Source organism: Pelobates fuscus, chromosome 13 (genome assembly GCF_036172605.1).
Source record: "Pelobates fuscus isolate aPelFus1 chromosome 13, aPelFus1.pri, whole genome shotgun sequence".
Taxonomy (NCBI): Eukaryota; Metazoa; Chordata; class Amphibia; order Anura; family Pelobatidae; genus Pelobates; species Pelobates fuscus.
The window spans coordinates 74,166,662-74,238,750 of NC_086329.1; the positions used below are offsets into that span (position 1 = coordinate 74,166,662).

The window sequence follows — 72,089 nt, forward strand, 5'->3', positions numbered from 1 at the left end:
TTTTTTCTAAATTCTTCTTTCTTCAGCCCCCCAAAAAGCCAAATAAAAATCCATCATACCCGTCGCACTTTAAAAAAAAAAAAAAAAAAAAACGAGCGCAAAAAAAAATTAATCCATGTTCACCCATGGAGGGCACGCCGCGTACTGAGCTCCGCAGGGCGAGTCAAGGCTTATATAGCCTTGCCCCGCCCTGCAATTAGGCTTAGAACACACTGATTGGTTGGTTTAAGCCAATCAGAGTGCTCTGTGTCATTTTACACATCGTGGGAAAATTCAAAAGAACTTTCCCACGCTGTGTAAAATGACAGATCACTGTGATTGGATGGTTTTCAAGCCATCCAATCACAGTGCTCTGTGTCATTTTACAAGCGTGGGAAAATTCCAAAGAACTTTCCCACGCTTGTAAAATGACACAGAGCACTGTGATAGGATGGATTTCAAGCCATCCAATCACAGTGCTCTGTCATTTTACAAGCGTGGGAAAATTCCAAAGAACTTTCCCAAGCTTGTAAAATTACACAGAGCACTGTGATTGGATGGCTTGAAAACCATCCTATCACAGTGCTCTGTGTCATTTTACAAGCGTGGGAAAGTTCTTTGGAATTTTCCCACGCTTGTAAAATGACACAGAGCACTCTGATTGGCTTAAACCAACCAATCAGTGTGTTCTAAGCCTAATTGCAGGGCGGGGCAAGGCTATATAAGCCTTGACCCGCCCTGCGGAGCTCAGTACGCGGCGTGCCCTCCATGGGTGAACATGGATTAATTTTTTTTTTTGCGCTCGTTTTTTTTTTTTTTTTTTTTTAAAGTGCGACGGGTATGATGGATTTTTATTTGGCCTTTTTGGGGGCTGAAGAAAGAAGAATTTAGAAAAAAGAAGACGTCAAATGGTAAGTTTAATTATTTTTTTTACAGGTTAGTTATTTTATTCCCCCCTCACTATTTTTAGGGTGAGGGGGGTAGGTAGGGGTTAGAATGTTTTGGGGTGGGGGGGTGACTAGGGGCTTGGGACCCCTAGTCACCTTGATGGGGGGGGGGGTCATTTAGGGCCCCCACCCACCGCGCAGGGGTGGGGGCCAGGGGGGAGGACAGTAGGTCCCCCCCCTATCTTTATTTAGGGCCCCCACCCACCACTCAGGGGTGGGGGCCAGGGGGGAGGACAGTAGGTCCCCCCCCTTATTATTTTATTAGGGCCCCCACCCACCGCGCAGGGGTGGGGGCCAGGGGGGAGGACAGTAGGTCCCCCCCTATCTTTATTTAGGGCCCCCACCCACCGCGCAGGGGTGGGGGCCAGGGGGGAGGACAGTAGGTCCCCCCCCTATCTTTATTTAGGGCCCCCACCCAGCGCTCAGGGGTGGGGGCCAGGGGGGAGGACAGTAGGTCCCCCCCCCCTATTATTTTATTAGGGCCCCCACCCACCGCGCAGGGGTGGGGGCCAGGGGGGAGGACAGTAGGTCCCCCCCCCTTATTATTTTATTAGGGCCCCCACCCACCGCGCAGGGGTGGGGGCCAGGGGGGGGAGGACAGTAGGTCCCCCCCCTTATTATTTTATTAGGGCCCCCACCCACCACGCAGGGGTGGGGGCCGGGGGGGAGGACAGTAGGTCCCCCCCCCTTATTATTTTATTAGGGCCCCCACCCACCGCGCAGGGGTGGGGGCCGGGGGGGAGGACAGTAGGTCCCCCCCCTTATTGTTTTATTAGGGCCCCCACCCACCATGCAGGGGTTGGGGCCAGGGGGGAGGACAGTAGGTCCCCCCCCTTATTACCATTTATGTTTTTACAGTGAGCAGCCACAGGCTGCTCACTGTTTAATGGACATGCCCCTACTCGCGGTATAGCGAGTAGGGGCATTGGGGAGATTTTAATCTCCCTTGTGCTATTATGGCGGTCATATTGACCCCCATAGAGTGAGGGGGGGCTGGGGGGCTTATGAAGTGGTGGGGAGCACAGCTCCCCACCGCTTCTGTCTTTACATATTGCAAGGAGGGAGCTGCACGCCGGTAGCTCCCTCCTTGTAATAAACTGATCGAACAAACGAACACTGATACACAGTGTTAGTTTGTTCGTCTGATTTTTTCTATTCATTCATTCGTCTGTCTGATGAATGAATGAATAGATGAAATTCCCGTTCGCATGTCCAGGTGTTTCACTGGGCATGTGCGGGAATCTCACAGTCTGTGTAGTGTGGGTAGATGACGTGTCCCACAGGGACTTCACCTACCCACACAAAGATGGCGGCGCCCTGAATAAAGATCAGGGCAGAAGATACAGATTTAAAAATAGGTAATCTGGGGGGCTTAGGGGCATTTGGGGGTGACTAGGGGGTCAATTGGATGTAGTGGAGGCGGGAGGGGGGTTAAAAAAAAACGGGATTCGGCATGACAGTGCCGCTTTAACAATGAAATAGCATACCTGTTGCCTTTTTGAGGGGACTTATGACTTGACTGAACATCTGACTATATTCGTATAACCACCTGTTGATAAGCAAGACTGTAGTTGGCAACTTCACGATGCATTAATAAGCGGTTAATAATGTTAACAGTGATACATACCTGGTGATTAGACATGTGCAATTCGTTTCGGTCTGAATTTAAATTTGGCTGAATTTCGGCAATTCGGACATTCGGATGCTTCCGAATGTCCGAAGTGCCGAATTTCAGAAAGTGCTTCGGATTTCTAAGAAGTGGCAAAACAGGAATAGGGGGTTAGGATTATGGAATTGCCGAAGTCCCGATTTTCGGAAGTGCCGAAGTTCCAAATTTCGACAGTTCCGAACCAAACCAGATTTTTTGCCCATGAACATCCCTACTAGTGATGCTGACTCTCCTCATAAGGGCTTGTAACTTGGTAGTGTTACTTCTGGAGCTAATGGGCTGAGGGATTGAAATGAAGCGGAAGCTTATTTTTTGGATATTTAGGCGTGACTGTATATAATATATGTACATATATAAATAATATGTACATTATATAAATTAACGATGTCTACCTGGATAGTGTTTTGCTTGTACCTATGACTTCCTTTGAGCTGTGTGCCAACATTTGAAGTTAACCTGTAATAGTTGTCCTTGTATGTTTGTGTGCTTCTTATATTTGTATTAGGCTCCCGTAACGGTGTGACCTGATTGCATGTGTTGTATCGTATAAACCCTTGGCTAAATGTTTGTGTTTGTAGTGCTACTTTGGTTTGCGTAAATTAGCTTGTTGTCGCATCTTAATGGTATGACTAGGTTAGCATAGCCTAGTTTTGCTTATTTTCAAACGGAGTGGAGCTTACTCTAGTGGTCATGCTATGTAGGTGCCATAACAAACATTGAACTGTAACTTACGAGTTGTATATTTGTGGTATTGTTTGCGTATTTGGATAGGTTCTTGCGTACCCGTCTGAACCGGTGCTGTAGGCTGTTAGTAGTTCTGACTGGAGTTAAATCGTATTATATATCAACTCATAATCGGGATTACCTCTTTGTACAGGCTTTAACCTTTAAAACACCCATACTTAAAGGACCACTATAGGCACCCAGACCACTTCAGCTCAATGAAGTGGTCTGAAGTGCCAGGTCCCTCTAGTGTTAACCCTGCTGCTATGTTTCACTGAGGGTTAATACAGCCTCTAGTGGCTGTCTCATTGACAGCCACTAGAGGCGCTTCCGCGCTTCTCACTGTGAAAATCACAGTGATAAGACACTGGACGTCCATAGGAAAGCGGTTTGAATGTGCGCTGACGCCGGCAGAGGGAGGAGAGGTCACCGAGGGAGCCTGGCGCTGAAGAAAGGTAAGTGTTTTAACACCTTCAGCCCAGCGGGAGTGGGACCCTGAGGGTGGGGGTTACCTAAAGACCCTATAGTGCCAGGAAAACAAGTTTTTTTTTTCTTGCACTATAGTGGTCTTTTAGGACGTACTGTGCCCTTTCCCTCGCGCCCTCCCACCTAGATACCGCTCCAGTTTAAACGTACCGTGTGTGCAAGAAAATCAAATGAGATGGGTTGGTAAGTGTATTGAACTGCATTCTGAAATTACATAACCGCAAACGAGCATACTTTATGTATTCATAAGACATTCCAACTACACTATCAAAATCTATGTATATATATAAATATATATATATCTATGCCAGCCTCGGCACTACTTAACATTTTTTATGTGACTAGAGTAGTATCACATAGTTTAAAGCAACTTAACAGAATATCAACTGTAATTCAACAAAGTGTGTCATTTAAAACACATCAAGCCTGCCCCAGTGCAGCCCGTTTCAAATTATAACAGCAGTGCAGCAGTGGTGTAACAGTTTAGGCTTCTTACGTGGCTTGTACTTTTTTTTTTGCCAGTAGATGGCAGTGTTGGTGCGCTTAAGCGTATATGGATTGTAACATTGATATTAGTACAACAAAATGCCTGTTTTTAGAATGCTGTGTGAAAGCAGGATAAAACCACTTCTTCAAGCAGAGAATTTCACATCCTTATTGTTCTTACGGTAAAAACAACTTTCCTTTGCCTTAGAGTAGACTAAACATTCTTTTTTCCAGTCTAAACGCATATATTTGTGTCATGTTATCATATTCCCTCGGAGGCAATGTTTTTCTAAATTAAAGAGGTTTAAATTTGTTACATTTTTTTCATAGCTAAAATGTTCCATTCCTTTCATTAATTTTTTGCCCACCTCTGCACTTTTTCTAGTGCCATAATATCCTATTTTATAACTGGTGTCCAAAATTGCACAGCATATTCAAGATGTGCTCTTACCAGTGATTTATAAACAGGCAAAATGCCCTTCTTAATGCATGACAATGCCTTACATTTTGTCAGTCTGTTGTCTATAACAATTCCCAAATCCTTCTTGCGTGTTGTTAAGTCACATGACTTTCAATGCCTATTTCAAGATCATTTATAAACATGTTAAAAAGAAGGGGTCCCAGAAGAGAACCGTGAGGGACACCACTTACCACATGTGTCCAGCTTGAAAATTTGCCATTTAATGACAACTCCCTGTACTTAAGCCAATGTTCTACCTAAGAACAAGAATTTTCATCTAGACCAATTTCTTTGCGTTTGAACACTTATCTACTGTGTGGAACTGTATCAAAATGCCTTGGCAAAATCCAAATAGATCACATCCACTGCAACCCCCTGATCTATACTTCTACTTACTTCTTCGTAGAATGCAATCAAGTTAGTTGGACATAACCTATGCTTTATAAAACCATGCAGATATTAGCTGATAACCACATACTTCTCAAGGAATTCTTGAATATTTTTCCTTAATACAAATACAAAAAAACAATTCCTGCGCTCACTCCCATCACTCCTGGTCGGCAGCAACGACCACAGTACACATCAGTCCCAAAACATACAATAAAAACCAAAGAAAAAGTTACCTGAACTCTCTCCTAAATCACTATGTATATTTAAACAAACATTATGCTTTAATAACCTTTCAAATACTTTCCCAGCCACAGAAGTTAAGCTCACAGGTCTATAATTTCCAGGCAAGGATTTTGAACCCTTCTTGAATATAGGAATCACATCTGCCTTTCTCCAATCCTCCGGTAAACTTCCTGAAAGAAAAGAATCTTGAAAGATTAAAAACAGAGGGTTACTTATTTCCACACTTAGTTCCTTAAGTAATCGTGGATGAATACCGTCAGGCCCTGGAGGTTTGTTTATATTCACTTGATTTAGTTGCTGCAGCCTCTTGTTTGAGCCATCCAATTACAATTTTTCTGCAGCAATCATTTGCATATCTTTTGCCACATCAATGCACATAGCAATATTAGAAAATACTATACAAAGAAGGTGAACAGCACACTAAAATATTTTTTGTGACAGTGTACCACAAATGATGATATACAATAACATATAAAACTGTAGATAGACCTCTTTAGATATTCCTTGGTGGTTACTAAAAAGATAAAACACACAACCTCACAGGGCAATACAGCAGGTATTATAAATATATAATGAGGTAAAAAAGCACTAGTAGGTATCACACATCACACATATTTTATTAAAAGGATAAAATGCATGGATTTTTATTCTTAAATAGTGTTTCTATAAGTGGTATCTAAAGTAGTTTACATTTTAGTGCCTTGCATCTTATTGTCAATTGTTTACATACAAGGAGATCACCTCAAACTGCAAGCTTTGAATAATGATTTCCACAAATTCTAGTTAGATTCTGGGGCTAAAACTGGAGAGTCTTTTGCAGCTGTAGAGGGAGCAGATTACTGATCGTGTGGTCAAGAGGACCTCTACTTTAAAGCTACAATATGAACATCTGGTCCTATAGTCAGATTGCCCAGTATGTGGCACAGGGAGCCACCTAGGGACCAGACCTAGTGGTTCCCTGTCTGAGCCTGGAGCTCTGGCTCTGTCTTTAAGACCAGGCCCGGACTGGCCATCGGGCACACCGGGCAAATGCCCGGTGGGCCGCGGTGGCCATGGGCCGAGGCCGGCAGGGGAAGGTCCCAGGATCTCCCCTGCCGGTCTATGCAGAGCCGGCACTATCCGAGCGCCGGCCCCGCTGTTCTCAATGAAGGGCCGGTGGGGAGATCAAAGCTCTCCCTCACCGGCCCACTTAAATAGACATGCGGCTGGGGAGGGAGGGAGAAGACCCGGCGGAGCTCTATCTTGCAGCTCCGCCGGGTTCCTCTCGCGAGATCCGGCGCGTTGCCATGGCAACGACCGGATCTCGCGAGAGTGAACTCTAGCCTCGCAGGCTAGAGTTCACTCACCCACTGGACCGCCAGGGAAGATATCAGCGTGCCGGTCTCCCCCTCTCACTCACCAGCGTTCCGGTCCCCCCCCCACGTCCGAGGCTACAGGTAAGAAGGGAGGGGAGGAGGGGGGACATAATGCTACTTTTTTATTTTATTTTACCCCCTCCAACACTCACTCCCTTCTAACATTCACACACAGCACACACAGCACTCTCACTCCCATCACACACAGCACTATCACACCCATCACACACAGCACTCTCACTCCCATCACACACAGCACTCTCACACACAGCACTCTCACACACATCACACACAGCACTCTCACACACATCACACACAGCACTCTCACACACAGCACTCTCACATACCGCACTCTCACACACATCACATGCAGGACTCACACACACATCACACTCAGGACTCACACACACATCACACTCAGCACTATCACAAAACACATCATACACAGCACTATCACAAAACACATCATACACAGCACTATTACAAAACACATCACACTCAGCACTCTCACACTCAGCACTCTCACACTCAGCACTCTCACACACATCACACTCAGGACTCACACACACATCACACTCAGCACTATCACAAAACACATCATACACAGCACTATTACAAAACACATCACACTCAGCACACTCAGCACTCTCACACTCAGCACTCTCACACACATCACACTCAGGACTCACACACACATCACACTCAGCACTATCACAAAACACATCATACACAGCACTCTCACACACATCACGCACATCAGACTCAGCACTCTCACACACAGCACTATCACACACATCACACATCACACTCAGCACTATCACAAAACACATCACACACAGCACTCTCACACACATCACACATCACACTCAGCACTATCACAAAACACATCACACACAGCACTCAGCACTATCACAAAACACATCACACACAGCACTCAGCACTATCACAAAACACATCACACACAGCACTCTCACACATCATCCACAACACTATCACACTCGGCACTCTCACACACAGCGCACTCACACACATCATACACAGCACCCTCACACTGCACCCTCACACACATCATACACAGCATCCATCATACACACATACTGCACCCCTCACATACACACAGAACCTCCCCAACACACTGCACCACACACATACACAATACTTCCAAATATATATATATATATATATATATATATATATATATACACACACACACTACATTCCTGACATACACACTCTGGATCCCCTATACACACACTTGATTCCTTGTAAGCAAACACATACTACACCCCTAAACACACACTCTCTACAAACACTACATCACATATACACACACACACACACACTATAGCCTGTATGCACACACTTGCTACATCCCCTATACACACATTCTCTACAGCCCCTAGCCACATATGCATTACATTACACCACAAACACAACGACTAAAACCGACCTTATTACACAATACCACACCACAATCAGCTCACTCTGCGCGCACACACACACACACACACAATCCCACAAGCAGGCTCCAAACACAGCACAATACTCTTTCCTGGCATTTTTGTCTCCTGGTATCCATTTATAGAGACACCAGAGACAAGTTGCAAGGAAACACAGTGCAAGCATGTTATTACATTTGCTTGCACTGTGCATAACAAATACAGGGCTTTTTTCTCATGCTAGAGCTCTTTAGCAGAGCTCTGCGCATGGTCTGCCCTGGCCTGCACTTTGAGAAGGGGGCGTGTTTGTCGTTAGTGACGACAAAACACACCCTCTCTGCCCCGCCCCTTCTTAGTGGGCCGCTGTGATAAAAAAATGCCCGGGCCGAATTTTTATCCCAGTCCGGCCCTGTTTAAGACATATGCTGAGCCAGCAGGGAGAGCAATCTGCTTGGCCCTGTGCCCAGGTTAAGTAATGCACTGCTATTTTAAGGCCATCCTCTATAGATTTCCCCCTGTACCATTGTATAGTGCAGGGCAGTGACTGGTAATGTACCAACCAGTTTCACTTTTTCATGGCTTTGTAGTATGTCAGCAAAATATAAAGAAAGATGGTAATACGAGCAGTTATAGAATACCATACAAGACCATGAAGCTTAAATAAAAAGGGTATTGAGAGAAAAATATCTTTCGATTTGAAAAGTTAGACAAGCAAAATAAAGACCCCTAGATGTCAACTCCTAACTCAATGTTGCACAGAACTTTTTGACACTTTAAATGCATGGTCATCTCAAGACCCTGTGTTTAGAATGTCAACTTAGAATTCCTTAGAGTGGACCACAAAACGAGTTTAATATTGCTATGAAAATTTCAAAATGTTATATCTATACACACACACGAGATCATTTATGTAAAACCTTTTAAATGGCAAGGTAAACTAGGGCAATCTAGTGTTCAAAGGTATTGCTGAGCATAAACTTAAACTGTAACTTACTATACGAGGTCTCTGGAGAATAAAGACCCATAGATCCCATGCATTTAGAAAGTAATATTTTAAAGAAACACTTTAGCTATAGGAATACAAACCTATAGTGCGGTCCTCTCCATTTAGTTTCAGGGCTACCCAAATTTTAAAAAAAATTCCCTTCTTGTCCAATCTAGTGAGAAGCACTGGTGACAAAAATGCGCTCCTCCAATCATATGGACATTGGCTTTGAGAACCAAGTTTGACTTGGTTCTCACAGTGAAAGCACCTCTAGTGCCGGTCTGCCTGAAAGTTACTAGAGTTGTGTTTATCCCTGGAATGTGCGCATTGTTGTATGTATTAAATAACAATGTGTTATAATGCATTTTTAAAACTAAAGGGTCACTGCACCCAAACCAATGCATTGAAATAAAGTGGTCTGGGTTTCTGTACTGATTCTTTAATTGGACATTTTCAGTGGGAACATTCTTGAGTTTTCTGTTGAGGGGTGTTAGTTTCTGAAAAATTAGAGGGGTTGGGATTTATGTCAATGATGAGGAACTGATGGGTGCTGTCGATCATAAAGTGATATAGTTAACACAAATCAATTGTTCGATTGCTGGAGAACCCTACACCCCTCGACCAGAGACTACTCATTCTATTCGCACTCGATAGGTTCATACACGAGAATAGACATGTTTTTCCTGCCCCACCGTTTCCTCCATCTGATCACTGCTCTTACGGTCCAATAACCTGGTCAGATCACGCACCCCTGTCTTTTGCCGTTAGAATTCCATCCCTCCACCCCTCTAGGGCTCAATGGAAATTGAATGACACTTTACTAAATGATAGGGAGATAGTGTCAAAAATCAAAACATCTCTGGATCAATACTTCACGTTAAACACCAACCCTGACTCCTCAGATCCAGTAACCTGGGAGGCGTACAAAAGTGTGGTTAGAGGCACAATCATACAAATAGCAGCGGCCCATAAGTGCAAGAGGGAAGAAAAGGCCAAATCACCTTTAACCGACATTAGAACGCTAGAAAGTAAACACAAAACAGACTCAGACTTAGCCACGTACAAACTATTAACGGACAAGAGATCGGAGTTAGCCATCCTCACTGGAGCCCAAATCAAGAGGAAATTACTATTAACTGAAAGTCTATACTACGCACGGGGAGAGGTGGAAGAGGGCGCCTACTAGCCGAGGCATTAAAAAAAACAGAGACAGACCATGTTCATACCCACTATAAAAACCTCCAAGGGCACCAAATCCAGCCTGATGTCTGACTTTACTGAGGCTTTCCACGACTTCTACCACAAGCTATACAACCTTAGAGATGCCCCACCCCTGACAACAGACAGAGACTTCCTCGCATGAAGAATAAAGTGTCTGCCTTTCGCAGACGACATGCTAGTCACTGTCTCAGAACCCATACACTCATTACCCCACATAATCCAAAAAATGGCCACTTACAGTAATGTCTCCAATTTCCAAGCGAATTTGAGTAAGTATGAAATTTTGCCATTAAACAATCATCATATTCATTCACATGGGCCACCGTAACCCTCAAGTACGTGGGAGTATCCCTACCTTCCTCACTGATGCAAATATACGACTGCAACTTCCCACACCTAATCCAATTGATCTCTAAAGATCTCTCATCCTGGCACATTCTCCATTTTGGATGGTTTTGTAGGATAAATATCCTGAAAATCCTACGGAGAATCCTATACCTACTCCAGGTACTCCCAATTACCCTCCTGAAAATATTCTTTGACACAATACACAAATTATTCACTACATTCAGCTGGTCCCATAAACCCCCGAGGTTGTCGTACTCGTTACTAACCAGGCCAAAGACTGATGGAGGCTTAGGTTTACCAAATGTGGAAACGTATCATAATGTGGTACTCCTGGCCAGAATATATGACTTGACAGACAGTAACACGAGCAAGCAATGGGTCGCTATAGAGGACAAATTCTTTCGGGTCTCCATCTACAGGGTCCCATGGCACAAATCAAGACAAGCACTTCTAAAAAAATCGCCCGACCATAACTCGCCCAACCTATGGGTCACTTAGTATAAACTAGGTAAACATTAGCAGAGGTTTGTGAAGGCCTTTTCTCCATGCATCAGGAGTTGAGCTCAGTTTGAACAATGAAAGAGAATACCCTGCACTCCAACCTTCTCTCAAATGGATAATTCTTGTGATCCTCCTGACAGCCATGCTTTAGATTTTGATTTATGTTCTTCCAAAGCTAAATTCAAAGATTCCATCTAGTGCTATTTTATGGCTCAGCTGTATTTTTATGTTATTTCAAGTGTTTTTCCCTATCCACATTTGTTTGCAGGGGACTTGTCCTACTCTTACCCCCATTTTACTTCCTTTTGCAGTTCTCTAGCCCTTTCCAGGAGTTTTTTAGAGGCATTTTTGTGGCCAAAAGTTCGGGTCCCCATTGACTTCAATGGTGTTCAGGGTCAAGTTCGATCCCGAACCCGGACTTTTTTAAAAAGTTCGGCTGAACCCGCCGGACCCGAACATGCAGGTGTCCGCTCAACTCTAATTACTGTATCAAATCTATATGAAAAATGTATAGGATGGCTAGAAGGTTGGAGGAGATTTTAAACTAGTAGTAGGGGGGGAGGGTCAAAGCAATCTAGAAAATGGAGATAGGATAGAAATTAAATGGGCTTTAGCTCAGAACAAAGGGGGTGGAGATGGGGGGAGGGGGAAGCTCAGAACAGAGGAGGTATGTAATATTGATAATTCACAAAAAGTACAAATGACTCATGGTAATATTAAATGTATGCTTAATAATGCAAGGAGCCTATATAACAAAATGGGGGAACTAGAGGCAATAGCATACACTAAACAATACGATATAATAGGCATAACAGAAACATGGTGGGATGAGACACATGACTGGGCAGTTAACTTAAATGGGTACACGTTATTTAGGAAGGATAGGAAAAACAAGAAGGGTGGTGGGGTATGTTTGTATGTCAGCTATGAGTTAAAGTCAAATCTTAGTCATGTGGAGTGTGACGAGGAAAATGTGGAAGCTTTATGGGTAGATATCTGCTTGGGGCAAACAAAGGGAAATACGTTATTGGTTGGGATATGTTATAAACCACCTAATGTAAACATTAATGAGGAAGAACTGCTGTTAGAGAAAATTGGTAAAGCTGCAAATCGGGGTAACATGTTAATTATTGGAGATTTTAATTACCCGGACATAAATTGGGATAGAGGGACTAGTACTTCAGCTAGGGGAATACGGATTTTGAATGTGTTAAATGACATCTTTATGTCACAACTGGTACAAGCACCAACTAGAAAAGGATGCTTGTCTGGATCTCGTTATAACAAACAATGTTAATCTTTTAACTAACATTCAAGTAGGGGAGCATTTGGGAAATAGTGATCACAATATGGTAACTTTTGAAATAAACTCAAAAAAGCAAAAGCACGTGGGGTATATTAAAACGTATAATTTAAAAAAAAGCCAAATTTAATAAGATTAGGGCAGCTCTACAACATATCGACTGGCATAAACTCCTTAGTGATAAAAACACTGAGGAAAAGCATTTAAATCGGACAAATCAGAGGCATTCTATATAAGAAATCCTATATAAGGAAGCCAATAATACTTGCAAAAATGCAATTAAAGTGGCTAAACTAGAAAATGATAAATTGATAGCCAAATAATGCAAAACCAACCCCAAAAATGTACATTAATTCTAAAAAAACAAAAAATGAAAGTGTAGGTACACTGAAAACAGAGATAGGTCTGTTAGTCAATGAAGACCAGGAAAAGGCAGAAATTTTAAATAACTATTTTTCTTCAGTATATATTAATGAGGATCCTATGGCAAGAGATATGCAAATGATTGCTGCAACAAACTTGCAGATAACTTGTGATTGGATAACTCGAGACAAGGTGCTACAGCTATTAAAGAAAATTAAATGTAAATAAAGCTCCGTGGCCTGACGGTATCCACCCACGAGTACTTAAGGAGCTAAGAGGGGAAATAAGTGAACCTCTGTATTTAATTTTTCAAGATTCTTTTGTTTCAGGTATTGTACCGGAGGATTGGAGGAAGGCAGATGTTGTTCCTATATTTAAAAAGGGTTCAAAATCCTTGCCTGGAAATTATAGACCTGTGAGCTTAACTTCTGTGACTGGGAAATTATTTGAACGGCTATTAAGGGATAATATTCAGGAATTCATTGGGAAGAACTGTGTTATTAGCAATAATCAGCATGGTTTTATGAAACATAGGTTATGTCAAACTAACCTAATTGCATTCTACGAAGAAGTAAGTAGAAATATAGATCAGGGTGTTGCAGTGGATGTGATCTACTTGGATTTTGCCAAGGCAATAGGTTAGTCTTCAAACTAAAAGAAATTGGTCTAGATGAATATTCTTGTTCTTGGGTAGAACATTGGCTTAAGGATAGAGTACAACAAGTTGTCATAAATGGTAAATGTTCAAGCTGGACAAAAGTGGTAAGTGGTGTCCCTCAGGGTTCTGTTTTGTATCCGCTTCTATTTAACATATTTATAAATGATCTTGAAATGGGCATTGAAAGCCATGTATCAGTGTTTGCAGATGACACAAAACTTTGTAAAGTAATAAAATGTGAGCAGGATATTGCTTTGCTGCAGAGGGATTTGGATAGATTGGGGGACTGGGCACTAAAATGGCAGATGAAATTTAACGTAGAAAAATGCAAAGTTATGCACTTTGGGGTTAAGAATGCAGAAACAATTTACACCCTAAATGGTAGTGAACTAGGGATAACCACACACGAGAAGGATTTGGGAATTGCTATAGACAACAAATTAGGTAGCAATATGCAATGTCAATCTGCCGTTGCTAAGGCCAGTAAGGTTTTGTCATGTATAAATAGGGGCATAAATTCTCGAGATGAAAATATAATTTTGGCTCTTTATAAATCGCTGGTAAGACCACACCTTGAATATGCTGTGCAATTTTGGGCACCTGTTCTAAAGAAAGATATCATGGCACTAGAAAAAGTGCAGAGACGAGCTACAAAATTGATAAAAGGAATGGAGCATTTTAGCTATGAAGAAAGGTTAAAAAATGTAAATCACTTTAGTTTGGAAAAACGGCGCCTGAGAGGGGATATGATAACATTATACAAATATATTCGGGGCCAGTACAAACCATTATCTGGAAATCTATTCACAAACAGGGCTATACATAGGACACGAGGTCACACATTTAGGCTTGAAGAAAGCAGATTTCATCTAAGGCAAAGAAAAGGTTTTTTTATAGTAAGAGCAATAAGGATATGGAATTCTTTGCCTGAAGAGGTGGTTTTGTCAGAGTCACTACAGATGTTTAAACTGCAATTGGATAAATACTTGCAAAAACATAACATACAGGGATATAATTTCTAATTAGTGGGGTAATAGCTGCTTGATCCAAGGAGACATCTGACTGCTATTTTGGGGTCAAGAAGGAATTTTTTCCTAGTTTGTTGCAAAATTGGAAGCGCTTCAGACTGGGTGTTTTGCCTTCTTTTGGATCAACAGCAAAAGCATATGTGAGAAAGGCTGAACTTGATGGACGCAAGTCTCTTTTCAGCTATGTAACTATTTCAAAAGTATTAAAAGTAACCAACCACGGAAAATAAATCTTTCCTCAGTGTTTGGAACAAATAAAAGGCCCGGGATTGGCAACCTTTGGCACTCCAAATGTTGTAGACTACATCTTTGTTGATGCTTTGCCAGTGTTATTGCTGTAGGAGCATTATGGGAGACACAGTCCACAACATCTGGATTGGCAAAGGTTGCCTACACATGGAGTAGGCCATTAAAAGTCCGTACATTGTGCTAGAAGAATGTACAAGAGATACAACTTTAATACCATGTGGGCATTATATTGGACACCTGGTCATCCAGGCGTACTAGTTAATTTATTGGGTGTAGTTTACTGGCATATTTGCATTTTAGAAGGGGAAAAAAAAAATCTATAAAATCCACATGATATACAGGGTTATTGACTTAATACCAGACAATGGACAAAATTAAGTGAAAATGGCTAAATTCTGACCAGAATGCAATTCTCATATTTACTAAAGCCAATTCCAGTTGGAATTAGATCCATCAGAAATCATTTGGTCAGAAGAATCCATTGTCTGATTTAAAAACAGTGCTTCCCGCGTCTCAACCTTCTACAAAGTATGGGATTTGGTATACATTTGAAGTGTCGTGCATTGGAATACTATTCTTATTGGTCTGTGAATATTGTCACTCAGTTCCCCACACAGTCCATGTGGGCGTACATGGGGATTGTCAGAAAAGGTCAGATGTGGCATCATTAACCCCTTAAGGACAGAGCTTCGGAAGCTTGTCTTTCACTTTATGACAACGGCATTTTTTGCTGTTTGCGTTCAACTGCAATTTGCATTTGACTAATTTATTGCACCGACGCATATTATATACCGTTTTTTAAAAGACAGAAAGGGCTTTAATTTGATGTAACATATATATACATAAATGCTTATTTATTATAAAAAAATACAGAAAAATGCAAAAAAAATGAAAATTTTGTGTGTTTTTTTACAGTTTTTGCAATAATAATGTGTGCACAATTAGTGCAGGTTAAGGAAAGTAATTAAAAATAAATTCATTTAGTTGTTCTGATTTACAGAATATATAATGTGTCTGGGATTTTAAGTTTTTTTTGGTAGTTACAGGTCACAAGGCACAAGGAGTAAAATAAACTTTTAATGTGGAGCGATTTTAGAATTTGGTATGTTTGTCTTGTAAGCTTAATAGCCATAAAAGAAAATAAAATTTCCACACAAAAGTATATATTTATATAAAGTAGACATCACAGGCTATTTACCTAAGGTTGTTTTGACACTTTCTACGTAACCATTTCACCGCCAACCTCTGCTAAATATTGGAGTAAAATTTATTTTTTGGGTTTTTTTGGCACGCAAACTTATAACAAAGAACTTCTCATGTGTATTTGGTAAAGTTGATGTGTGCTATTCCTGTACAAGTTATTTTGTGTTCAGTTACATCTGCTGAGTAAAATGACACCCCCATTGTATGTCTTTGGCACTATTTCGTGAAGCTACAGTGCCATATAGGAGACATGTCCTTTTCAGTAGTCACAGTAGAATTTTGAGAGACGGATTTAATGAGCCTATGCTTCCATTTAGGGTATTATAACAGTTTGACTGTTCAAAAAAACCCCACAAAGGCCTACCATTTGTAAAAGTAGACACTCCAGGGTATCTCATAAGGTGCATATTGTGCCTTAACATGCCCCCATTTTTTCACCAATATATGCCAAAGTATGTGGTAAAAAATTCTTTTTTGCATTTTTTTACATACGGATTGCATTTTTGCTGGGCATTTTGTATATTTCATATGTGCCACTAAGTTCAAACCCCCCAAATTATGTTCAGCTAAGTCTTCTGAGTAAAATGACACCCCCATTGCATGTCTTTGGCACTATTTCGTGAAGCTACAGTGTCATACAGGAGACCTGTCCTTTTCAGTATTCACAGTAGAATTTTGAGAGACGGATTTAATGAGCCTATGCTTCCATTTGGGGTATTATAACAGTTTGACTGTTCAAAAAAAAACCACAAAGGCCTACCATTTGTAAAAGTAGACACTCCAGGGTATCTCATAAGGTGCATATTGTGCCTTAACATGCCCCCATTTTTTCACCAATAGATGCCAAAGTATGTGGTAAAAAAAGAAATTTGTGCGTTTTTTACATATGGATTGTATTTGTGCTGGGCATTTTGTATATTTCACATGTGCCACTAAGTTCAAACCCCCCAAATTATGTTCAGCTAAGTCTTCTGAGTAAAATGACACCCCCATTGTATGTCTTTGGCACTATTTCGTGAAGCTACAGTGCCATATAGAAGACCTGTCCTTTTCAATACTCACAGTAGAATTTTGAGAGACGGATTTAATGAGCCTATGCTTCCATTTGGGGTATTATAACAGTTTGACTGTTCAAAAAAAAAAACACAAAGGCCTACCATTTGTAAAAGTAGACACTCCAGGGTATCTCATAAGGTGCATATTGTGCCTTAACATGCCCCCATTTTTTCACCAATAGATGCCAAAATATGTGGTAAAAAATAATTTTGTGCGTTTTTTACATATGGATTGTATTTGTGCTGGGCATTTTGTATATTTCACATGTGCCACTAAGTTCAAACCCCCCAAATTATGTTCAGTTAAGTCTTCTGAGTAAAATGACACCCCAATTGTATGTATTTGGCACTATTTCGTGTAGCTACAGTGCCATATAGGAGACCAGTCCTTTTCAGTACTCACAGTAGAATTTTGAGAGATGGATTTAATGAGCCTATGCTTCCATTTGGGGTATTATAACAGTTTGACTGTTAAAAAAAAAACCACAAAGGCCTACCATTTGTAAAAGTAGACACTCCAGGGTATCTCATAAGGTGCATATTGTGCCTTAACATGCCCCCATTTTTTCACCAATAGATGCCAAAGTATGTGGTGAAAAATAATTGTGTGCGTTTTTTACATATGGATTGCATTTGTGCTGGGCATTTTGTATATTTCACATGTGCCACTAAGTTCAAACCCCCCAAATTATGTTCAGCTAAGTCTTCTGAGTAAAATGACACCCCCATTGTATGTCTTTGGCACTATTTCGTGAAGCTACAGTGCCATATAGGAGACCAAGCCATATCAGTTTTTACCGAACTTTGACGCTGGGCCTATGTGCAATTTCCAAGCATCTTAGCAGGTTTTAAATTCAAACTACCCCACAAAGTCCTACCATTTCTTAAAGTAGACACCCCAGGGTATTTCAAAAGGTATATTCTAAACCTTAGTGTAGGATCATTTTTTTGTTAGTTTGTACCAAGTCTCGTTGCAATTAGCATTTTTGCCTGCCTTTTTGACACACACTTGGAGTTGTTACTGTATATTTTGCTATCCTTATGTGTGCTATGGCAGTATAACACCTAATATGTTGCTCAGCTATGTCATCTTAGTGCAACGATACCCACATGTGTACCTTTTTCATGGTTATGTGGATGTTGAAGGGGCACATTGGAGACCAAGTCATATGAGTTTTTACCAAACTTTGAATTTTGACGCTGGGTCTATGTGCAATTTCCAAGCATCTTAGCAGGTTTTAAATTCAAACTACCCCACAAAGTCCTACCATTTCTTAAAGTAGACACCCCAGGGTATTTCAAAAGGTATATTCTAAACCTTAGTGTAGGATCATTTTTTTATTAGTTTGTACCAAGTCTCGTTGCAATTAGCATTTTTGCCTGCCTTTTTGACACACACTTGGAGATGTTACTGTATATTTTGCTATCCTTATGTGTGCTATGGCAGTATAACACCTAATATGTTGCTCAGCTATGTCATCTTAGTGCAACGATACCCACATGTGTACCTTTTTCATGGTTATGTGGATGTTGAAGGGGCACATTGGAGACCAAGTCATATGAGTTTTTACCAAACTTTGAATTTTGACGCTGGGTCTATGTGCAATTTCCAAGCATCTTAGCAGGTTTTAAATTCAAACTACCCCACAAAGGCCTATGTCATCTTAGTGCAATAATACCCCCATGTGTACCTTTTTCAGGGTTATGTGGATGTTGAAGGGGCACATTGGAGACACACCACTTCCATATTTTTCAAAAGTGGATGCTGGGCCCAAGTCTCATTTTAGCAGCTCAGGACTGCAAATTACCTCTCAAAGGCCACATATATTTTTAAGTATAAGCAGCTCATCAATTCAAATTATGAACAAGTGCATACTATTTGCTGTGAAAAGGGGGAATAGTTGAGGTAAACTTATCCGGGGGTAGTACCCAGTCATCTGCGTCCCGGGCAAAGCTGTCATGGATTCCGAAACCAAAACACAGACAGACCACAAAGAGAGAGAACACAGAGAGAGAAACTTGTAATACCGGTCCTTAGAATGGCCGGGCTATACAAGCAGAGAATTGTCAAGGTACAAGCCGAGGTCAAAGGAGTAAAGAGAAACGGAACAACGATAGGACAAGCCGAGGTCAAGGATCAGAGAAGACAGGATAAACGGTAGGCAAAGCCAAGATTCGGTAACCAATCAGACAGATAACAAAAATTGAACCCCAAAACTGGTCTACTTATTCAGCCTGGGTGTGAAAAATTTTAAAACAATGGCCAATACATAGGCCGGGCTGAGAGGGGCAATCAGGGCAGTAATAGCTGGTCTCAACTCTTACGCCCCTCTTGTAACACACCCTGCACCTTTTCTGGGGGTTTTGTTTTTTAGGGGTTGGTGGAATCTTAAAGCAGAAGTGACCTGCCTCCATTCTTCTGCTAGGCTCCACTGATGGTCTCCTTGTGTGGCATTCTAGCAGCTTAGAAATTAGCTCAAACTGGAAAGAAAGAAAAGTGCTTTTCAGCCCAGCATTTGCCTTTTTAAAAATGACAAAGGTATTGTGGATTGCCAACTGCATCAGGTATATGCCCACTTTTTTATACCATGCCCTGGTCTTTCTCATGATCAAATACGGCTGCATCAGTTGATCGGACAGGTCAACGCCCCCCATATGCCAATTATATTGCCGTATGCAGACTGGCACCCGTTTACATTCGTCTCTGCCACGAACTGCGACCCTCCGAGTGTTTTCACCATGGATGGTGGTTAAGATGAAAACATCCTTTTTATCCCTGTACTTGAGTGCCAGCAGTTCAATCTGGCATAGAGCTGTTGTTTCCCCCCTTTTCATTTTTTTGTTCGCTAGAGCCTTTGGGAAACCTGTGCGACTCTTCCGAATAGTGCCACAGGCCACGGTCTCGAAGCAGTACAACATTTTTAACAGTGGGATGCTATTATAAAAGTTATCGATGTATAGATGATAACCTTTATTAAGTAGTGGCATTATTAAGTCCCAGACAATTTTCCCACTTGTCCCTACTATATCTGGGCACCCTGGGGGATCAAGGTGGCTATCCCTTCCTTCGTATACACGGAAGGTGTATACGTAGCCACTGCCACTTTCACATAGTTTATAAAATTTTATCCCATATCGGGATCTTTTGGATGGGATATATTGTCTAAACCCCAGTCTTCCCTTAAACTTCATTAAGGACTCGTCAATGGAAATGTTTTTATTGGGGGTATATATAGTGGCAAATTTACTGTTAAAGTGGGCAATTAAAGGGCGTATTTTGTAAAGAAGATCATACTGTGGATCACCTTTTGGGGGGCACTTGCTATTATCACTAAAGTGCATAAATCTTAGTATGTCTTCATATCTTTCCCTCGTCATTGTCTCGGCAAAAATGGGGGTATTGCAAATAGGATGTTTGGACCAATACATCCTAATTGTGGGCTTTTTAATTAGCCCCATTAACATGGTCAGTGCCCAGAATTGCTTTAATTCTGGCACACTGGTTGGGTTCCATCTCTGTTTCCTGGAGATAAGAGAGTCTGGATTGTGTGCCAGATATTGCTCCGCATAGAGATTAGTCTGGGTGACTATCTCCCCAAAAATCTCATCCCCCAAGAACAGCTGCATAACATCCAGCGCACTATAGGCAGACAGGTCAGCCTGTATGCCAGGATTGGCTGTAAACACTGGGATGTCTGGTGAAAAATTATTAGGGGGTACCCAGTCATCTGCGCCATGTTCAGCATTAGGGGAATCGTCGATTTCCCCTGATGGTCCTGCAGTATCTGGCACATAGTCCCTGTCCCCTGCGTCCCCTGCGTCCCTCCCTGCTTCACTCTCTGAGGCAGTGTCAGTCGCCTCTGAGTCGGCCGCTAACAGGGCATAAGCCTCCTCTGCGCTATACTTCCTAAACATTATTAATACCGCTAACACAGCTAACAAAACTCTAACAAAAAAAATTATTATTTTTTTTTATTCCCTAATTCCCACTAAATTCCACCCACCAAAATAACAAAATCACAAATTAATAAAATCAAATAATAAAATTTAACCCCTTAGGGTTACAAAAAAAAACTAAAAATTAACCCTTGAAAGTAAAAAAAAAAAAAAAAATAGATCACAGTAAAGTACTGTGACCTGTATATTGATCACTGCTAGCAGTGATCAAGCAGCAGGGAAAGGGTTATTTTTTTTTAAATAAAGGGTAAAGGGATTGAGAACTTTTTTTGAACCTTAACTATTCTTCTGGGACACAATGTAGCACCGATCCGTCTCTCTCCACTTCACAAACCCACACGAGGTGGAGGGAGGCGGATCAGATATCCCAGCAGCATTGTGACCGCTGTGACTGGCTGTCACAGCGATCACATGGGCTGGGATATCCGGATTTGCTGCTGCTGGTCTGCCCCTGACTCGGAGGGACCCAGCAACAGCATTAACCCCGCGATCGCCGGCACTGCGCGATCGCGGCGTTAATTTTAACGCGTGACGGACGAGGTCCATCACTCGTCATTAACGCTTTCCCCTGAGTGACGGACCTCGTCCGTCACTCGTCGTTAAGGGGTTAAAGTCAGTTCCTCTTCACCCTCAACACGCAGCCTTGTCATGATTGTAGGGAACAGCTCTACTGCTATAACCACTAGCTCTTATATGAGCTTCACAGCTATACTCTCTTGGAGGAGAGGCCTTCCCATTGAGATCTGGATCCAGGAGTTTTGTCCAGGGTGGGAATGGATGGCGAGACCCCAGCCAAGCTTCGCAGCTAGTGGGGGCTACGATTCTTATGGTGTCCGGTGGTCCTCAGCATCAGCTAGGAAGCATCAATTTGCAGAGGCACCCAGTCTGGGTGCCAGGTGGTCAGTCACATCTGGTGGCAGCAGTGGGATGGCTTCCTAGTTCGAGGAGAAGCATCCTGGAGACAGCAGAAACGTTATGGATTTAGAAGTGAGGGTAAACGCTAGTATTCGTACAGCGACCCTGTCTACAGCGATATGCAACTAGCTAGTCCCTGGACAGCGTTCGAAGTGGAGGTGGAGTTTCACTGGAGGCTGAAGGACCTCTTGACCCTACAGGATGGGCCTGTATCAGAGGAGGCCATGTTGTGCTACAGAGAGGCATCTAGAAAAGAGCTTTGGGACGAAACCCTGGAGGGTGTACAGCGTTAGTGAGGTGAGTGTCTGCGGATGCATCTCCTGGCAGAGCAACCCCTAAAGGAGTAGGTGACCAAGCTCGAGCTGCAGGTATGGAGGGAATTGTGGCTTGAGGACGCGTACCAGGTGCTAAGGTGGTACACACTTTAGCGCGTCCCTGTGATTGCTAAGTACGACAGGCCTGAGGGCAAGGATCACAATGGCCCTGGTCTGGTATTGGAGGTCATTGCCGAACAGGAGATCGGGAGTGCTGGAGAGTCACATTTTTGGGGCAAACATGAGTATGGGGAAAATATAGTTAAAGAATGTATATCAAAACCATATGAAAAGGGATAGTCCCAAAAACAAGTAAAGTGGTAGTAAACGACCAAAAAATACAACCTGAACGTTGAAGGATGGCAAAATGTTATCTACAAAATATAAATGCATAACATAACATAGTGTATACACTATGTTATGCATTTATATTTTGTATACACTATGTTGTGCATTTATATTTTGTAGATAACATTTTGCCATCCTTCAACGTTCAGGTTGTATTTTTTTGGTTGTTTACTACCACTTTACTTGTTTTTGGGACTATCCCTTTTCATGTGGCTTTGATATACATTTTTTATCTATATTTACTCTTATTTAGTGTCTGGGAAACACTGCTCTAACAGCCACTGTATTATATTCACTATATTTCCATTCTGTGAAGCGCCTACACACGATCTTCTATTTTTATGAGTATAGGGAAGTCCGGCTGGATCGCCCTAGCGCTGTCGATCTAGGGCCAGATCCATCTGGCCGCCCTAGGATGGGATCTGGAGCATGAGTACCAGCACCTGCTCAGCTCAAGTCTGCCCCAATATACCCTGCAGGCAGAGCAAAAGAGCTGGGTCACGGATCCAGACTGTCACAGTTCTCACCGTGACATCCAGGCGGCCAGCTGAGATCACCCTAGAAGTGCCCAACAGGGGATTTGAACCTGGGTGCTATATGGTTCTAAGCCACTTCAGTTCTTAGTTTGGCCTAAAACTTATCCTTGCCATGTCTCCAGCACCGGGGGCTGGGCTTAACCTGTGACTGCTCCTGTCAATCATGGTCCAGCTGTAAAGTATCACTAATTAGCCAGGTACAAGACACTCTCCCTGAGGGCAGTGTCAGTTCATTGACTCTGGCTCTGCTGTCTGATTCCTGTTTTTGTGTATCCAGATCGTTTGCTCCTGGCTCCTGACCTTGGCTTATTCGCATTGTGTATCCTGACTTCTGGCATCCTCTGACTTTGGCTTACCCTTGGTGATTCTCCTGCTTGTGTCCTTACCTGTACTGCGACTTGGAGCAATATCCTGCACAGCCCCCATGCACAGACTCACAGGCCAGGTGAATTCTTACCTGACCACCTTGGCCTGTGTTTAATTGCAAGGGTGAGCATAAATCTTTGCCTACCGGACTCCCAACTAAGGTAAGCCGTGACACAGACCTACAACTGGAGAGACCTGGTGGAGGTACCCCCTACTTCACCTCATGAACTTGTCTTGAGAAGACACCCAATCAGTAGGTGGAGATCAGATCGAGGTCTCTCCCCAGCTACAGCCTGAGTTACCGGGAGTAGGGACAGTCGGTCCTACTCCCCAGCGGCAGCTTACCTTGCAGGGAGAGGAGACAACTGTTCTCTCTCCCCAGTGGCAGTGTATCCTACAGGGAGTGGAGACAATCGGTCTCACTCCCCAGCAGCAGTGTGCAGTACAGGAAGCGCAAGGTGTCGTCCTTCCTCCTCAGAAGCAGAGTGTGTTATTGGGAGAAGAGACCGTTGGTTTCTATCCCCAGCAGCAGTGTGCGTCCCAGGGAGAGAAGCATCTCGTCCTTCCTCCCCAGCGGTAGGGTGAGTTACAGGGAGTGGAGATGGTCGGTCTCACTCCCCAGAGGCAGTGTGTGTTACAAGGAGAGGAGACAGCCAGTCCCTCTCCCCAGCGGCAGTATGCATTACAGGGAGAGGAGTATATTGTCTTCTCCCCCAGGCGGCAGATAGTTACAGGGAGTGGAGACAATCGGTCTCACTCCCCAGCAGCAGTGTGCATTACAGGGAGCGGAGGGTTTCGTCCTTCCTCCCCACCAGCAGTGTGTGTTACAGGGAGAGGAGACGGCCAATCCCTCTCCCCAGCGGCAGTATGCATTACATGGTGAGTAGCATATCGTCCTCTCTCCCAGGCAGCAGATAGTTACAGGGAGTGGTGATGGTCGGCCTCACTCCCCAGCGGCAGTGTGCAACACAGGGAGTAGAGACAGCAGGTCTCCCTCCCCAGCGGCAGCCGGATATACTGGAAGAAGAGACAGCTGGTCCCTCTTCCCAATTACAGAGGAACAGCACCCCTGACCCCATTGGTACAGATGGGATCGCAGTCTCTGCACCACACTTACAGGGATATTAGACGTCCGGTCCAGATCCCCAACCAGGCCCGCAGGAATACCAGGAGGAGGAGGAGGCCGATCCCTCCTCTCCACAGCCAATTCCCAACCAGGTCCTGGTAGTAGTATCCGCTGAACCCATCCCAGCAGAAGAGCTGGCATCAGGGCAGAGCGCTGCTGGCCTCTGCCTTACCTGCCCCCTTGTTACAGGGCAGGACTACATACCAGTCTCCCCAGTGGAAGAGCTGGCATCTGGGCAGAGAGCAGTTGACTTCTGCCCTCCCTTTGTCCTTAATCAAGGAACTTGCGACCCTCTCAACTACCCAGCTGTAACGCTGGCTGCAGAGCAGAGAAACGCTGGTCTCTGCCCACCAAGTTATACCAACTACAAGCTGGAGAGCAACAGAGCATCCAGGAGTATTCAATGCCCACTTGACCGCTGGGGACAGACAGGACAAAGCTGGACACCAGAGGCCTGCAGGTGCAGTATTTGCTTATGGGTGGGCTACGTGCCTAACTCAGGTACCTGGTTAGTCTCCCCTTGGGAGGGAAGATATATGGCGATGCTACTTGGAGGAGCCTGTTTGCCAGCCTCCTACCCTGTTACTATGACCACTGCAATAGACCTGGCCAAAACACTTTAAACAGGCTCTGTTCATGCAATTGGGACTATATGGCTAGTTTAACGAACAACCGCACAAACCAGAGACCACCCTAGAGCTTGTTAACACCTATTAACAACTTGGAACGTTTCTCACCGCAGTGTTCTAATTGTTTGTCTGGGTGGCCGCAATTCCTATGGACAACCACGAGGTGGCGGCCATCTTGTTCACATTAATGCAGGCAGCGGTGTTTGGGCATGAATCTCATGGAACTAAAATCAGAAGAGGCTGCAATACTATTATCAGGCTTGGGAGCTGACCACACAAAATGCTTGGGTGCAGAATATCATTGCAGAGGACTACAAAATCAGATTCACAAAAAAGCCAAGGCACAGTCTCTCAATTTCTTTTTACCAAGGAGGGCTATGCGTATCCTGGGGACATTAACATCCTCCATTCTGCCAGTAAAGTGGTCAAGAGGCCCCATGAGACACCTGCAATGGGAAATTCTTCAGAACTGGTCAAAAAGGGAAGATGTTCTAGATTTGGAAATTGTACTTTCGTCCTAGATCAGAAGTCAATTCGTTTGGGGGAAAAGATTCAGCTTCCTTTCAAAAATGTCTTTCAAACAAAAAGAAGTGCTAATCATGTCTACAGACAACCCCCAACATGGTTGGGATGCTCATTTCCAATCCAATATGTGTCAAGGGATCTGGTCCACAAGAGATGCTCGCCAATCATCAAACTTCAGAGAATTAAAAGCCTTCTTCTATGCTTTACTTCATTTCAAAACTTGGATATCAGGCAAAGCAGTAAGAATTCAACCGGACAACAGCACAACAGTTGTTTATTTGAACAGACAAAAGGGAACAAGTATAGAAAGCCTTCATCTTCTTTGTTCAGAAATGTTTCTTTCTGCACAAAAGTAGGTGGAAGATTTGGCTGTTACACACCTAAAGGGGAAAGCCAACTTAGTAGCAGACAAGCTGAGCTGGTTAAAATGGTCACAAACAGAATGGTCCCTTTATCCAGACCTATTCTCAGCTCTCACCGGAAGATTCAGAACTCCAGACATGGATCTGATGGCCAGAAGGATAAATCACAAGGTCCGGATGTTTGCCTCCTTACTGGCCCAACAGAAATTGGTTCCAGGAGTTACGGATGATGGCGCTAACATTTTGGGAACTACCAACCGACCTTCCCTTATTAGAGAACAGGCATCTCCCCTTCGATACCTTGCGAATGTTCAGATTGACAGCATGGCTGCTGCAAGGCTAATACTTCAGAGTCATGGCATTCAGGATAGCAGGTTTGATATTTTGATGGCCTCTACTAGGAAGTCACCTTCGAAAATAGATTTAAGAATTTAGAATCAGTTCCTTCATTGATGTCATGACCACAACTGCCTACAAAGTTCCCCTTTGGTTGACACAATTATCCATTTTCTTCAAGATGGTTTTTTATCCGGTCTCAGCGTCTCTACTTTGAAGGTGCATTTATCTGCCTTGAGTTTTTTCCTCGTTAAAGAATTTGCTTCTGAGTTATTAATTAGACGTTTCTTCAAAGCAATCCTGCTGCTCAGACCTCCTTGTAAGTCTTTGTCCTTTCTTGGGATTTGTCTTTAGTTCTGCAGGCTATATGTGAATCTCCATTTGAGCCTCTTGAAGATATCCCTTTAAAGTTTACAGTTTTTCTCGTGGCTATCACTTCAGCAAAAAGAATTGGAGAAATTCCTCTTTTCCTCTGAAGATTTTAACATTTTTCATCAGGATAAGGTCGTGTTATATCCCAAGCCTTTTTCTTGTTGAATGGCATCAACCAGCCCATTATTCTTCCTTCATTCTGTAGCTCAGCATCTTCACCTCTAGAAAACAAGTTGCACACATTGTATGTTAAACGGTCCTTACAAATTCATCTTCTCAGGTCTGCTCCCTTCAGGATTTTTGATCACCTATTCATTGGATTCCAAGGAAAATCTAAGGGCAAAGTGGTCTCTAGAACCATTATCGCTAGGTGGCTTACAGAAACCATCAGGTTATCATATATATTTATAGTGGTCTTCAATCTCCTATATCTATTAAAGCTCACGCCACTAGAGCTATGGCCACTTCATGGGCAGAACATGCCAACGCCTTACCAGATGACATTTGCAGAACTGCCACCTGGTCTAGTTTTCACACATTTATAAAGCACTACAGGATAGATTCTCCGTGTCATAAAAAGAGTCACCATTTAAGGCTCCAACATTTGTGAGTGTATAGCTTCTCTTCCTTATTTTTCTCTGACCCTATTGTGCTATGATAGTTTTTTCTATTTCCTTGATAGTTACTACATAGTGAAGACTGAAGAAGTGGTATATTGTCTGTATCTTTCAGGGGAGTAGCCATCTAAACAGGCCCACACCTTTAAAGTGAGAGCTGGTTTACTCTAATATACGAGTGTTCCATTGAGGATTGGTTTATTTGTTATATGTTATACTACACTATGATTTGTGTTTGTTTTGTAGTTTCTACGAATATTTCCTACACTGATTTACATGGGAAAGATAAACATCTATTATGTAAGCATATTCCCAGTACACTGTGTGTACATATTCTCATTTTCTTATTTTTTTTGTGGTAGTGGTAGATGAACACATGAAAAAGTGTACAGAAAATCACTGTAAATTGTTTTTTAATTTATAGTCAGCTCTGAAACAATCTGTTTTGCTTAACATACAAACAGTGCCCTATAAAAGTAGCCAACAATAAATCAGACTTACTCCTGTTAAAGGGAAACTATTGTTAGAAATGTATTTATAAAATATTTTACCAGGATGGATACATTGAGATTTCTCTCGTTTGCAAGTATGTCCTGGGTCCACAAAACATTGTATTGCAAAGTAAGAGTAACAAAGTGGCTTTATGTCTTTATCCCATTCATTGAGAAGAATTGTGAGCCAACTGTGCGTGCAGAGCAAATGCTGCAACATGCCAATCTGCATCTCCTTAAAGAGATGCATCATGCCAATGCAGCTTTAGGGGAGAGGTTGGCATCTTCATGCAGAGCGCTGAGATGCTGAATGTCGATCCTACACTGATAGGACAGTAATGAAGCTCCTCTAGTGGCTGGCTGCCACCATAGGTGTCCTTAAGAAGAAATATAAATACTTTTTTTTTTTTTTTACAGAGGAAACAGAATTTACAAATCAGAGACAGGTTCTTTACACCAAAACCACTAGATTACGCTCTTGTGGTTCTGGAGCTTAGTGTACCTTTAAATTAAAGAACTCACCTAAGTGGATTTCAGCCGCTGAGATTATTATTTTTTTTTTAAATTGTATATACATATTTAAAAAGCATCTCTGGTAGGCTAGTCTCGTAGCAAGTATTGAAAAATATCCATGGATCACCCAGGATAAAGGGAAGGCCATTTTGCTGCAGCTATTCTCCCTATTGTATGCGCTGTTTTGTGGCCATGCTAATGGTTACTGCTTATGTCAAATAGTCTGCATTCTTCATAAAAGCGTTTCAATTAAACTTTTAATAGCACCCAACTGATTCCTCTCTTGTAACTGTCATTAGTCTAATACTATCCTTACCTTTTGTGTCACTTTACCCCACTCCATGTGGCATGTAAGCTCACTGAGCAGGGCCCTTAAAAGGGACTTACATGAGACCCCCGCCGATGTCCCTCGGCGGTGGTTTTGGGTCGCCGCAGCTCCTCCCCTTCATCGCGTCAGCCGGCGGGGGAGACTGATCCTGCCAGCCGGCTGAGGAGACATGATGCACAAGCGCAATAGAGCTCTCCCTAGCTTTCCTATGGGGAATTGAGCGACGCTGGAGGTCCTCACACAGCGCGAGGACATCCAGCGATGCCCTAGTGCTATGAAGCAGGAAGTGCCCTCTAGTGGCTGTCTAGTAGACAGCCACAAGAAGTGGAGTTAACCCTTATGACAACTGAAATATTTACAGTTGCAGGGTTAAGGGTAGTGGGAGTTGGCACCCAGACCACTCCAATGGGCAGAAGTGGTTTGGGTGTCCCTTTAACCCCTCTGTTCCTGTGTGTCCAACTTGTCTGGTTACAACTACATGTCTGTTCGTCCACCCACTGTAAAGCGCTGCAGAATTTGCTGGCGCTATATAAATAATAGCATAACAAGGTGAATAGATCAAATCTAATTTGAGTCGTCGGAGCAGCAGCAGCCTGTTTAACCCCTTAAGGACACATGACGTGTGTGACACGTCAGGATTCCTTTTTATTTCAGAAGTTTGGTCCTTAAGGGGTTAAAGGGTTACTCTAAGCACCATGACCATTTCTGCGAATTGACTTACTCAACCTCCGACAACATCACTGGGGTGTCATCACTGGACTAATGTAATTTCTGTACATATATTTATGCAGGTAATTGCCATCATTGGCTGAGAGTGGTCATCTGATGCTCTCAGACAATGAATGTCGGTCAGGCTTGGTATCTGGCTCTGCAGAAGCCAGATGCACATCCAACCCAGCGTTAAAGGAAACCAGGTAAGATGGGGTGAACAGGTCCCAGGTAACCCAGTCATCATAACCACTACTCTAAACTACAGAGGTTATGATGCTTGTACTCTTTAAAGCTATACTCTATAAATGACCACAGCAGCATGAAAGGAGTATTAAGGAGTACAATTATATATCCCAGGCAAGTGAGTAGGACCAATTTCCCAATAGTAGCTCTCGGTTTATAATCCATCCACGGCACATATAGTATATATATTCCCTAGTCAAGGATATCTGTACACATTGGTATCCTTTAATCTCCTATCGAGTTTTCTAAATCAATATAACCTTTGGGTTGAACTGTGCCACTAACAAAGTAGTGCCAGTCTGTGCTCCTTTTTTGAATTTAAGAATGTTTTTGAACATATTTCCAATTACTTGAGTACAGAGGTCTCTTACATCACTTTGTGCAGCCGAGGAGGCTCAGCCCTTTTTATCACAGGACCAGAGTATCTTTACTATGGCATCTTACTCATTTAGCATTTAGCCCCCTATAACACACAGTTCCTAGGTTTCTTGCAATCAATCACCTTAATACATATTTTCTTTTTTGTTTCTACAAACGCCTAAACAATGCATACAAGAGAATATTCAAAGATCCAATTTAGTTCAATTATGAATTACGGCATTACAGTTTATATTACATTACTTCATTAGTTTCCAAAAAGTGCACGGTGATTGCAAAAAGTATTTCTTATCCCCATTTTTAAAGGGATGGGTATCTCCTAAGTTGTAGTGAAAGGCTCCCCCATACATACATAGAACAGACAAAGATCCAGAATAAGTTAAACAAACAAACAAACAAAAAACTTAAAGTTATAATCTTAGTTTAAGATTAAAATACATTTCTCTAGTGCTTTACACCTTCCCTTAAAGGAAAACTTCAGAACTGTTAGCCTTAATTGCCTACACCGTTTGCATTCCCACTTATGTATAGTGTTTGCAAACTAAATACAAAAATGTTTTGTAGAATGCAGCATATCTACCCAGCATCCTCAGTTCGTTCTGTTTGTTGGTATGGTACTGTATGTGAACATCTCCCTTTGTGCCCCTCCCTCCAAACCTGTAGTCTCCAATAACACAGTTGTATGTTTTGGAGCACAAAGGTTTCTGGGACGTTTAGTTCAAATAACAGCTTTCTTATGTAAAAAAAAAAGCTTTGAAATGTGCTACTGCTACCCTTCCTCACGAACGTTACGCCTTGTTTGGCTTCATTTAACATGATCAACAGTTCGGATTCTATAGCCTAAAAGCTGAGGTTCTTGAGTAGCCAAGCTATGGCCTGGAGGTCAGTTATGTAATATTTTGTGTTTTACACATAACTATTACTTTGGGTTCAGATTTTTTTTTAGGCATACTTTTAATGTATTATCTTTAAAATGCATTAAAAAAAAAAAAAAATAATGATCCTGGTACTGTAAAGAGAACCCAATGTGTAACTAGAGCCATCTACACCAATAATGGATTTGAAGAGTTCCTCCAACCATCACTGCAGTGGTTAGAGTACCCTGGCAATGCTCTTTGGTAAAAGGGGAAACCGTATTACAATGGGGTCCTAACAAGCACAAGATCTCCTCTCATGCAGTCTTATGCCAATCCTGCTGCCTCTTCCTTGGCGGAGAGTTGTTTTTAAAGAGAAACGCTGAACATACAGATTCTAGGCTCTATAACCACTTCCACTCACTGAAGTGGTCATGGTGTTTGGAGTAAGTCACATTGTGTTAAGAAAAATGATCTCGTGATAAAAGTAATAAAGAGGAAGGGAGAGAGAAACAGGAGAAATGCTATAGTGCAGAACTGGTGCAGGCAACAAAGAATAGAAAAATAACCAATGAGAAGAAAACGGTAAAAGGGACCACAAACAGAACCCTACATTCACACACACGCTGCACTCTATGGATTCACTCAACCACTGACCAAACGTAAGCCCTCCATTGATGAACATTGATAAAGCAGGCAACAAAACACTTTTGTAAAATACAAACTGCTGCACGAGCACATGTGTGGCGGCAAATAACATTTAGTCTTCACTAACAGCCTTAGGACATCTCACTTAAGAATACATATCTGAAAGTATTTTCATTTAAAATGAAAAAAAAAGAAAAAAAGCTGCTAATTATTTTGCCACCACACATTACCTTGTAAACCCCTTTGCCAAAAATAGTTTGAAATAAGTTTTTAAACAGCTGGAACACAACACATGCAACATCTTACATACACAGTGGTTTGCTCCTTTAAAACAAAAAAAAACTAAACATTTGCATTAGAGTAAGTGCCATGCTGACCATTTTTTTTTTTTTTTTTTTTACCAGGGCTTGTGTAATTTGTAACAAGGCTGTAAAATGAATCCATCTAAACTTTTAAACAGAAGAAAACAAAAAACAAACATTATACTCCTGGCACCCGTGCTAGATCATATTCAGAAAACATAACCACCAATAAGTGAAATCACTACATGGAGTGGTTGTTTGAGAAACTTTACAGATGTAATGCTGCTCTTTAAGTAAATTTCACAAATCCACATTCATTACTTTTTATATAGCAGGTGTTTTGTGTTCCATCACGATCTATCATTTTAAAAGTTTAGCCAGCAGTGGAAAATTTCTACCCTACATCCAGCTTAACATTTCTTCCTTATATTTATGTGGGTCTATGAAAGGTTTGTCGATAGACCGAATCATGAGGTCACCACAGTAGGCACATTCAGCTGCCACAATGTCATCAATGTCTGCCTTAATTTGCTCACGAGATTGTGGACTCTTGCCCAGGCTTACATTATCATCATCTTTTGTGTGGGAGCGACTTTTTGAAGGCTGAGCCGCAGCTCCAAGCTTTTTTTGAAGGTCTTCCAGCTTAATTTGTTTGTAAGTTGGTAGGTTAGGCACAACAACCTGCATAAGACAGTCATAGTGGAACATGTGTCCACAGAGGAACAGGTAGAAGGGCCGATTCAGTAATGGAAAGTCACATACTGTGCATTTGTCTTGTGGATCCACTGATCCATACTTGTTTCTCATCTCCTGCATATCTTCCCGGATACGCTTGGCACTAAGAGTAGCATCTTCCATCTCCCTCTTCAGCTCCTCAATGTGCTGATTATAGTCTTCAAGCGAGCTGCAGATGGCTTCTTTGAAATGGTCAATGGTCACAAAGTCAGGGAAAAAGGGCAGTATGTCCTCAATTTTAAGAAGATTACAGCTAGACAGGCAGACCATGGCTTTTTTCACATCTTTTTCTTCCTGCACCACATGACGAGCAATTTTCAGCCAAAGTTTCTTCTTTAGCTCCTCATCGTCTCCTGGTAAATCTGCACAGGACTTTGCCAGATCCACATTCACCTAAGTATTTTGCAATGAGAAAATAAAATTAATCATTGTGTTAATACCACATTTGGAGCACACACACATGCAAAATATAACAAAACCCATAGCACCATTACTACTAGCTACTGGCACGGTCTCCTAGTTCTGTGTCAAAAGTTGGCTGGTTTTTAAAACAGTCTTCTGATTCTGAGTAAAAAGGTTTTCAAACAGTTTGACATAAACGGAGGTTCCCTACATATTCTACCATCTTTATTTCTAATCTAGAAGTCACACTTTCCAATGTCAGTATGGTACACTTTGAAAGTGTGATTTCCACATTAGAAATAAAGCAATTTAGGGAGCAGGGGTCTGCTTGAGGGACCCTCAGTTTGCATCAAACTGTTAGAAAACATTTTGACCCAGAATTAAAGAATGGCATCAATAACCTACTAGCACCATAACAACTACTATGGTCTCTAGTGGATAAGATGTGTGGAATTTTTATGTAATAAAAATTCAGATTTCTTATATTACATCTTAAATAATAGCTTTAGCCAATCTGCATTTTGAGAATACTGATAAAATATTTATATAAAGATGACAACCTATTGACAAAATACACTATTAAAGGGGCACTCAAACCACCATACTGTCACGGAGCATTAACCGAACACGCAGAGTTTAGGATAGCAAGGAACAAACAAATGAAATATAAACGTCTCACCGGACCTTAGAGTGGCCAGACTTAACGTTAGACAGAGAAAAGTGTAGTCGAAATACGAGCAGAGGTCAGGGTAACGGAGTGACAGCGAAAACGAGAACTAGCCAAAGTCAGGTACAAAGTAATAATCAGAAGGGCAAACAAGACAGGCAAGGGTTAACGAGAAACTCAGAGTCAGGAAACAAAGCCAAGGTCAATACCAGAATACAATAACAATTACAAGGAACGCACTAAAGGGTACTGGGAACAGAAACCACCATAGGGCACAGATTCTAGGGCCAGGTAAGTTCAAATACCTTTATTTTTTATTTGATTGGTTCACGTCATGCCTGCACCCCAAAACATGCGTGAATGGGAGTGACGGAATGACGTGGGTCAACGGGAGCCGACCGCAAGGTTAGGCTCCCATTTCCTCTTTAAAGCGGCACTGTCATGCCGAACTTACCTTTCCTCAATCTCTTCCTCTTCTCCCCCTCTCTCAGGATCTGTTATTCTTTTCTTCCTGTCTTCTTTAGTTTTCTTTAAAACCATAAGACAAAGTAGGGACTCTTTGTCTTATGGGATTCCTCCGCTTGACCAGCTCTGACCAGCGGAGGAGCAAAGTGTGCTTCATTTCCGCTGGTCAGAGCAATTTTCCCATGATCCCTAGCTTTCCTCCCAGTTCCCACAATACTTCCTGTCAGTATTGCCGAAAGTCCTGTCACTTAGACAGAACGCCGGCAAAACTGCCGAATTGCATCCTAACAGAATGAGCACCGTTTCTCCATTGGTGTTAGGATGCAATTCGGTACTTTGATCGTATCGGAATTTCATTCTAATGAATGAAACTCCGATGCTATTCATTGCCGCGGCTGCATCTTGCAGCCGCTTAGTAGATAACTCCCTAATTCCCACGGTATCAGGGAGCTATCTACTAAAAGGCTGAAAGACCTGAATTGGTCTTTCAGCCAAATTTACTAACACCAAGTAAAAATGACTTGGTATTAGTAAATAATATGCCCCTACTCGCTATACCGCGAGTAGGGGCATGTCTAGTAAGCAGTGAGCAGCCTGTGGCTGCTCACTGTAAAAAAAAAAAAAAAAAAAAAAAATAGTGCCCCCCACCCCTAAATGACGGGTGGGGGCCGTAAAGTAAAATAAGGGAGGGAGACCTATTGTCGTCCCCCCCCGGCCCCCACCCCTGAGCGGTGGGTGGGGGCCATAAAGATAATGAGGGGGGGGGACCTACTGTCCTCCCCCCCGGCCCCCACCCCTGGGCGGCGGGTGGGGGCCATAATAGTAGTAGGGGGGGGGGGGACCTACTGTCCTCCCCCCCGGCCCCCACCCCTGGGCGGCGGGTGGGGGCCATAATAGTAATAAGGGGGGGGGGACCTACTGTCCTCCACCCCCCGGCCCCCACCCCTGGGCGGCGGGTGGGGGCCATAATAGTAATAGGGGGGGGGGGGGACCTACTGTCCTCCCCCCCGGCCCCCACCCCTGGGCGGCGGGTGGGGGCCATAATAGTAATAAGGGGGGGGGGGATCTACTGTCCTCCCCCCCGCGGCCCCCACCCCTGGGCGGCGGGTGGGGGCCATAATAGTAATAGGGGGGGGGGACCTACTGTCCTCCCCCCCCCGGCCCCCACCCCTGGGCGGCGGGTGGGGGCCATAATAGTAATAAGGGGGGGGGACCTACTGTCCTCCAGCCCCCGGCCCCCACCCCTGGGCGGCGGGTGGGGGCCCTAATGGAAAAAGGGGGGGGGACCTACTGTCCTCCCCCCCGGCCCCCACCCCTGGGCGGCGGGTGGGGGCCATAATAGTAATAAGGGGGGGGGGGGTCTACTGTCCTCCCCCCCCCCCCGGCCCCCACCCCTGGGCGGCGGGTGGGGGCCATAACGATAATGGGGGGGACCTACTGTCCTCCCCCCGCCCCCACCCCTGGGCGGCGGGTGGGGGCACTAAGTAAATTCCCCCCCCCCCCCCATCAAGGTGACTAGGGGTGCCCAAGCCCCTAGTCACCCACCCCCCACCCAAATAAAAAATGCCCCTACCTACCCCCCTCACCCTAAAAAATAGTGAGGGGGGAATAAAATTGCTAACCTGTAAAGTAAAATTAAACTTACCATTCGACGTCTTCTTTTTTCTAAAATCTTCATTTTTCAGCCCCAAAAAAGGCCAAATAAAAAACCATCATAGCCGTCGAACTAAAAATAAAATAAAAAACCCGAGCGCAAAAAAAAAAACCCGACGAAAAAGAAAAAACCCGAGCGCACAAAAAAATAATCCATCTTCACCCATGGAGGGCTCCGCGCAGACTGAGCTCCGCAGGGCGGGGCAAGGCTTATAAAGCCTTGCCCCGCCCTGCAATTAGCCTAAGAACACTCTGATTGGTGGGTTTAAGCCAATCAGAGTGCTCTTTGTCATTTTACAAGCGTGGGAAAGTTCTTTGGAATTTTCCCACGCTTGTAAAATGACACAGAGCACTGTGATTGGATGGCTTGAAATCCATCCAATCACAGTGCTCTGTGTCATTTTACAAGCGTGGGAAAATTCCAAAGAACTTTCCCACGCTTGTAAAATGACAAAGAGCACTGTGATTGGATGGATTTCAAGCCATCCAATCATAGTGCTCTGTGTCATTTTACAAGCGTGGGAAAATTCCAAAGAACTTTCCCACGCTTGTAAAATGACACAGAGCACTGTGATTGGATGGCTTGAAATCCATCCAATCACAGTGCTCTGTGTCATTTTACAAGCGTGGGAAAATTCCAAAGAACTTTCCCACGCTTGTAAAATGACACAGAGCACTGTGATTGGATGGATTTCAAGCCATCCAATCATAGTGCTCTGTGTCATTTTACAAGCGTGGGAAAATTCCAAAGAACTTTCCCACGCTTGTAAAATGACACAGAGCACTGTGATTGGATGGCTTGAAATCCATCCAATCACAGTGCTCTGTGTCATTTTACAAGCGTGGGAAAATTCCAAAGAACTTTCCCACGCTTGTAAAATGACACAGAGCACTGTGATTGGATGGATTTCAAGCCATCCAATCACAGTGCTCTGTGTCATTTTACAAGCGTGGGAAAATTCCAAAGAACTTTCCCACGCTTGTAAAATGACACAGAGCACTGTGATTGGATGGATTTCAAGCCATCCAATCACAGTGCTCTGTGTCATTTTACAAGCGTGGGAAAATTCCAAAGAACTTTCCCACGCTTGTAAAATGACACAGAGCACTGTGATTGGATGGCTTGAAATCCATCCAATCACAGTGCTCTGTGTCATTTTACAAGCGTGGGAAAATTCCAAAGAACTTTCCCACGCTTGTAAAATGACACAGAGCACTGTGATTGGATGGATTTCAAGCCATCCAATCACAGTGCTCTGTGACATTTTACAAGCGTGGGAAAATTCCAAAGAACTTTCCCACGCTTGTAAAATGACAAAGAGCACTCTGATTGGCTTAAACCCACCAATCAGAGTGTTCTTAGGCTAATTGCAGGGCGGGGCAAGGCTTTATAAGCCTTGCCCCGCCCTGCGGAGCTCAGTCTGCGCGGAGCCCTCCATGGGTGAAGATGGATTATTTTTTTGTGCGCTCGGGTTTTTTCTTTTTCGTCGGGTTTTTTTTTTTGCGCTCGGGTTTTTTATTTTATTTTTAGTTCGACGGCTATGATGGTTTTTTATTTGGCCTTTTTTGGGGCTGAAAAATGAAGATTTTAGAAAAAAGAAGACGTCGAATGGTAAGTTTAATTTTACTTTACAGGTTAGCAATTTTATTCCCCCCTCACTATTTTTTAGGGTGAGGGGGGTAGGTAGGGGCATTTTTTATTTGGGTGGGGGGTGGGTGACTGGGGGCTTGGGCACCCCTAGTCACCTTGATGGGGGGGGGGGGGGGGGGGGGGGAATTTACTTAGTGCCCCCACCCGCCGCCCAGGGGTGGGGGCGGGGGGAGGACAGTAGGTCCCCCCCCATTATCGTTATGGCCCCCACCCGCCGCCCAGGGGTGGGGGCCGGGGGGGGGGGGAAGGACAGTAGATCCCCCCCCCTTATTACTATTATGGCCCCCACCCGCCGCCCAGGGGTGGGGGCCGGGGGGAGGACAGTAGGTCCCCCCCCCTTTTTTCCATTAGGGCCCCCACCCGCCGCCCAGGGGTGGGGGCCGGGGGCTGGAGGACAGTAGGTCCCCCCCCCCCTTATTACTATTATGGCCCCCACCCGCCACCCAGGGGTGGGGGCCGGGGGGGAGGACAGTAGGTCCCCCCCCCCTTTTTTCCATTAGGGCCCCCACCCGCCGCCCAGGGGTGGGGGCCGGGGGCTGGAGGACAGTAGGTCCCCCCCCCCTTATTACTATTATGGCCCCCACCCGCCGCCCAGGGGTGGGGGTCGGGGGGGGGGGACAGTAGGTCCCCCCCCCCCCTATTACTATTATTGCCCCCACCCGCCGCCCAGGGGTGGGGGCCGGGGGGGGGAGGACAGTAGGTCCCCCCCCCTATTACTATTATGGCCCCCACCCGCCGCCCAGGGGTGGGGGCCGCGGGGGGGGAGGACAGTAGATCCCCCCCCCCCTTATTACTATTATGGCCCCCACCCGCCGCCCAGGGGTGGGGGCCGGGGGGGAGGACAGTAGGTCCCCCCCCCCTTTTTTCCATTAGGGCCCCCACCCGCCGCCCAGGGGTGGGGGCCGGGGGGAGGACAGTAGGTCCCCCCCCCCTTTTTCCATTAGGGCCCCCACCCGCCGCCCAGGGGTGGGGGCCGGGGGCTGGAGGACAGTAGGTCCCCCCCCCTTATTACTATTATGGCCCCCACCCGCCGCCCAGGGGTGGGGGCCGGGGGGGGGGACAGTAGGTCCCCCCCCCCCCTATTACTATTATGGCCCCCACCCGCCGCCCAGGGGTGGGGGCCGGGGGGTGGAGGACAGTAGGTCCCCCCCCCCCTTATTACTATTATGGCCCCCACCCGCCGCCCAGGGGTGGGGGCCTGAGGGGAGGACAGTAGGTCCCCCCTCATTCCCATTATGGCCCCCACCCGCCGTCCAGGGGTGGGGGCCGGCGGGGGAGGACAGTAGGCCCCCCGTCCCCCCCTTATTACCCTTTATTTTTTTTTTATTTTTTTTTTTTTACAGTGAGCAGCCACAGGCTGCTCACTGTTTAGTGGACATGCCCCATCTCGCGATATAGCGAGTAGGGGTATTGGGGAGATTTTAATCTCCCTTGTGCTATTATGGGGGTCATATTGACCCCCATAGAGTGAGGGGGGGACCTGGGGGGCTTATGAAGTGGTGGGGAGCTCTGCTCCCTGCCGCTTCTATAGTTACATATTACAAGGAGGGAGCTGCACGCCGGTAGCTCCCTCCTTGTAATAAACTGAACGAACAAACTAACACTGATACTCAGTGTTAGTTTGTTCGTCTGATTTTTTCTATTCATTCATTCGTCTGTCTGATGAATGAATGAATAGGTGAAATTCCCGTTCGCATGTCCAGGTGTTTCACTGGGCATGTGCGGGAATCTCACAGTCTGTGTAGTGTGGGTAGATGACGTGTCCCACAGGGACTTCACCTACCCACACAAAGATGGCGGCGCCCTGAATAAAGATCGGGCAGAAAATAAAGAATAAAAAATAGGTAATGTGGGGGGCATAGGGGCATTTGGGGATGACTAGGGGGTCGATTGGATGTAGTTGAGGCGGGAGGGGGGTTAAAAAAAAAACGGAATTCGGCATGACAGTGCCGCTTTAAGAACACTTCCGAGCCGCACGTGGCTTGCCTGAAGGCAGGAGTGCTCGAGCCGCGTGTGGCTCGATCAGAGGATCCCTGCCAGCACGCGGACCAGGTAAGTGTCAGGGTACTCACCTGTGAGACAGACGGCCAGACGTGGTCGCTCCTGGAATTCCCAGCAGGGGACTTGAACCGGGGTACTTGTCTATCCCAGTCCTGCTCTCTACCTCTGAGCCACAGCGGCTTTACCTGAGACTTCTGATTCCGGCCTTGTTCATCCTGGCTTGGCTACTACACCGGGGGCTGCACCTTGACTTGTCTGCTTCTCACCTGACTCTGATCTTCATTAGCAGGGTATTTAAACCCAGCCTCGCCCTGCACTCGTTGTCAAGTCTTTGATCTGTGTTCCTGTGTCGTACCAGTGTTCCTGTTTATTCTGCTTCGTATATTTGACCTCGGCTTGTGACTACGTTGATTCTACCTCTGGCATCCTTTGACCTCGGCTATCCCTCGACTATCCTGCTGGTTCTGTCCTTGCCTGTCCTGCGACTTTGGTACTGCATCCTGCACAGCCCCCGTGCACAGACCCACAGGCCAGGTGAATTCTTACCTGACCACCTCGGCCTGTGGCTATCTGCAAGGGTGAGCGTCATATCTGCGCTACAGACTCCCAACTCAGGTAAGACCCTGACAGTAAGTACCGTTACACATACCTATTGCAGTTCTGTGTCATGGTTATAGCACTACAAGTCTTTAGGTGTTCTCTGGCTTTACATGAAACCAACCTGGAAAACGGGAATGGACTAACCCTGCCTGTAGACTCACTGGACCATAATCAGTGCAATGAACTACCCTGGTTACAGTGCTAAGAGAGTGCCAGTGAGATTTCAGCTCAGATCTGCATGGCAACCATTCATTATATGTCAAAGCAAAAATGTTTTTAAAATGTTTATTACTGGTATAAGTTGCCTAAATAAATTCACCCACAATAAATGAACATGGAGAAAAGACACACAATGGTCATTATTAACAACATATTTAATAATGGCGAGGGAGAATGTGGATTGTTTTTGACAGACCTTCAATTCTCTGGTAGCTACATTACATAATTCTGCTTTTATTTTTTGTAGAGAACAGTATCACTGTGGTATGACCTTAAGGAACCACTATAGTGCCAGGAAAACAAACTTGTTTTCCTGGCACTATAGGGTCATTAGGTGTCCCCCCCCACCCGCTGAGCTGAAGGGGTTAAAACCCCTTCAGCCACTAACCTTTCTGCAGCACCGGGCTCCCTCGGCGCTGGTGACCTCTCCGACTCCTGCAGACGTCAGCTCTGCATGCGCGGCAAGGGCATGCTTTCCTATGGACGTCCAGGGTCTTCTCACTGTGATTTTCAGTGAGACAGCCACTTGAGGCTGGATTAACACTCAGTGTAAACATAAGAGAAACTGCTATGTTTTCAGGTGCAGGTTTAAAACCAGGGGCACCTGGCATCCAGACCACTTCATTGAACTGAAGTAGTCTGGCTGCCTATAATGGTCCTTTAAGGAATACTAAGCACCATAACCACAACAGCACACTGTTGTGGTTATGATGCCAGTGTTCTGGACCTCTCTTTGCAAATAGTCAAACCTTTTAGTAGCAGCTTGAATTGGTTTATGTCAGGTGCCTCTCCCCATCTCCACCTCATTAGCCAGAGAAGCATAGAAGCTTCCATAAGCTCTCCAGAGCAATGCAGAATAACGGTCAGACAGAGGGCTTTTAGCTCTGTCGTTCGTACAGGAGGTGGGAAGTGTAACCCATGGACCCCATGAAAGAAGTCAAACTCTTCTAAAAATATTTGCACTAGAGCAGGGATAGGCAACCTTCGGCACTCCAGATGTTTTGGACTGCATCCCCCATAATGCTCTTACACCCATAATGCTGACAAAGCATCATAGGAGGTGTAGTCCAAAACATCTGGAGTGCCAAAGGTTGTCTATGCCTGCACTAGGGCATTCTTGGCAGCATAACCACTATAGCATGCAGTAGTGGTTATGGTGCTTGGACTGTTCATTTAATATGTAGGAATAGGCAAACAGGCACTCTAATAGATTTAGATTAGGACTATCAAGATGCTTAATGAACCACATTGCCAAGTGTGGTCTTTAACCAGCAACCATAGGCTGGACATGAACTCATCAGGGCTCAAAATTTCCTCTTTCCCGTTAGTCCCTTGTGAGAGAAAACTGTGCCTTGGCAAATAGAAATCCACCACAGTTGAGTGTAACTGTTGGCCCTCTCTAGTAGTGTAAGTCTTGAGCTATAAATTCAGGCCCTGAATGTATGAGTAGGCAAGGTGTATAAGGGGTGTAATACCAACTCAAAGATTGGACATTACCTTTAATGCCAGATCCACAGCTTCTTCATAAAGTTCCATAACTTTGTAAACATGTACACATGCATGATGGTGCTCATGTTCTGCACATAGCCGCAAAGCATACTTCAGGTCATAGTGAATTCGATTAGGGTTGGTTCCAGCTCTTTCTAAGTAGGAAAGAAGGGAATCGGGTCTGAATTGAGCATAGAGAGATAGTAGGTAATTATGAATGGCCTGCTCGGTTTCCTTGAGTTCGTCCACACAAAACTCCATGTATCTTATGGCTTCATTGATCTGGGTTCCAGCACTCTGGCTGTAATTAACAAGGGCTGGAATGAGATTTTTGGGGTCCAGTTTTTTACCCATTGCAATCCAAGAGTCTACAACGGATTGTGGAATATGCTGCATGAGAACTGGAGAGAACTTGTAAAAAAGTTTCTCATCTTTGTGCTTTGATAGAACTTTAAGAGCCTCATCATAGTCATCATGCTGACAGTGATGTGATACTACTCTTTCATAGTCTTGCATTAACACGGCAAAGTACACCATGTGCTCTGTGTCTCCATGACTGGCTAAAAGTTCATATATGGAGGCACGATTATTTATGAGGCTGTCTTTGTTTTTTTGGGTGCTGAGAAAAGCCCGAAACTCGTCACGCACCTTTAAATAAGTGGCTTTTTCAGATGGGTCACTTGCCAGGATTCCAAGATGATTCAGGTATAGCTCTGTTAACCATGTGGTCAAAAGAGTTGCTTGTATCTTCTCTGAAGGCTTTAAATTAAAGAGTTTTTTTAGTAGGAACTCCATCAGTGCAGTTTCTTGCTTGGCTTCAATAAATTTGAGGGCTATTTCTTCAAAGTAGTTCTGAGTAAGTGCATAACATTTGGCACTTTCCTTGTATCTTTTATTCTGAAAGCAATACTCTGCCTCCTTAGCTAGTACCATATCCATGCACTCAGGGCGATCGTTGCAAAACTCCTTGGCCAATTGAAATTTATCCATGTTCATGTACATTTTCCAAACATCTCTTGACTCTCGTTTCACGTTATAGCGAAACACTGCCCTCTCTGTATAAACCCAAATCTGCCCTAAAACGGGGTCTTTCACCATCCTTTTTAGTGGACCAAATTTCTCAGTAAAAATGTCTTCAAAGACTACCTGCCCGTTCAGTATACAAACAGCTTTAACCCGATCAGGCAAAAGAAGCAGGAAGTGGAACTGAGAGAGAACAATAGATATTGGCTTCTCACTGCTGGAGGAGTATTCCCAAACTTGTACATCGATCAAAACAGATTCTGGTCTAGAGAACTCTAAGCTGCCATAAAGAACTCCATTTCCCATCATCCATGCAAATGAATTGGGGAACTTGCGAAGTTTCTGATGGTAGAAAGCAAGATCACTATAACCAAGGTTTCCTGGAAACTCCTGGATGCTGGGAAGGCTGTCGGCCGGTTGACTGAACAGAATGGCAAACCCTTGTTGCTCTGTTCCCTCTGGTATTTTGTGAACAAACTGGAAGAGTCTTTTCGGAGTGGTTGCAATAACACAGTATCGATTTTCATAGCCACGATCAATATCCAAACAGGAAACTGGGGCAGGGCCTGTCTCTTCCTCAAGAGTGTGAACATGTCGAAAATACTGGTCAGGATTTGTACCGAAAAGGCCACCTTCACTGGCTGCTATATCGGCTTCATATATGTGACCTTGATTAGTCCCTACTAGAATGGGACCAGTGCTGGTTTCCGTTCCCAAAAATCTGTTCCACCCGATACATTCAATCAAGTGGCCCCTCCATTTGGAAAGAGTTCTCACTTTTTGCGCATTACGATTCAGATACAGGCATTCATTAGTACTGAGGGCAATCAAGAGGTGAGATCCTGAAAGAGACAGATTAAATAGACTTGAGTATATTTGTATCACATTTCTTTAACTCTCAGACAAACACACATTGCCCGTAGTAAACCCATACACAGTCTTTCCCCGAAAATAAGACCAGGTTTTATATCAATTCCCCCCTCCCCTCCCCACAAAAAAAATAAACACACTAGAACTTTTTTTTTTTTGGGAGAGGTCTTATTTCAAGTAAAAACGTGTGCTAGAAAGAAGGTCTATGTTCGGGGGAATTCCCCCAAACATAGACCAGTTCACTAGGACATGGAATCATGCAAATCTATGTTCGGGGAAACTTTCCCTTACATAGATTAGCTTATAGAATACTGCAAATCTGTGTTCGAGGAAACTTCCCCGAACATAAATTAGTTCTCTCGCGAATGGAATCTTGCGTATCAATCTTAGGGGAAACTTCCTCAAACAGAGATTAGCGAAATAGTTGTAGGTCCAAAGACTTACATATACTAGGAGATCTATTACCAGGTCCTAAAATCGTATATTCAAATAGTAGGTGTAAATACACTAGAGGTGGGCGTAAAAAAAATAAAAAAATAAATTAAAAAGTTGTTTAAAACGGTTTAACTCTGGAACAGAAATAATATTGTACACAGAGGACTGGATAAAAATGAGATCAGTTAAATGGATAACTACAATACACTCCCAAAAAATATATAAAACTCCAAAAAAATAATAGAATTACAGAAAACATAAAAAAACTATGATCTATGCTTCTATGTTTTCTGTAATTTTAATATTTTTTTTAGAGTCTATTTTTGGGGAGTTTATATATTTTTTTGGAGTGTATTGTATTTATCCAATTCAACTGATCTTATTTTTATCCATTCCTCTGTGTACAATATTATTTATGTTCCAGAGTTCATCTGTTTTAACTACTTTTTCTTTTTTTACGCCCACCTCTAGTGTATTTACAATTACTATTTGAATATACCATTTTAGGACTTGGTAATAGATCTTCCTAGTATATGCAAGTCTTTGGATCTACAATTACTTCTCTATTTCTCTGAGCTTTTACGGGGGCTTTCCTTTACTAGTCGAAATCTTTTACCCATCACCTGTTATAGGGTCTAAGCCTAACTATCCCCATCCCCATCCCCATCATTCACATTTTCTCCACTCTCCAGGGCCAGAGTCTTCTGCCCATCCACATTCTACAGATTAGCGAAAGACTAGGGCTTATTTTCAGGGTAGGGCTTCTATTAGGAGCATCCCCGAAAATAAGCTAGGGCTTATTTTCGGGGAAACGCGGTAGTATAAATAAGGAGAAAACGGTTTCAATCAAAATATCTAATGACAGGTAACAGCCGTGAAAGTTGTTTTGGCATTACATATGCTAGGAAACATAGAATGTGACAGATAAGAACCATTTGGCCCATCTAGTCTGCCCAATTTTCTAAATACTTTCATTAGTCCATGGCCTTATCTTAAAGGGACACTATAGTCACCAGAACAAATAAAGCTTAATGTAGTTGTTCTGGTGAGTATAATCGCTCCCTTCAGGCATTTTCATGTAAAACATTTTTAGATTCAAAGGAATTCCATTATATTAATGTTACGCATCCAAAAATTCCGGTTATCTATTTTCTCCCTAAGATTCACAAAGATATAACTAAGCCCCCAGGACGTCCCATCGTTTCTGGGATTGGCACTGCACTTTCCAACTTGTCAGAATACATAGATATTTTACTTCAGCCATATGTTATCCAATCTAAATCTTATCTTAGGGACACTATAGATCTTTTAAAGAAACTTGAAAAAATTACTTGGCAAGATGATTTTTTATTCGTTACTTGCGATGTTCAATCATTATACACCATCATACAACATGACAGAGGGTGCAATGCAGTTAGAACTGTTTTAGAAAAAGCTAAGCTTATGGAACAAGAACAAATTAACTTCTTGATTGAAGGTATTAACTTGATTCTTAACAATAATTACTTCTGGTTTAAGGATTCTTTTTACTTACAAAATAGAGGAACGGCCATGGGTACTAGATTCGCGCCCAGCTATGCCAACCTCTTTATGGCTGAGTGGGAAGACAGATTTATTTGGAGTGGGCATGGCTGGACGTCGAATCTAGTATCCTACTCCAGATACATAGACGATCTTATTTTTATTTGGAAGGGTACAATAAAGGAGGCACATGATTTTATCCAATTTTTAAATTCCAATCAAGAGGGTATTATTTTAACTTCAGAAATAAACAATAAAGAGATTACTTATTTGGATCTGAATATTTATATTAAAGACGATGCTATTCACACTGAAACCCATTTTAAAGACGTTCATGTCAACAATTATATTAACACAAAAAGTTGCCATAATAAAGTCTGGCTCAATAGCATCCCAAAGAGCCAAATCACTAGACTTAGGAGGAACTGTTCGGACAATAAAGTTTTTTTAGAGCAGGCGAATAAAATTAAAAACTGTCTGATAAATAAAGGTTATAATAAAGAACAAATAGAGTCTACCATACAGCAAGCATTGGAGATCAACCAAAAAGAGCTCATACATAAAACAAAACCCCATCAACAAAACCAAGTCAATCTACCTATAGTATTCGATTACAATGATAAAAACAAACATCTAAAAAGAATAATGAACAAACATTGGCACCTCCTAAAAGAAGACCCTATTTTAAAAAGTATAATTCCAAATAAACCACGTATTGTGTTTAGAGGTGCTCCGAATTTAAAAATGCACCTGACGAACAACTACACTAAAGATCAAATAGGAGGTAAACCCATGAAGGATTTTTTACCCCTCGCCAATGGCTTTTTTAAATGTAACAATTGCATAGCTTGCAAAAAAACAAAACCAACAGAAAAAAGAAGGTCCACTTTTAAGTCGAATAATAATAATAAGATTTTTAATATCAAAGAGATTATCACCTGTGAAAGCAAAAATGTCATTTATTTATTGGAATGCCCTTGTGGCCTCCAATTCATTGGTCGCACCATTAGACCATTAAAAATACGCATAGCAGAACACTGTAGAAACATTGAAAAGAAATACGAAAAACATTCAGTGTCTGCTCACTTTTGTAAACACAACAATGATCCCAAATTTCTCACATTTATGGGAATTGCTATAGTAAAAAGCCATTGGAGAGGAGGCGATTTTATTAAAAAAATTGGCCAAAAAGAGATGGAATGGGTATTCAAAATTGATACATTACATCCCAACGGATTAAATATAGACTTTGATCTTTTTAATTTTTTATAAGATTTTTTATGTCCGCTCCCTATATATATTTTTCTTATTTATTATTAACCAGTTGCTGTTTTTTTCTCTTTTTTAATAGTATCAATTTTTTTATTCCCATCCCCTCTCCTCCTCTTTTTATACCCTTCGTTTTTTATGTTTTTCTCGTATATATATGTATATATATGCATGTATACATCAAGTTTCTTACATTTTGCATTTTAGTATATGGTCACCGATTTATATTACAGGTCTCTTTTATTTCCATCATTTTAAATTTTATTTTTATACTTATTTTTATTTATATATTTTTTATCCATCATTACCACTTATTTTTCATGTGGTTTACAGTGTCAATTATATATATAACCTTTTTCTACTCTTCAGTTTATATGGATGCTTATACTTATATATACATATGTATATGCTGATTACTAATTGTGATTGCACTCACATTCTATGTGCATCTCATGTATCCTTAATACGCACACATTGTTGAAAATATTAATATGTATGCTCTGTATTTATATTAGTACAGCTTTTTATGTTTGTTTCTGTTTAATTTCTAATTTCTAATTTTCTTTACATTCAGACACTACTATTATGTCTTAGTATGTGGTACAAAAAAATACACAAATATCAGATCGCACTATTTTGGCTCATATTCTGTTTTGAATTATGCTTTTGCTTTAAGAATACTATATGCTGAGCCATTGTATCGATATGCCAATTGTTCTTTTGAATATGGACTTCTGTGTTGAATCTGCTGAGGCATACACACAAACAGTGTTCCCATGGACATTTGTATTGAATCTGCTAATGCAGACATGCGGACAGTATTTCCCCTTGATGCATGGAAGGTTATTATGGCCCCATGATTGGTCCGTTCAGGACATGCGTTCCACGCTGAAACGCATAGATTACCACCGTCCGGATACGCCGCGTCACTTCCGGTATGACGCGTGCGTTCCACCGGTGGTTAGAACAACTCACTTCCTTAAGCCTATGATTGGTTAATATGGCGCCGCGTCACTTCCGGTTTGACAGCGCGCGCGAAACCAGGATACAGTAAGTAAACTAATTCTCTACCACATGAAGCTAATTACTCTTATTGTCTTGCATATATATTTGGACATTACCAGGACTTCATCCACACTTCTGAAGAAGCCTCTATAGGTGAAACGCGTAAAGTGGATTTTTTATGGACTTTCTCATTGAGTATTCTATATATATTGTTTTTTACTGATTTATATGTATAATAAATAGTTATAATCTTAACTTTTTTACTACTCTGAGATTTCCATTATATTTTGCTCCTGGTTTACATCTTTATTCCTTGGTGGGGATTATACCACCTATGCGCTATTAACTAGAGCGAGGCACGCTCTAGTAAATGTGAGTACGATATTTTCTATTCACTTACCATTTATATTTATACCAGTATATACTACACTATGTGGATTTTCCTGTCTGTTTTCTCTGTTTGAGACCATCAAGACGTGGACTACCTCATATTTATCCTAGGACGGGGATCATTCCGTCTACGCGCTAAAACAGCAGAGCTCTGTATTTAGCTCTGCTAAATGTGAGTGTACTACCTTACATGCTTTTTATTGTTTCCAGAATATTTACAGGGTTACACTATTGTTTTGTTTATTTCTCTTTTTTTGAGGTCTACCATTATACGACCATAAGGATTTGAGTACGTATGTTCGTATCAAAATAAGGGCGCGGTTTCCTTTCTCTCTCTGTTCACCATTATTTTATCATAAGGTGGGGAATCCTTGTGCTGGTCACTGCTGCCCACTTTACATCACTCGTACTACTATAGCGAGCGCCTATACCTTGTCTGTTTTATTTTCATGTAAACACTGCCTTTTCATAGAAAAGTCATTGTTTACATTGCCCCTAGGGACACCTTCAACTGGAGGGGCTTGCTGGCTCAGTGCTGCACAGTAAGCAGCCCTGCCGTTCAGCATCCCCACGCTCTGCATGGAGACGCTGAATTTTCCTCATAGAGATGCACTGAATCAATGCCTCTATGGGGAGGTCCTGATTGGCCAAAATGGCATTTGGCCCCGCCCTGTGCCAATTTTAGCCAATTCAGTCCTTTCCCTATGGGGAAAGTTTTAAACTTTTATAGGAGTTTTAAACTTTTATAGGAGGGCTAAGGGGGGGGCAAGCTACCTATATGGTGGGTTAAACACTATAGGGTCAGGAATACATGTTTGTTTTCCTAACCCTATAGTGATCCTTTAAGTCTAGGATAGCTGCTCAAATATTTCATATATCTTGGCACCGGTTAAGACAACATGTGTTTATCATTTGATATTGTGAGATTAAAGCAGCCAAATACATTTTTAAAGCACACATGGCTAGAATGAGTGTGAAATTAACATTATTTTTGATTCCATAACCGCTCACCATGCTTTTAATAAACACATACACAGGAATACGTGTGCCACTTTACATCCATTACAAGGTAGCATACAATCAATAGTACAAGTTGTTTTTCTGTGAAGGCACCTGCTACCTGTTTCCACTGTGAGATTCTAATCATGTAGTCATCTAACTGTGCTCTTAAAGCAACACTGCAGGCACCATAACAACTACAATAGTGTCAGGCACCTTCCTAGGGTAATTTAGTAAAACTGAACATTTTGACAACTTCTCGGGTTTTCCAGGTGTCTACCCTATGGACCTGGAAACTACTGCAAGGAACTTGCTTAACGCCACTGAACTACACCTGTTGTGCAGAGCCAGCTCATTGGGTGAGGGCCTAATGAGAAGACAGAAATGGTGCTATTTATACGGGACCAATTGTTTTAATGTTTATTTTAATAAATATAACTGCCATATATCTCTACCTCATTGAAGTCCCTATTTAGAGTGGAGTCAAGTTGAAGGAGCTGTGGGCATTAGCCCCCCATATACCAGGGCATCTTTTATGCGCTGATAATGAACAGATCTTATAAGATATAAGATTATTTGTGGGTAAGGCTTCTGGGGTAGCTACTCTAGTAACCCATACACCTTTAGTTAAATATTTTCCTATTGGGGGTTGGTAATAGTATACATTGGGTGAGAGCATCAGGACAGTCCTGGCACCATAACCACTAAAGTAAGCTATAGTGCTTTTTAGGATTAATAGAGGATGTAAAAAAAGAAAAAATATAGAAACTGGATTTAGTCATGCACAGCACCTACACACTAATAAAACAGCAGTCTTTAGTGCTTATGAAGGCTGGTTTAACACTATAACTAAAAACACACATTATGGTTATATGCCTCACATGTCTTTTTGTCGGTTTTGGCCAGGGGTGCTCAAAAGGTACATCCCCAGATGTAGTATTACTACAACTCCCATGATGCTTTGCATGTCTTTAGAATGACAAAGCATCATGAAATTTGTAGTTTTAAAATATCTGGGGATCTACCTTTTTGGCACTCCTGAGTTAGGCCCTCATTAGGACACAAACCTAGTAAACTTTCCAACATCACAGAATGCAAGTATTTCAGTCATAAAGCTAAACATTAATAAAATGTATATTAATGCAAGTTTAAATTGCAAGTAATAAGTGTATTAATTAGTTGTGAAGAAGGAAAAATAATTAATTAAAATCACACACATTCCGGTTCTAATATTTTACCAATTGCACTATAACTATTACTAGGTCATACATTTGTATGAATTGATCAGTAAAGGTTAAACCGTAGCCAAAGAAAATAAAGATTTTAAAACTGTTGAAATCTTCATTGTCTTAATGATGTAGGACAGGTAGTGCAGGTGATGTGATGCAGTTTATCTTACCTGTAGGATCCAAAAAAAGCTTATGGACTCTGGATTCGTCTTTACGGCCTAAGTCCACTTGATTGGGTTGGTCCGCCTTTATCAAATCAATTCTAAACAAGCACATAAAAAAAAAAACATATAGTTGGTTGCAAATAGCCTAATGAACGGTATTATTTCATACTGCAGAGACTATTTCAATACAGTAGTTTTTTAAATCTGTATACATAGGGGATTTCACATTACATAAACAATTAAAGGGGCACTTATAATCTCTACAGCTACAAACTATATGTATGAATCCATGCGGAAGATGATATATGTTAGCTTGTAAGTGAAAAACAGAACGGCAGATGAAGCTTTTCAGAAATCACTGGACCGTGTACAAAGTGTATTTACAAGTAAACAAATGGACTAAAAATACAAAATGATATTTAGACAAAACTCTTACCTGAGAATTGTGTCTCTACCCAAACTCATACAAAGCTGGTTATTGCAAACGACAAGACAGTTAATATTCTCTGGTGGTGTAAAATCAATCCTCTGCTTATTAAATATAGGGGTTTCTTTTTCTAGACGAGCGTTGATATAGCCTAAAATGCAAACCAACCATAGATTAAAGATAAATACAGATAGCATTCAGACCCCTTTTCTTTTCCCATGATGCAGTCTACACTCAATACTCTACAATGATAAAGTAAAAAAAAATATTTAAAAAAAAACAAAAAAAAAAACACTGATTTATGGCACATTGACATAAGTATTCAGACCCTTTGCAGTCATACTTGATATTTAGCTCTGATGCATCCCATTTCTCTGATTAACCTTTGATTGTAGTCATCCTGTGGCAAATTCATCATGTGCCAAACTTGTTGCATTATACATAAAATGACTTAGGTTTGTAATCTCTGCCAAACTTCAGCTAAGTACTAAGTTCCAGGTTATGATGCCAGGAATAGCCTGGCTGGTCCACCATTTGGATGCTTCCTGGTTGTCTGGGGACACGCTTTTGTCTTTTGCAGAGCCACAGAAGCTGCTGCCATTCATAAGCTGAGAGTATCAACTGACAACTCATCCAATGACTGAGTCTGACGATGATAGTTACACAGAATTGATATTAGCCTGCATGGAATTCTACTTCTGGACTGGCTGATAATACCTCAATGACACTACTGAGATGAAGTTACACCTCCAGCAGTAGAGGGTTTAAACTCTGTATGTGCATAATTTCAAAGAAAAAGGCAGCATATACAGACTCCAGGCATCATGACCACTTTAAATCATGTAAATGGCATAACCATTTAAGGGTTAAATTACTTATCTGAATGTGATTTGTCTGCTTAACCCCTTAACGCCGTTACGGCGTGCTATGCCGTCACGGGTTAAGTGGGCTTTAACGCCGTTATGACGGCATAGCACGCCGTAACGGCTTGCAGCCCCAGGAGGTAAGTTATACTTACCTCCGCCGCGATCCGCTTCGGGAGGACTGCCTCACAGCCCAGGCAGCCCTCCCACGGCAAATGAGGCCCCCGGGGGCCATGTGATCGCTCTCAAAGAGCGATCACATGGCCCCCTATAGCTGGCTGTGGATATGCCAGCAGGGGGACTGTTTGAAATATCAGACAGTCCCCCTGCTGGTGGGAAGAATTAAAACAAATAATTAGACATGTGTAAAAATAAAATAAATGCATTTTTATATATATATAATATGTATATATATTATATATATATAATATATATACATATTATATATATGTAACGTCATACAAAGTGTATTTTAATATTAATACAAGTATATATATTAATATTAAAATACACTTAGAATGACATTACATATATATAATATGTATATATATTATATATATAATAGATGTACATATATATATTATATATAAATACGTATAATTAAAATAATAAATAAATTAAATAATAAAATAAATAAATAAAATATTGAAACAAAATTTAATATAAATTATATATGCATATGTAATTTCATTCTAACTGTATTTTGTTATTAATATATATATATCGGTAACAAAATACACTTAGAATGACATTCTATATATATCTATCTATATATAAAATGCAAATAACCGCAAATATATATATATAGATAAATACATATAATTACATAAAATATTACATCAGTATACACGTAGAATTTAAATACCTATAAATGCATATATATTAAAATTCTACATGTATATTTAAATAATCTTTTAATGTAATTATGTGATTTGATTAATTAAAATTTGATTGACATGCATGACAACACAGGGAGAAAGTGCAGAGAATTTAATTTGCAAGCACTATATTTGACCCTGTAACTCTCCAAGACACCATAAAACCTGTACATAGGGGGTACTGTTTTACCCGGGAGACTTCGCTGAACTCAAATATTCGTGTTTCAAACTGGTAAATTGTATTACAACGATAATATTTTAAGTAAAAGTGACGTTTTTTGCATTTTTTACAAGCGAACTGCACTTTTATGGTCTATATTATTGTTGTAATATGTTTTACTGTTTTAAAACACTAATATTTGTGTTTAGTGAAGTCTCCCGAGAATAACAGTACCCCCCATGTACAGGTTTTATGGTGTTTTGGAACGTTAGAGAGTCACATATAAGGCTTGCATTTCATTTTTTTCACATTGAAATTTGCCAGATTGGTTATGTTGCCTTTGAGAGCGTATGGTAGCCCAGGAATGAGAATTACCCCCATGATGGCATACCATTTGCAAAAGTAGACAACCCGAGGTATTGCAAGTGGGGTATGTCCAGTCTTTCTTAGTAGCCACTTAGTCACAAACACTGGCCAAATATTTGTTTTTTGCTTTTTTCACACAAAAACAAATATGAACGCTAACTTTGGCCAGTGTTTGTGACTAAGTGGCTACTAAAAAAGACTAAACATACCCCACTTTCAATACCTTGGCTTGTCTACTTTTTCAAATGGTATGCCATTATGGGGGTAATTCTCATTCCTGGGCTACCACACCGTCTCAAAGGTAACATTACCAATCTGGCAAATTTCAATTTGAAAATGTAATGTTCTATATTTGACCCTGTAACTTTCCAAAACAACATAAAACCTGTTAATGGGGGGTACTGTTGTACTCGTGAGACATCGCTGATTACAAATATGTGCATTTTTTTTGCAGTAAAACCTAACAGTATTATGACATTCACAGTTAAAATGTCAGACGGAAATGCAAATTTAAAAAAAAATCTTATTTTCTCACTTTTTTTTACTTTTATTCATAATAAATGATGTTCCATATATGAATAGTTAATGATAGATTAAAGCCCTGTTTCTCCTGAACAAAATGATATATAATAAGTGTGGGTGCATATAATTTGAAAGAGGGGAACTACGGGTGAACAGACACATAGCGCAAATTCCAGTTTTTGTTTACGTTTTGTTTTGATCAGAACGTGCACTATTGACTCCGTCCTGAAGGGGTTAATATACTTGCAAATATACTTGGTGTCCAACATGTTTTGCTTTGTCATTATGGGTTATGTAAACAACTACAGCAACAAGGCTGCAAGGTTTATAGAAAAATGAAGGGGGTAAGAATAACTTCTAAATGCACTCAATTCAATCGCCCACCCACCACAATGATCCATAATGGTTTGTGTGTAAGACAGAGGGGTGAGCAGACCAGGTTTTCACTTGCACAATACCTGTCAAGTAACTCCCAAACTAGCCTATTTCATTCCTATTCTGTGAAAATCAATGCAATATCAGTTTTGCTCATTCTTGATGTGCCTGTCATGTCCCACATATGCAGCCTGCTAAATGGGTTACTCCAACCCTTTTCCAGCCCCATGCTATGGTTTTTAGTACAATGCCCTGTTGGACAATCACCGATCTTCAGCTGTGACAGCCACACTGCACAACCAGATGCAGCACAACTCCCATCATATTCTGGCAGCCTTGAGGCTGGTCACGCATTGTAGGGGTTTCATTTATACAACACAGTGGAGGTGCTATCTATCAGTCACCCTAACTTTCACTAATTATAACAAGCCAGTTTGATGGTTTTATTTCCTTGACCCCTGTTAAACCCTTTGCAACTCATGTAGCTCCCCAGCCCCCACCACAGCAGTATTACCGGAATGGCGGATTTCTGGGGCCCGGACCTGGCTGGGGAAGTTTGGTCGGGACAGGGAGTCCTCGTACTCCTCCAGGATCGAAGCCATGGCCGGTACCGAACCCTGAAATCGCACACTGACAGCAGATCGGCCTGCACTTCTGCTTTCCTCCTTGAGCACGTGATTCCGCGCCCAGTTTCCGCCTGTGTCATGTGACCCCTCTACCTCGAGTCATGTGACCAACTGAACTCTCTTACGTTCACTAACAGCGAGCAGATAGTGTTTATATAATGGTCCTTTCTGTCACCTTGGAGTATTTCCACCTCTCCAATTTCTGGACTGAGAGGGTTAATGTAACTTTAAATATACACTCTGGAACTGATTAGTTAAAAAAAACAAAAACTTTTTAAAACAGTGAATAATAAAGGGTAGTCTGGAGGATAGTGATTGTAGAGCTGGGAATAGGACCTGTAGTAGGGGGGGATAGAATCTGTAGTAGGGGGGATATGAGCTGTAGTAGGGGGGATAGGAGCTGTAGTAGAGGAGATTATGGGCTGAAATTGGGATGATGAGGCTGTAGTGGGGAGATAGTGACTACATTTGGGGGTAGGGACTGTAGTAGGGGGGTTGGAGGCTGCAGTATGCATAGGGGCAGTCGTTTTGATTATAAGGGCTGTAGTATGGGTTAGAGCTACATTTGGGGGTTAGGCACTGTATTTAGGGGTATGAACAACATCTGGGGGTTGGGTGCTTTAGTAGGGATATGGACTTGTAGCGGAGGAATAGTGGTTGCTGTTGGGTTAAATGGGCTGTAGTGCGTTATGGGGGCTGCAATTGGGGGATTGAGGGCTATAGTAGAGAGTAAGGGTCAGTAGTGGTGGATGGGAGGTTAGGGGGTGTAGTGGCACATAAGAGCTGCAACTGGGGGGATAGGGGTTGAACAAAAAACAAAACACTAGTTTATTTCCCCCTCCCTGAGTTTTAGATTGGGGCAAGAAGGGGGAATCCTGACCCCTGCTGGGCCCAGGCACCAAGTGAGATTAGCAGAGCCTAATACAAGAGGTGGAGCCAAGCACAAGGGGTTTAGCCTAACATGAATTGCAGAGCCTAGTGCCGTAATGCGCCTCTATCTGCAGAGTGCCCAGGCGCTGTGCACCCTACCAGTATATTGCCTTTTTATAAATCACTGGTATGACTATACCTTGAATATGCTGTGTAATTTTGGGCACCTGTTTTAAAGAAAGATATTACGACACTAGAAAAAGTGCAGAGGCAAGCTACAAAATATATATTTTTTTTTTAATAGAGCATTTTAGTTATGAAGAAAGGTTAACAAATTGAAATTGCTTTAGTTTGGAAAAACATCTCAGAGGGGTTATGATAGCATTATACAAATATATTCGGGGTCAATGCAAAGCATGGTCTGGAAATTTGTTCATAAACAGGACTATAAATAGGCAACAAGGTTCCACATTTAGACTGGAAGGAGATTTAGTCTAGAGCAAAGGAAAGGTTTTTTTAACAGTAAGAACAATAAGTATGTGGAATTGTCTGCCTGAAGAGGTGGTTCTTTCAGAGTCTGTACAGACATGTAAACTGCAACTGGATGAAATCTTGCAAAAACATAATATTCAGGGATATCATTTTTTAGTTAGTTGGGTATTAGCTTCTTGATCCAAGAAGATATCTGACTGCCATTTTGGGGTCAAGAAGAATTTTCTTCCTAGTTTATTGCATAATTGGAAGCACTTTAAACTGGTTGGGGTTTTTTTTTTCCCTTCTTTTGAATCAACAGCAAAAAGAAATGTGGGAGAGGCTGAACTCAATGGACGCAAGTCTCTTTTTAACTGTGTAACTATACAAGTCTAAAACTCACAATTTTTGAGTAATCAAACTGTTGTCCTCTTGTCGCTTAGATCCATCTGTCTATGATATTGGCCATCCTGACATCTGATATGCATTCTGTTTGCAAGATTTTTTTAACACTCTTTTCAAGATGGCTGCCATAGGTGATGAATAGACATCTGTCTTCAGTCTAAGATGAATAGAAAGCATAAAAGAGTAATATTTATTTTATTCCGAATGTTTATATCAACTATCATTATATCACTTATGAGCTATTAATCTGCCTTCCCCACCTACTTGATGACTTTCTGTTACTGTCCTGCATGTAAAACTGCTTTAAAGGGACACTCCAGGCATCAGAGCAACCTTATAAAAACGTCAATAGGTAGTATAATTTTCAATGGAAAGTTAGTTTACGTATTGAATAGGGTATCCTTCACACACCTTTAAGGTGAAATGATTTTTCGTTTTGTGTTTAGTATCTTTTTCACTTTGTCTTCTTGAAGTGAGCTACTGATAGGCTGAGAGCGTCAGCTGGCATCTGGCCCTAGGTTTCCAGTTTGAAGCCTTGGACACTGTGTGGAAGTTCAGGGGTAGAGTAATCAGATCCTGATAATCCGTGGCGATTTTCATGTCAAGCTGCCCGTACTGTAAAATTCTTGTCCAGGAGCCATTTTGTTGTTGACTGGCTTTTGTGTTTCAGATCATTGCTTTGCTTCGTGACCAAACTGCAACAGAATTGCTCGGGGGGTTTGCAGTGGCTGGAGCTCCAAGTTGTGTCTTGAAAAGCCCCGGGTCTAATTTTGTCTTCATTTCATTGTTTGCCTCTAGTCCCATGTAATACTTATGTGTTTTTTTCCGCAAGCGAATATTCTAAGTAAATTTCAATTTTAATCCCTGAGTAGCTGAACTGAAAGCATAGGTGACTTATAGAATTGTTCCAGGTTGACTAGTTTGACCTTAAAGTTGAAATTCACATTGAGCTCTCACTTTATTATTATTACTGGTATTTATAAAGCGCCAACAGATTCTGCAGCGCTGTACAATTATTGGAGAATGTACAATATACACAGACAAATACAAGAGGTAGAGAGAGCCCTGTCTGTAAGCTGATATCTAGCCATTGGAGCTTTTTTTACAAAGTGCTTAGCTAGATAGCCCGTGAGCTTACAATCTAAAGGATTGTAAGCTCACGGGCCATCTAGCTAAGCTCTGTTTTACACTCTGGGCAAAAAGATCAGGGGCTTCAGCCCAACTGTAAAGTTTAAGGCTCCTTACAGAAATAATGACGGAATCCCCCTCTTAAACCAGCGACATGCCATGCCCTTAATTCAATTTTAAATTCCATTGTGACATAACATCATTGATTAAATTCAGAGTATTATATAAACCTATATTCAAAAACTCAAGACCTGCTGAATTAACCACAAGCCATTCAGTGTTAACTAATCCTGAACGCCACTGTGTTGAAACACTGTACTCATAGCAATATCACACTGTGCTGTATAATTTACTTCAGAATAGGCGCCTTAAGAATGGCACTGTTATTTTTCTGACAGGATTATTAACTAAAGTTGGAGCTCTTTTTTACAAAGTGCTTAGCTAGATGGCCCGTGAGCTTACAATCTAAGCTCCGGTATATATTATATATTAATATATTAAGGTTTAAAATTGAATTAAGGGCATGGCATATCGCTTTACAGTTGGGCTGATGCCCCTGATCTTTTTGCCATCTAGCAACACTCTTGCCCATCTATCCTTTCTGTTAAGGGAAAGGACATGGTTTAAATGCTGACTTTGACAATATCGCTTTGGCCGAAATTCCTCACTTGATAAAGAGGCTGCTCACACAATTGTTCTCTGCTAAACAGGCCAAAGTCAAGTATGGCTGTTTTCGCCTTCCAGCACCTCCTGGCCAGATAAACAGACATTCATGACTGCAATTCACAGGAAATCACCTTAAAGCTTCAAAGACCACATTCTACCCAGACCTACTGAGAGCATCTCTGGTCTGGTGCAAGTCCCTCAGACCATTAACCACAGAACTTGTGAACAACAACATGCCTTACAAGTGGGGTACTCTGAGGTGTCTCCTGTACCCTTTGATTCTAGGACTTTGAAGGTTCTGGATGTTACGATTCGGGGAACCCAACACGCTAACACACACACACACACACAGAGAAAAGGTGCAGTACCGGACCTTAGATTGGCCAGGCTAAGCACACACAGAATAGTCAGGAGACAAGCCGAGTAAGGTGAACCAGAAGACAGAATAACGAGAAACAAGCCGAGGTCAAAGGGTAGGAGAAAGTCACAAAGTCAGATTAACAAGCCAGAGAGTACGTAACCAGAAAACACAAGTTCAGTATCAATACTAGCAAGCAAACACCACAACAGGGCACTGAGAGACAGGAAAGGTAAGTATTTATATCCTTATCTTAATTCTGATTGGATAACTTCCAATCAGAATTAACAATCACACGTGGGGGATAACTATACCCCCCACTGTGATTGTTGCGCTGTAGCTTTAACGCCGGCATTCTGATATCAGTGCCGGCTCCCAGCGTCTTTGTGACAACACTGCTCCTATACCTGATTCAGAAGCGTCTACTTCCAGTACAAAGGGAAGGGAAGGATCAGGATGGTGTAACACAGGGGCAGTGGCAAATGCCTTTCTAAGAGTCTCGAAGGCCACAATAGCTTTAGGAGTCCAAACCCTGGGGTGTAAACATTTTTTAGTCAGTTTAGTAATAGGGGAAATGATGGATGAAAAGTTTTTAACAAATTTCCTGTAATAATTGGCAAACCCTATAAATCGCTGTATTGCCTTAAGTCCTTGGGGAAGGGGCCAGGACAGTATAGCTTCCAATTTAGAAGGATCCATGCTGAATCCTTGTTCAGAAATGACATACCCCAGGAATTGTACAGAAGTTTGGTCGAATAAGCATTTTTCTAATTTACAATAAAGACCATTCTGCAACAACCTCTTAAGCACCATCCTAACATGAGTATGGTGTGTCTTCAAATCCGGAGAATATACAAGTATGTCATCAAGGTAGACTACGGCACAGACATGCAGTAGATCTCTAAGGACATCGTTTATGAGATCCTGAAATACGGCAGGAGCATTACACAATCCAAAAGGCATGACTAGATACTCGTAATGCCCACTACGTGTATTGAACGCCGTTTTCCATTCATCATTCTCCTTTATACGAACAAGGTTATAAGTAAAATATCTAGAACCTTTAACGCGATCAAACAACTCAGTGATGAGAGGGATCGGATAGGCATTTTTAATCGTTATATTGTTTAGAGCCCTGTAGTCTATACATGGCCTCAAATCGCCCTCCTTTTTGCCACAAAAAAGAAACCAGCACCAGCAGGAGAGGAGGACCTTCTAATAAAACCTTTACTTAAGGCTTCCCGTATGTACTCCTCCATGACCTGGTTTTCTTTCTCAGAAAGAGGGTAGACCTTACCCATAGGAGGCATAGTACCCGGTAACAGGTTTATGGCACAGTCATAGTCACGATGTGGAGGTAGCTTATCTGCCTCCCTTTTTTCGAAAACCAATGCAAGGTCTGCATACACAGAAGGGACAGAAACAGAAAGTGGTTTAGCCGTGGGCACGTTGAGTAAACAAACAGGACGTACATAAGCCATACAGTCTCATTGACAGGATTCCCCCCAGAAGAGTATATCTAAACAACCCCAATCAAGTACAGGGTTGTGTTTAACTAACCAGGGAAAACCCAGAACGATGGAAGCAGTAGGGGAGTCAATTATTTGGAAGGTTAACCTTTCCTTGTGTAAAGCACCCACAGACATAACTATATCTTGGGTTTCATGGGTCACCAGAGGTTTCTCAAGTGGTCTACCATCTATGGCCTCAATGGCCAAGGGTGTGGCCTTTCGGATCAAAGTCAGGGCTGCGGTTTTGGCAAAGTTCTCATCCATAAGGTTGTCTGCCGCACCTGAATCGATCAAGGCTTTAGTTGTTATAGTGGTTTTATTGACCAAAAGAGAAACCGTAATAAACAGTCTGGAGATGGACACATGAGGGGACAAAGTCATAACACCCGAGGCCGACCCCTCTCTAGGCCTTAGGTGCTGTAGTTTCCCTGTAATTTAGGGCAGGTATTACAGTGGTGCCCCCTCTTTCCACAATAAAGACAAATCCCTTCTACGATACGTTCTTTCAGCCTCAGTTAACCCCGTAGCACCCAATTGCATGGGTTCGGGGGATGGTTGCCTAGGAGCGGGTAATGCTAGTAATGCAGTGCTGGGTAGAGCAGGTAACACCCGTGTATCCATCCGTCTTTGACTACGCCTCTCTCTAATACGGTTATCAATAAGGATTACATAGTCTATAACATCATCCAGAAGAACAGGCAGTTCCCTGGATGCTATTTCATCCAGTATGTAAGCGGCCAAACCCTCCTGAAAGGCTGTTACGAGGGCATCGTTATTCCAAACCACTTCAGCTGCTAGAGTGCGGAATTCGATAGTATAATCCGCTACAGATCTGTTACCCTGTCGAACCCTAAGCAGAGCTTTGCCAGCAGAGGCAACCTTACCGGGTTCATCAAACGTGCGTTTGAATGCTGTCTATAAATCTGCAAAGGATATAGGAGACATATTCTCCCACATGGGGTTTGCCCATGCTAAAGCTCTCCCAGACAGGTGGTTTATCAAAAAGGCAATTTTGGATCTGTCAGTGGGATAGGAACGTGGATTCATCACCAAATGGATATCAATTTGGTTGAGGAAACCACAACACAATGCTGGGTCACCGCTGTAGCACTGTGGCGTCGTCATATGAACTGCGTGAGCAGGAACAGGTACCGGAGTGGGAATGGGTTCGGACACAGCAGCAGTAACCTCCTGAACGGCAGGTTGCAAGTGTGCAGTACGAGCTAGTATGGTTTGTAAAGCCTGGGCAAACTGGTCCATACGGTGGTCTAAACCATCCATTCTAGCCTCCTGATTAACAAGTAGCTGTGGAATGTCAGCAGGTTCCATTTTGGCCCTGTTGTAATATCACGATTCGGGGAACCCAACACGCTAACACACACAGAAAAGGTGCAGTACCGGACCTTAGATTGGCCAAGCTAAGCACACACAGAATAGTCAGGAGACAAGCCGAGTAAGGGGAACCAGAAGACAGAATAACGAGAAACAAGCCGAGGTCAAAGGGTAGGAGAAAGTCACAAAGTCAGATTAACAAGCCAGAGAGTACGTAACCAGAAAACACAAGTTCAGTATCAATACTAGCAAGCAAACACCACAACAGGGCACTGAGAGACAGGAAAGGTAAGTATTTATATCCTTATCTTAATTCTGATTGGATAACTTCCAATCAGAATTAACAATCACACGTGGGGGATAACTATACCCCCCACTGTGATTGTTGCGCTGTAGCTTTAACGCCGGGTCACATGAGTGACCCCGGCGTTCTGATATCAGTGCCGGCTCCCAGCATGCAGCGTTAGACATGCTGCCGCTGGGAGGAGGAGAGGAGGACGCGAGCGGCGTGTCAAGAGGAGAGGATGCCGCTCGCTGACCTTGCAAGGGGAGGGGGGACCGCGGGCGGCGACGGACCGAGGGTGAGTGCTGCACGAGGATTGCAGCCTCCCCTCACAGCTGCCCGCGGAGCCCTGACACTGGAAGCCTCAAAAATATCTTGCACGCTACAGAAACTTGGGTTGTCCTCTGCTTCTGAACACCCACAGTCGCCAACACATCTGCCTCAGTCTACACCCATTTGTACCAGCCACCCAACGGAGCAACTCAGCATCGACGGCGATCTCATAAACACCATATCTGGACCTACATACTTATTCTTTTGTTTGCTTTTCATTGCATGCTTTCTAGTTTTCTTGTTTCTTATGTTTATCTAACAAACCTTTACAAGTGGAACGACCTTCGTGGAATTACTTTAGGGTGCACCTCATATTACCCGCTGGCTTGGGGGTTACCCCCATAATTCCCACTCCCCTCAACCCACTAAACTTAGAATTTCCCTTTTAGATCTTAGATACATGGGTGACAGATTCTTTACCAGTTGTTAATGTTTTATGCTTACTGTGACGAACTTCCCTTAGCGACGAGTTTCTGGAGGAGCCAGCTAGCTAGTCTCCTGACCCAGGACTATGGGCCATGGAAAGGACCTGTAAAAAGACTTGGTTCATGGGGCTTATTTGTATTGTTCGGGAACCGAACAGACTCACGATCTGCGGACCACCTCTGTGCTTGATATCCCCTATTGACCCCTCCTGAGACCTCAATCATCGAGAATTCAAATTGTTCGGCTCGGTGGCCGCCATCTTGTTCTCAAGAATGTAGGGAGCAGTGTTCAGCCGTCGAGTTCATGGAACTACAATCGGACGCAGTTACTCCCGAACACTGCTGAACTTTGACGAATGCCTGCTTCTTATCCACACATGTCAGGAGAGCGCCGTTCGGTAGGTTTGTTCGGATGAACCATACAAACAAATGCTACCAACAAGCTAGAGTATGCGTTTAGTAATTAATTCGTATGGAACTCCCAAAAGTGACTGGCTGCTACCACTGAATCCCTGGAACTAATTTGGGCTGACGCCTCGTGTGCATCGGTCAGAACTTTACGATGGCGATTCGGCTGTGTTCGTGGGATCTTAGCGCTATTTGGACAACTTGGGTGCTCAGATCAATGCTATCCGGGGATGTAATATTTATATGTTTTATGTATATTTTTATGTGTTTTTTTATATTTATACTCTTATACTCTTTATATTTATACTCTTATTTGTGTTCATTGATGTCTCGCAAGTACAACAGTACACCCCATGTACAGGTTTTATGGGATTTTGGAAAGTTAAAGGGTCAAAAGAGCCCACCAAGAGAAAATAATTTGGTAAAAGGGAGCGTTGCGTGGGTGACCAAACGATAATAGCTCAGTTGAGGAGGATGCTCAGGGCCAGGTCACCACTCCCACAATTCCAATCTATGCCTGTACATTTGTGGTCAGGGAAAAAAGCTGAGTAAAGAGTTAAACTAATATGTGGTTAAACGTCGGTTGTGGTGTGACAAAACCAACGTTTGGGTAGGTCTGTAAATAAATAGGATACAAAGATTTATTAATGCAACGCTTCTATTTAATTACATTGCTAAATACTTAATTCAATTTATATATAATTACATTGCTAAATCCTTAAATGCTTGTCTTGGTTCTAGCTTGACCTGACAATGATAAACAAAATAGTTTGAGTAGTTGTACAGGGCAACATTTGTTTCCCATAGGATATACCTGTATGTCAGTTGGTGGTCCCATTTGGTTCATTTTTTTATTGTTGTAGGGTTAGTTGGTATGGTCTGCTAATTTTTTAAGATCAGCAGTTTGAAGTATGTGTATCTGTAGCTTTTTCTATAGTGAACTCATGTGGGCGTAAGAAACCATAGAATGCAAGATATATGTCCGTTTTAATTATTAGGTTTGTTGTCTCTCGAATGGATTAGTATCAATAATGTTCTGAATTTTGGGCCATCACTTTATTGACGTTTTGTAGCTTTGGGGCAGTCTAATTGTCTCTTTCTTATGGGGATTTAACTGATGCTGGATGTCCTCATGCAGAGTGTGAGGACATCCAGCATCAGTTTGACAGCTATATGTTGCCTAGCCACCATGAAGTGCCTGTAGTGGCTGACTGATTGACAATGGCGGAGGAAGGGGTTCCTGCAGCTGGGGATTCCAATTTTTCAAGTCTCTGATTGACTGTGTGCATGGAAGTCAAGAGAGATGATATCATGGTATGCATCTCTGTCAAGTTCTCAAAGATGTTCCCGTGAGTGCAGGAACCTGGTCCCGGGGTGCCTTGCTGAGCTGATGGCAAACGATACAACTCTGCCTTCTCGGCCGTAGCTGAGAAAGGGATGCCTCGAAGCTCGGATGAAATTTTCGGGATGGTCCATGACCGAAGTGAACCAGGGATAGCGGGGTCTTGAACCTCCGCTGGAGAAGTAAGTCTGACTGGGGAGCCCATCATAAGATGGGAGTCCGGGAGACCCAAATCTTCTGCTATATCGGAAGCCTGTGACATACTGTGTAAAGGAATAATTTTACTCCTACCTAAAGGAAATAACCTTATACGGGATATGAACTGGCTTGCTATCAGAATGCCATAGGCAAAGCAATTAACTAAGCGGGCGAAGGAGAGGCCCTGCTAAGTACAAAATGGTATTTAGAGGCACTAGCTATGATTAGACCTAGGAGCAAAACCACGATGTGGTGGTGGAGTGTAGGCCTCTCGATGATGTAACAAGAATCAAACAGACAAGTGAGGCCCTTCTCTTATAACCCCAAGTTGGGTCCTTTGAGGCGCTAACTATGAAGTAACGATGAAGTGAGGCGGTGGGCGAAACTTCAGTGGAGAGGTAGGGGATTCAGCTTGGAGAGCTGGTGCCTCTAATTGACTAAATACTGCTAATATTAAAGCCAGTTCCGTTAAACATATTTTTAAAGGGTATAAATGTGGTATAATTGAAAAGTATAGCATGTATTACTTACCTGCTCATAAGGTATGAAATATCTGGATAGAGTCAGAACCAGAACAGCTAAATACACCAATGGGGGTGGTGGATGAAAGTAAGCGGTGATTACCAACTAATATTATTCTGGTGCAGATGAAGCAACCTAACCTATAAAAGGCAAGTGCTTGCTAAATTCCCAAAAGGGAAAAAAGGCACTATCTAATAACACTGGTAAACAATCTTTTTTAATCAAACATGATTTTAGGTGTACTCGATAGATTTTTCAATGCTGATTTCAAACCTGTTTTTAGTTTTTTTTTGCAGCTCATCCAGTTTTTGTGATGAGATGCATTATTTTTCAGCATTATTTGTGATTTTGTTACAACTGAAACAATATTTCTTCTCATTTCAGATTTGATTTTGTTCAATGTAAATTTACTTATGAGCATGCCTAGAATATGCAAAACTCACCCCAACGCATTTTTCTATGTATGCGGCTTATTTAAAGCTTCAGAACAGCAACGTCAAATTACCAAAGATCTTGTACTTTGGGTGCCCACTAGGTGATCGGGATAAAGCATGGGCTCCACACGGTATTTGCACTGCATTTTCTAGTGGTTTACGTGATTGACTTCACAGATGGAAGACTTCACTTTCATTTGCAATACCCATGCTATGGAGATAGCCAAAGCATCATAGTGATTGTTACTTTTGCAGCGTTAATACAACTGGTTTAAAAAAAAAAAAAAAAGATAAACATAAAATCGTTTATCCAAATTTGGATTCGGCCATTAGATGAGTTCCTCAGAGAAGTGAATATGATCTAGGAAGGAACAGTGTCCAAAACATTCCTTTGGTTGATCCGCAAAATATTTTCTTGCCACCTCTCAATGTTAAGCTTGGCTTAATGAAGAACTTTGGGAAAGCTATGGGGAAAGCTAATTCTGCAGGATTTCAGTACATGGTAAAGAAATTTCCAAAGATCAGTGCAGCCAAATTAAAGGAAGGAATCATTGTTGGGCCACAAATTTGGGAAGTTTTGCAAGACACAAACTTCAAAGTTTCTCTCAACGTTCAAGAAAAAGAAGCTTGGGTTTGAGAAATCTCTCTGGGCAACCATAAGTCTTCCATGTATGAAGCTGGCATTCAAAAGTTACTTGACGCATTTCAAAAAATGGGGTGTCGTATGTCTTTCAAATTTCATTTACATTTTTTTCCTGAAAATCTCGGAGCAGTGAGTGATGAGCAAGGCGAACGATTTCATCAAGACATTCCACTGATGGAAAATCGCTACCAAGGTTTCTGGAATGAAAGCATGATGGCAGATTACTGCTGGATGCTGTATTGTGATGAACCAGATAAAGTGTACAAAAGAAAATCATATTCACAACGATTTTGATGTTTAATTGTAAAAGGTCTTTATTATAAGGCAAAGTAAATATAATTGAAAAGTCCCAATGCAAAATAGAAGCAGTAAATAAGGCAGAAGCTTGATAAGAAATAAAATGTTCTTAATATGAAAAGTAAAGTCTTTACCAAAGCGTCGGCACTGGATTAATGATGCGAAGGCTTGATCAAAGCTGGAGCAGGTTTTGCAAGAGTAAACCAAGACTGTAACAGGATTGCAGGGCCAAGACTGGAACAGGGATGCAAGGGTTAACCAGGACTGGAACATGATTGCAAGGGTTAAAGGGATATCTTTCTATCTAGACAGCCACTAGAGGCTGACTTGGTGCTGCAATGTAAACAGCACTAAGGGCAATAGGGACACTGTACCCAAACCACTTCAATTAGCTGAAATGGTCCAGGTGCCTACAGTGTCCCTTTAACCACGACTGGAACTGGTATAAAAATTATTACAACCAAAAAAGAACCCCCTCGTATTTTCTTCATTATTAATGTATGGGATATCAAAAGAAAACCCTTCCTGTTCTTAAAAAAACAACTATATGTAAAAAAAAAACACACCTTTTCTAACTTTTACCCCTAAAATCTGTGACGCATCTACAGCCCCCCCAAAATACCCATTTTAAATAGTTTCTAAATTTTGTCCTGAGTTTAGAAATACCCAATGTTAACATGTTCTTAGCTTTTTTTTTTGCAAGTTATAGGGCAATAAGTACAAGTAGCACTTTGCTATTTCCAAACCATTTCTTTTCAATATTAACAAAAGTTACATTGTAACACTAATATCTGTTTGGAATCCCTGAATAACACTTCATATGTATATATTTTTTTAAAAGAAGACAACCGTAAGTATTAAACTTGGGGTATATTGACTCTTTTCATGCAACCATTTTACCACCAATCTATGCCAAATTTAAAAAAAATAATAATAATTGGTGATTTTCTGGACACGCATAGCAATTTAAGAATACATGTATTGAGAACTTTAGGGTTATTTGCAAAGAACACCCCAATATGTGTTCAGCAACATCTCCTGAGTGCAGTCATACAACCCATGTATAGGTGTGTCGGGTTCTCTGGGGGCTAAAATACCTTATCTGGAGGGTGCGCATTCCAGTTTTCCAACTTGGAATTTTCACAGCTGGTCATCATGCACCCATGTCCTATTTGGGATATTTTGAAGCCGACCAATGTAATGTACCCCCATCAAACCATATATTTTTGAAAAGTAGACTCTCTAGGGTATTTCAAATGGTGGTATTTTAACACTTTTCATGCACTAATTCTACCACCAGTCTTTGTCAAACTTTTGGGTAGTCATTTTTTAGTCATGTTATTTTTCTCTCACATTGTACATTAGGCATGGATTCTCAGTTCCTGTTATGTGTTACTGACAAAAGAAACACCAGATATGTGTTCAGCAACATCTCCTGAGTACAACAGTACCCCCAATGTACAGGTTTTATGGGTTTTTGCAAACTTACAGGGGTCAAATGTAGGGCTTTCCCATGTTTGCACATTTAAATTTGCCATATTGGTTTGCTGGGCCTATGTTGCTTTTGAGACTGTATGGCAGCCCAGGAATGAAAATTAACCCCATCATGGCATACCATTTGTAAAAGTAGACAACCCACGGTATTCAAAATGGGATATGTCCAGTATTTTTTAGTATCTACTTAGTCACAAACCCTGTCCAAAATTAGCATTTATATTTTGGGTTTTTTATCAGTATAATACATTTTACTGCTCCAAAACACTCATATTTGTGTAGAGTAATGTCTCACGAGTACAACAGTACATATATATATATATATATATATATATATATATATATATACTGAAGAAAATTATAAACGCAACACTTTTGTTTTTGCCCCCTTTTTTCATGAGCTGAACTCAAAGATCTAAGACTTTTTTTATTTACACAAAAGGCCTATTTCTCTCAAATATTGTTCACAAATCTGTCTAAATCTGTGTTAGTGAGCACTTCTCCTTTGCCGAGATAATCCATCCACCTGCCAGGTGTTCCATATCAAGATGCTGATTAGACAGCATAATTATTACACAGGTGTGCCTTAGGCTGGCCACAATAAAAGGCCACTCTAAAATGTGCAGTTTTATCACACAGCACAATGCCACAGAAGTCGCAAGTTTTGAGGGAGCGTGCAATTGGCATGCTGACTGCAGGAATGTCCACCAGAGCTTTTGCCCGTGAATTGAATGTTCATTTCTCTACCATAAGACGTCTCCAAAGGTGTTCCAGAGAATTTGGCAGTACATCCAACCGGCCTCACAACCGCAGACCACGTGTAACCACACCAGCCCAGGACCTCCACATCCAGCATCTTCACCTTCAAGATCGTCTGAGACTAGCCACCCGGACAGCTGCTGCAACAATCGGTTTGCATAACCAAAGAATTTCTGCACAAACTGTCAGAAACCGTCTCAGGAAAGCTCATCTGCATGCTCGTCCTCATCAAGGTTTCGACCTGACTGCAGTTCGTCGTCGTAACCGACTTGAGTGGGCAAATGCTCACATTTTATGGTGTCTGGCACTTTGGAGAGGTGTTCTCTTCAAAGATTAATCACAGTTTTCACTGTACAGGGCAGATGGCAGACAGCAGTTTGCTGATGTCAACGTTGTGGATTGAGTGGCCCATGGTGGCTGTGAGGTTATGGTATGGGCAGGCGTATGTTATAGACAACGAACACAGGTGCATTTTATTGATGGCATTTTTAATGCACAGAGATACCGTGACGAGATCCTGAGGCATATTGTTGTGCCATTCATCCATGACCATCACCTCATGTTGCAGCATGATAATCCACGGCCCCATGTTGCAAGGATCTGTACACAATTCCTGAAAGCTGAAAACATCCCAATTCTTGCATAGCTAGCATACTCACTGGACATGTCACCCATTGAGTATGTTTGGGATGCTCTGGATCAGCTTATATGACAGCGTGTTCCTGGTTTTTGGGCCCCCCCAATACAGTAAAACTGCACATTTTAGGGTGGCCTTTTATTGTGGCCAGCCTAAGGCACACCTGTGCAATAATCATACTGTCTAATCAGCATCTTGATATGCCACACCTGTGAGGTGGATGGATTATCTCGGCAAAGAAGAAGTGCTCCCTAACGCAGATTTATGAAAAATTTTTGAGAGAAATAGGCCTTTTAGAGTTTTAGATCTTTGAGTTCAGCTCATATATATATATATATATATATATATATATATATACACACACACACACACACACACACACACACATTTTTAGTTTGTATATATGTATATTATAAAATAATTTAAGTATTTCAATATATATATTATATATATATATATATATATAATGCATATATATCATTACATTATTTGAGATATATGTGTATATATCTCAAAGTACACTTATAATGCAATCATACATATGCATTATACATGTATAATATATTAAAAATGCTTTAACTATTTTATAATATATTATACATATATAATAAATGTGTAATATATTAATGTTATTATTTTATTAAAATTTTTAAAAAACTTTTTAGCTGTCTGGGGAACTGCCTGACAGCTCAGAGAGTCCCCATGCTGGCAGCTCTATAGACTGCTATTGCGGCCATGTGATCATGGTGATCACATGGCCCTGGAGGGCTGCGGTGGACAGAGCTGCTGCAGGGGGACTGCCCGAGTCTCCAGCCGTCCCCCTGCAGTAGCTATTTCCCCCCGGCCCTCCAGGGCCATGTGATCACATGGCCGCAATAGCAGTCTATGGAGCTGCCAGAATCCTGACCGGGATCGCCGCTAATTGCTGGTCCAGGTAAGTGTAGGGGTGATTTTTGCCGTTAACAGACGTTTTTTGTCTAATACGTCCGCAGTCGGAAAGGGGTTAAAGAACACCCTTATGTTATGATGGACCAAACACAGTGCAAATTCTATGTTTCATTTGGTTCATCTTTTGGACAATTAAATCATTCCTTAAGGTGTTAAAGGTTTAATGTTTATATAAAGTCACCCATGAACAGCTAATGTGATAGTGTCCTGGTTGCTTTTAAAATACAGTACCCCTGCAGGTTTACCTCAAATAAAATGGGAGTATGGGAAGATGGAGAGGGTGCATGGAGACCTTGCCAGTAATGGTCACTCTAAACAAAAATAGTTTTTTATTAAAACAGTGTTTTATGCTCGGCGTAACCCTTTACAGTAACCTGTTTAACTGCAGATTGTGTCTGAACTATTTAGAATGTGTTGCTATACCTTTTCTCACTCTCTGCCTGTGTCATATACTAATGCTGCTGTTTTTTTTTTTGTTTTTTTTAAAGTGCGTGCTTTACAGATAAATATATATCAATAGATACAAACCAATACATTTATTGAATGCAAGAGTAATAATATTTAGATCACAATATCAGATCAGCATGGAAAGAACTTCACTGTTTGACACAACAGGAAATCTGCTTTCTGATGGTAAACTGCAGAAGATGCTCTCCTGTTTGGTGAGATTCAGATTACTAGGAGCCCACTGCTGACTGGTGTTAAACAGGAAGGGAAAGTGCAGTGTTGGACCAATGACTGATGGTAACGTAGTCTAGTCCCCCCATTTGGGGCTGATGAATGACAAGCCAGGAATGGCCTGGCTGTCATTTGAAGGACTCTCAAACTTCATAGCCTCAATAAATGAAAGGGTATTTTCCCGCATTTCAAATAAGAGATTCTCAGGTGGTGGCTCCTGTAACCAGAAGAAACATTACATTAGTAACACTTTTAAATATCTATCACTGAGAGAATAACTGGAGGAACAGACTCCAGCTGATTTTCAAAAGATTAGAGGCAGTGAAGGGATGTGGATCCAACTTCCGAGCAATTAATCGTGTAATACTGTAGGTATTCCATTCAGCTCTGGTAGCATTGCTGTCCTTTGTGTACTTACTACTTGTGGCTGGTATGGTGGTCGAATTTGTTTTTTCTCCAACATTCTCCAGCTTCTTATTTCATCATAAAATGGATGGTCTGTAATAATGCCACGTACTCCGAGACGGCGTTTGGGGTCTATCTCTAGGAGCTGGAAAGATGAAGGAGGCACACTTCAATGCAATATGGGTGATTTCCCCATGATCCAATTACACATTTTACTCTTAGTAATAATTTAATGGCCAAAAACTCAGTAGGAGAGTGAGGTAATCTACTACTGTAGCCTATATTGACCCTACAGTATCTACCAAATATCATATCCTTGAGTTGTATAATATAAACCAGAAGTAGCAATCTTCACCAGTTTCTGTTCATACAGTTCCCTAAATTAGTACATTAGTGACGCAGACTTACTTTAGACAGAATATCCCTGGATTCTTTGTTCAGTCGGCTTGGGTAATAAAGCCTTCTGTGGCATGGGCACTTATTTCCAGGCATATCAATGGGGAGGTGTCCTGTTAGCATCTGGTACAATGTAACACCAAATGACCACCAATCTGCTGACTTGCCATATTCCTGGTCT

At 42.2% G+C, this 72,089-nt stretch overlaps 1 protein-coding gene across 1 annotated transcript; it reads right to left on the reverse strand.

The window, feature by feature from the left end:
- Window positions 1–30,365: 30,365 nt before the first annotated feature.
- VPS18 (VPS18 core subunit of CORVET and HOPS complexes) lies at window positions 30,366–55,029 on the reverse strand. The gene is made up of 5 exons (XM_063440504.1): window positions 54,854–55,029; window positions 51,185–51,326; window positions 50,755–50,846; window positions 41,853–43,708; window positions 30,366–33,090 (listed from the first exon to the last, which is right to left on the reverse strand). The coding sequence occupies exons 1-5, from the start codon at window positions 54,939–54,941 to the stop codon at window positions 32,362–32,364; spliced, it is 2,907 nt and encodes a 968-aa protein (XP_063296574.1). The 5' UTR covers window positions 54,942–55,029; the 3' UTR covers window positions 30,366–32,361.
- Between the last annotated feature and the right edge of the window lie 17,060 nt (window positions 55,030–72,089).

Excerpts from the sequence above, each read along its gene's own strand:
- VPS18 (XM_063440504.1), bottom strand. The coding sequence starts at position 54,941 with ATGGCTTCGATCCTGGAGGAGTACGAGGACTCCCTGTCCCGACCAAAC. Across the intron at positions 51,327-54,853 it reads CCCAGAAATCCGCCATTCCG|GCTATATCAACGCTCGTCTA; the intron begins GTAATACTGCTG and ends TTTGCATTTTAG. Across the intron at positions 33,091-41,852 it reads CTGTGGATCTGGCATTAAAG|GTGAATGTGGATCTGGCAAA; the intron begins GTAATGTCCAAT and ends CAAAATACTTAG.